General features: G+C 39.7%; 1 long non-coding RNA gene across 1 annotated transcript; it reads right to left on the bottom strand.

Annotated features, from left to right (window-relative positions):
* Nucleotides 1–24,868: 24,868 nt before the first annotated feature.
* LOC131554906 (uncharacterized) lies at nucleotides 24,869–64,650 on the bottom strand. Its single transcript, XR_009274470.1, has 3 exons — nucleotides 64,595–64,650; nucleotides 62,989–63,118; nucleotides 24,869–25,074 (listed from the first exon to the last, which is right to left on the bottom strand). It is a non-coding gene; the product is annotated as an uncharacterized LOC131554906 (long non-coding RNA).
* Between the last annotated feature and the right edge of the window lie 7,439 nt (nucleotides 64,651–72,089).

Here is a 72,089-nt window from a genome sequence, read left to right as displayed (position 1 = left end):
GGATCAATAAAATCTCCATTTCACTTCATCATTATCTCATTTCTTGCATTAAAATGGTGAATAAAATATTTTAGAAATAAAAAACCCCAAACCAAAAGGGTACATTAATTCAATGGAGATATTAACTTGTTTTGCTATGACACATTTTCAAATAAAATAATTGTGAAAAAATCACACTCTTATGTAAATTAAAATGTTGAATCACCAACCAAAAGCCTCAAACTCTGAGCACCTTAAAATTCAGAATAGCAGGACAGCATTTTCTAAAAAAAAAAAAAAAAAAAAATTCCTGCCTCTCCCTGGTCCACTTTTATTTTTTAGAAGTGTGTGAAGGCATGCATATTTTAATATATCTGTAGGCTACCCTTTTCTTCTTCCAATGCTTTCTGTCTTTGCTCTTTTTGAATGAGAGGTGACAAATTCATGATTTCTATCCCACACTACATAGCACTCATGGGTAGGCCAGAGTATCTGGGGAAACTGCTTTATTAGTGACAGTGCAGGATCACAAAAAAAAATCCTTCTGGAAAATCATGGGGAGCACAAAGACATTGGGAGAAGGGAATTCCTCCTCTCTGTGGAGGGAGATGCCCCCAAGACACAGATTTCCACACCAGAATTCTGAAATTCGAAATTCTGGCTTCACCCCAATAGAGAAATAAGGAACAGCAGCAAAGACCACAAATTTATGGCAATTCCTGTGTAATCCTGGCATGTTCCAGTGACACCTGTGACCTCAGGACAGATCCCCCAAAAATGCCTTACAAGGCCAACTCTTCTTTCCCTCCTGATAACTGGAAGATTTCAGAGGCTCAGGTATCCAAATTATATTAATATATTCATGCTACATCCTTTCATTTGGGGAAACTCAGGCTGTTTGAACAAATAATTAATTAAGTCTCATATGGCACAGCAGGGAAAACATTTTTAATGATATCCTGCGGTCAAAATCAAAATTTCCTCTCAGTTCCCTCAGAGTGGTGCCTGAATTTAATCCTGGTTTATTTCACACAGATAGGGTTGTGTTCAGCAGCACTTGGCAAAGCCTGACCTCTCTTAGCTGTTCCTCACAATGCTGGGACAGCTTTGGGATGCAATTGGCAGATGTTGGAGAGAATAAAGCAACACCCTGAGCAAAAGGGTTCAGGGTGGGAAAACGCATGAATTTATCTCCTCTAGATAAAAGACCATTGGCATTAATAATTCTCTGAAGCCATGGTCTGAGATCTACAAGAAGTAGTGAGATTACTTTAATTTTACCTATATTCAAAGGTTTAAAAATCTTTTTGAAGGGTTTATAGGTTTCACCTATATTAAAAGGTCTATTAAAGGCACCAAGACTTCATCAATGTCAAAATACACATGAGTTTAATATTAGAAGCTGAAGGTAATTGCTGAGAAGTTTCATTTATGTGTCTGTTCTGGCAAATTTTCCATTGCTCAGAGATTTCAGCCAGCCTGTGGTTAGAGAAGTTAAGCTTTTCCTGCAGGACAAACCAGGTGTGGGAGACTTTAGTTGTAAACTGAATTGAATAAGGAGATTCTCATCCTGGCCTTTCCCTTTTACAACTATTTCTCATCCTCAGAGTGATTGCTTCATTGGCAGATTGACGTAAACCAAAATATTTTCAGCATCTCCCTTAGAGGGATTGGAAGAATGTGCAGGGAATTGATCACCAACACCTCAGATCTTGCAGGAAACTAAGATGTGTCCTGATGGAAAGGAAATCAAGATATTGATGTAACCAAAGTAAAAAACTGGTTTGGACATACCACATTAGCAAGACATAATCCTAATGGCTGTTTCAACAAAGATGCTGGAAACATGATGCTGATCAGATAGGAATTAACAAATAATTTCAGGGCCAAATTTACTACAAATTATTAAAAATTATTTTCACTTAGTTTAAATGGCTCCTTTCTTTTCAGCTGTCAGTGAGGCAGAATTTTATAAGTAGTTCCAGTAAAATAAACTAGAATTTCTTCTTTTTAAATAAATTAAAATGTTCCAGGAAGTTAGGAAACATTTCTGCATACATACTGACATTTGACATTACTTTCAAAGAGATTAAAGCATAAGCAACATTTCTTAGCTGGTAGCCACAAGTTAAAAAGGAAAAAAGAAGATATTCTAATGAAAAGAGAATTAGCTCAAGACTAAGAAAGCATCTATTCCCAAAATTAATAAATTGCATAAAAATATAATTTGACATCCTACATAATGTCTCTGAGTATTTCTTTGACACGGACACATTCATCAAATTATAGCAGCCCGTAGATTTTTATTTCATCAAGAAGTAGGAGGAAAACGTCACCTTTGAACATGACAAATGTCGCCATGAGCAAAAATGGACAATGACTGATCACTCAATAAGCAGAGATCCTTCTCCTGCTTCCTTCCCATCAGCTGTACTGCAACAGCAGAGGCAAATATTGAGCTGGCCAGGAAAAGAGATGGATTGTGATGTGTGCATGTGTAATGCACTGAAAAGGTTCTCTGGAGACAGATTCAGAGAAGTGCAGGTACAGCCAGGCTTAAGGGATTTGGCTTTGCAAACACTGACTGCCAGACAGCCACACTTTTATTAAACACAGGGAAGGGATGATGAATACAAGCCTGGGACACTGCAAAGACATTTTCCCTGCACTCCTGTGCATGTACCTGCTGTGTGATAGTCAAATATCAATGTTCAGTCCCAAAGACCATTCCCACAGTGCCTGGAGACACCAAAGCATCAACAGCCATTCAGAAAAACCAATACATCAATTCCAGATCCATTGGTAATTATAATATCTACAAATGCATCTAATCCCATACCAGTTTTAGCCAACATGCCAAAAATATAATTCAGCCAATATGTCAACAAAAATATAAAGGCAAAAGAAAATGAAAATTTTCATTTAATCCTTCAGAGTTTTTTGCTAGTTTTTCTTATTTCTTTGTAGTTTAATTTTGGGGGTTTTTTCCTTATAAATATCCCAAATAATTTATATTCATAGAAGGCGAGTTTGGAAGGAAGAACAAAAGCGAACAAAATTTCAGCAGTTGCTTCTGTCTCTGCCTCTTAATTTCTTTTCTATTAAAAACATGAAACCTCTTAATTTCCTTTCTATTAAAAACCTCAACTGAATCAGAGCAGCATTTTAAATTTACATAGCCACAATTTTCAGACTTTTCTAGGCATCACCGCTATGTTTGCAATTAACCAAATTAATCCCAATTTCAAGGAGCTCTTAAGAGCACCGAGGAGTAGTTGATTTATCTTGTTGCTCACTCTGCTATTTATTAACCTTGTTTCACTCTTCTGCAGTTTACTAGCAGCAAACAAATCCCATGTGAGACCCAATAAAATACTTCTTTTGTAACATTAATGCTGCTGCCTTTAAAAATCTTCCATTCAAGGTGCAGCCTTAGCTCTGCACTGCCTTTGATTTACGAGTGGGTTGACCTGGGCCTAACCCTGTCAGCTTTGGTTCTGAAACAGTCCTGAGGATTTCAGGCCTCTGATCTGACAAATTCCTGAGAGGAAAGAAAAAAATTAACTGAGGAAGGCTCTCTCTGACAAGTGATAAAGCCCTCTTCTTTTCAGGTTACACTGGAGATGGGGTTAGGGTCACAATTAATTGAGAGAGACACAGGGACAACAACAAAAAAATTCACATGAGGGGGGAAAAAAAGAGAACACAGAGTTTATGGGAGAATTATTGAGTAGGAAAGAAGGAGGGGTTGAAGGGAAGCAATCAATTCCCATTTATAAGGTAGGGAGCCCAGCAAACTAATTAGCATTAGAGCCAGATCAATTTTCTTACACAAAGTATTTTATGAGATTGTTACATGACAGCGTGCTAATTAAAACTGATCTGCCTAATCAGAGCAGCATTGATAACGAGGCAGCAGCACCCCTCAGTCCAGGATGTGCTCTGCAGATAAAGATCCTGAGAGCCACCCCAGGCAGCTCCTGTTTCATACAGCATTTTGGGTGTGAGCAGCCTGCTTTCCTTTCTGCTGTGGGGGAACCGGAAGAAAAATGGCAAATTAGACAAATTATCACAAAAGGGAGAGACAAATTGAGAGCTGAAAACAACAGAGTGTGAGCCAGCTAATCAGTGAGAAACAGTTATAAAGCACAGGCCTGATTGTCACATGCCCCGAGCCCTGGAAAATCATTTACTGGGAAATTCACCCCAGCAGTGCTTCAGCCAGGCTCTGCTTTATATTGAATAAAAAGCTTCATACAATGCAAGGCAGCAGAGAAAAACCTGCTGGGCTCAGCAAATTCCAGGCCTGGGAGTCTACAAACCCTGATCAGTCTCCAGGCTTCCCTCAAGGACTGAGTGGACAACCAGGATTTCACCAGTTTGGCCATGAGGAGTTGTCCAGATTGAAGTTTTGATGACCTCTTTCTTTGTAAGAATTTTTTTGAACACAAATCAGGAAAAGATGCCTTTTAATTTTCCCCCTAGGAAAGCACCACGTAGCTTTTATAATTTGTATAATTATAAAATTTTTATAATGATTTTATAATTCCAGAAAATGAATGAAATGTCATTAAAAGTATGCTTATAATTTGACTGAATAATGAGTAATGGATGAGTGAAGAACCTCCTACAAGAGTTTGGCAGAAAACAAGTCATTAAAGAACTTTATAAACAGAATGTTAAGTATGCAAAAAGAAGCCAAACTACTAAAAAACAAGCTGGAAATTAAAGCTTATCCAGAATTAAGTAGAATATTCCCCCATGGTATTTTGGAGTCTGTTTTCCATTTAGGCTTTGCCTGCTGTGATTTTGCCATGAAAAGTGAGAAATGAACATGCACTGAAAAATCAACATGTTTAGGGTTAAAAGTAGTATCTGCTGCAGGGCAGGATATTGTAAATTTTATATTAATGAGAAGAATATGTATTGCAACAAGATAGGCAGCTAGACAGTAAAAAAAACCAAACAACCTTTAGAAAGGAAAAATTTGAGGGTTTTTTTTAGTACTGGTGCAAGATTTCCAGTCTATAACGGTTCTGGTTGTAAATGCTGCCAAAATTTTGTTCCTCACTGTACAAAACAAACCCAAGCACAAAAATTATTTGGTGTTCTCCTTCCAAAAGCTTCTGCCTTGAAACTCCCTGTCCTGGCCACTGCTGTCTCCCACAGCAGCTGCTACAAAACAGGTACTTCGTGCACATTATCTGCAAAGGAGATTCACTTCCAAAATTTCTCCAACTATATCAGAATTTTTCACCCCTGTGGGAAAATTCTCACAAGCAAAGCAAAGTAGTTTCAAGATAACTACTGCAAAATAAAGTTAGTAATGGATCAGAATTCAAGTAGGAATCCATTCAGGGAATTTATTTTGCCACGACTGTCAACTTCTCTGAGTAGAGACAAGCTTATAGAGAATTTCCACCCGGAGAAAGAGTAGAAAAGAGGAAAATTGAAAAGCCCATGAGGAATCTTCAATAAATGGCAATATCATGTTTATAATTTTAGTTTTCTATCATACATTAATATGTACTCAATGCTTTTACATAATTTTTGTATAAAATTTCCCAAATCTAAACACATTCTTGGTACGAAAGCATAGTAGCACAGAGGTAAAATACATACTTGATTTTAAATTTCACAAAATAGAATTATCAAGCTTCACATTAATGACATTAAAGCTCATACAAAGAAAAGTATTTCTGCAATGGGGAAGGCAAATCTGCCACTAAATTATAGTCTGAAATATATAATGAGTCTGAAGAAACCAGGACAACTCATGGACCTTTGCTGAGCCGGCCACATGCCTCAGCTTTGTGCTCTTCCATAGTGCACACCCTCTGCCAGGTATCAGATTTCTTTAAAAAAGAAATCTTTAAAAAAGATTTAAAGCATTTCCATTATTTTACACAAACTATCTCAGAACTGCGGGAACATTTTACCAACAGTCATTTGACAATATCGGACTAACTCGTGACCTGGAAAATTAAAAAAAAAATCATTTATTACTACGCCATTAAATAAAAAAAGTAAAAGCCAAATGGTACTGAGAAGTGAACTCTTTTTGCCCTCATAGTCATATTTGAGCTGTTTTCTAGAACTTTCTGAAGGGTTCTACAGTTGAATGCACACTGCAGAGCTGAAGCTCGTGCTCTAGCTCCCTGTGCCTAAGATCCTGCAGCACCGGCTCCATTCTCCTGGCTCACAGCGAACATAAACCTTTAGCTTTTTGTGGGATTTGGAAGCTGTACCTGAAAACCCATCTGTGAGCAGCTTCAGAAGCTCTGCTGAGCCCCAAATCCAACCTGTTATTTAAAAGTATTTTTTCCTCAAACAAGCAGCTCTGCTGGCAGCCTGGGTTTACAGCTCTCCTGTTTGGAAGCACATAATATTTGACACAAACTGATTCAAGGACTGCAGAGATTGCAAAAAACTTGTCATTGCTATACACAGCACAAAAAATGCATGGATATAGCAGGAATGAAATAAAATCATCTTTTAGCGATCTGACTCAAAATTTTTGCAAGTCCTATCCCTTATATTTTGAGAAAACTGATTTTAGCTGTTTGGGTTTCTTTGTACTGTGCCTGGTTTCTTGTCCAGTCAACATTTTTCTGCACATAATTCCTTCATCTTGGATGGCCCTACACCTAAATTATCCAGTTATCAAATAATTATCTTATATTGTTTTTTAATGTGCCTATAATCACCATTCATTCTGCTCCCTTTTCACTTTTGCCATTCCTTAGATTTCTCAGTCTGCAAAGTGTCTTGCTAGAGATTAGAAAATTCAGCTTTTTCATAGGTTGCATCCAGACTCTTTTTCCTGATATCCCCCTCTGAGACTGACTTGGAATAATTGTAACTCACTGGTTAAACTTTACAGTTTATGACTAACCTCACATACTCTAAGTACTGATTGATTAAAACACATCACAAAGCTAATCAAAACCAATAAATTGTGCAGTATATGTAAACTACATCTGGCCTCCAGTCATCTCTTCCTGTCCTGAATGTCAGGTCACCCTTATTTGTGCACCTGAGTATGGATTTGATAGCTAAATTCATGGATAAGTTTCAAAACTGTGGTTCAGCTATAATGGAAAATTAAAGTGCTGCCATTCAGACCAAATTGTTGACTGCGGCAGTGCCAGATGTTCTGGGAAACAGCACAAAAAGTGTCCTTCAGCTCTTAGGCTGATCCAAAGAGAAAAGTCTTTTTAACCTTTGCGGTCAGCAAATTAAGTATTAAAAATCTAAGTGTTAAGTTTAAAAATTTAAGTGTTTAAAACAATCATAATACAGCTGAGAAATCTGAAACTTTGAGCTTCGCAGGAGAAATGCTGTTCGTAGTTTTAGGCAGCATTGGGAAACCTTAAACCTGTTCAGGTTTCTGTAATGCTTTCAAAAGGCAGCTGCCTTCCCCTTCAGCAGTACCCTGAAGTGGATTACAATACCACGGGAAGGGCATTAATAAAACAGAGGTGCATCAAAGGCATAAAAATAACAAAATGCTGAGGGGTCTGAAATTGTAGGAACTATAATCATGTTTACAATCTTTTATTTAGTTTTGTTTAAATACACCACTAATGGATGTTAAAGATAGTGGTCCACATCCTCAGCTTGGGAAAAAGAAAAAAAAAAATCAATAAAGTTTAAATAGATCTGGATCAGTTGTGGTTTTGCCCTTCTATCCTGGTATTTACATTTCTGGCTGTTTAATTTGTCTTCAGACTGCTTCTTGAAGACTAAGTTTTGCAAACTGTGAGAAAACCATGATCATTGGAGACAACTTCTGGTGCAAGTCTTACTGCTAAAAATGTAATCCCCCTTCCATGGAATCTCATTTTGACTGCACCTGCTCACAATGAAAAATGAAGTTCACGCGTTCCATGGTAGGCTGTGGGCAACTTGAGCATAAACCACAATAGAAAACCCTACCTCAGGGTATTTATTTCTCTGGAAAAGTGACTACTCAAGTCCAAAATTTTTGTAAGGATAGACTGGTTTTGGTGGAACAGATTTCTTTTTTTTATATATTTTGACAGTCTTGGTATAAATGTTTTGTGCAAGAGGATGTTTGCAATATTTTGCCTTAAATATGTAAGATTGCAAGAAGGAAAAAAACATTTCTGTATTGTTAGAATAAATGTTTCAATTTATGCATTCCTACTCTACTGCCCTATCCAAAAGTGCACAGGAAAGCATTAACATGATTTAATCCAATTACAACATATTTACAATAGTAATTTATCCTGTAAGTGGGAAAAATTTGTGCCTGACCATACGAAAAAAAAATCTTCCAGCTATGGAAAAAAAATCAATTTTTATAACCCTAGTTAACTCTATAGTTGGAAACACACCGTATCCTCTCTGTTATAGCATTGCCAAAACCAAAGCTGGTGCCCTGAACAAATAGGCCAACAAATAAATTTCTTTCAGAACATAGACTGGAGAACAAAGAAGCCCCCATAAAGTAAAGCATTATTTCCTGAGCTGGTGCACCAGAACCTTGAAAATCAGTCCTAATTACAGTGGCAGCAAAGCTCCAGACAACTTTCAGGTCCAATTTTCGAGGGAAAATTGTGTGGAGGGACACAAGGAGAGGTTCCTTGTTCAAAGTGACAGGAGCAGCACTGGGAACAGAGTCCTGGTTTCCCTCACACCACGTCATGCACCACACAATTAGTATGCACAGTTTCACTCCACATAATTAAATAGATTTAAAAAGAGACATCTGAAATAGCTCAAGAACGCACAAATCATGAATCAGAACAACTTTCAAATGTGTGGCTATACTGCTTGCTTCTCTGGAATCATCCCAACCACAGATTGAATCATTTCACAAAGACTATTTTGACTGTGAAGACTTTATGAATTTGGGGGTCATAGGAGCATTTAAGTGTTGAGAAGTCTACAGATCAAACTGCAAACCAGGATCTGAGTAATGAATCTTCATTCTTGATGCCATCAATGCCAGAAGCGTTAATCCTGACTCCACATTCAGAGTAGAGTCTCATTCTGACTCTACTGCATCTCAACCCAGCTGATTTCTCTTTCCAGATGGTGTAAGATGTGTAACTAACTCCTCCACAAAAACATCTCACAAGACTGAGCAGGCCCACCACCACCACCTTCAGTGATACTTAGAAATAACTGCAAAGGGTTAAAGAGAGACATTTTATGATTTATGCTCCATCTCCTCCCTTGAACAAAGAGAGGGAAACACGAGGTAGGGGATGTCTCAGTGTTTGTTTTCAAAGATGGCTTGGGTTGGAAGATCTCTGATGATCCCCTCAAGGAGCAAAGCAAAGCGTGTCCTGAGGAATGGAACAGGCCGGGCTCTTCATGCTTGGATCTACAGGCAACTGCACAATGGGAGAGGAAATAATGGAGAGGAAATTAAGATGCAATCAGCCAGAAAATCCTTTCCTTTTTTGCTGTCTGTCTGAGCCAAGAGGCCTTACAGGGTGAACCTGCAGAGCACACAATGCTGTGAGGAATTCATGGTGCCTGCAGCAAACAGAGGGGCTCAGTCTGCCCCCAGACTGTGGCCAAGCATCATCTCCCTGAGAGCTTTTGGATGTGTTTTGGGTCTGAGTGCTACCCAAGGCCAGCCAGCCCCTTGATTCCTTTGTACAGAGGTCACAGTGGCAGGGCAGAACATGAGGCTGATGGGGGACTCCACAACAAGGCCCAAATTCCTGTTCCTCTCCTCACAACATGAGACAGATTATCTCCAAGGTCCCAGGGGTGGGGATACTCTGTGGATACTGATTCACAAAGCTGCAGAAAGGAATGGGGAGGGATTTTGGCCAGGCCATAAGGCTCAAAGGCAGCCTATTATTAATAAATACTTAGAATAGAGTCTGGATAATGTAAAGGCCTTGTCAAGACTCTAAAGAGGGGAAATGATGCCTCAAGTTTATCTTTTCTATTTTTCAGATTCTGTGCTGCTTTAGTGTGTAACTGAGCTTCATATTAAGGGATGGTGATCTCCCTGCACACAGCAGGGAGACAAAACAATTCCTTCTCTAGCTGGGCACCAAGGAAAAATGACCCAAATCTCAGGCCCAAGAGCATAAGCAACATGAACTGAAAAGAGAAAAACAAGAAGGATGGGACTTCATAACCTAAAGCTGTAATTGGAAAATTAGCTCCAAGATGCAAATGGACCAGAATTTTAAAAAGGGAGAGACCCCATGACTGCTGGTGCATTTTGGAACCATTTTGATTCACCTTGGCTGGGTTCTTGTGCTGCCCAAGGTGGATCCATTGAAGTCTTCTAATAAATCCCTACTTTATTCTTTAACTCTGTCAAACCTGTGTTCTAGGGCAGCCTTCCCAAGGCATCATTGCACTTGGGGCCTGCTGTGAGGCACGAGGAGGTGTTGAGCCGAGCAGGTCCAAAATTCTCCCTTAGAGAGATAAATTCCATTTCTACCATGAATTTGGGGTTCTCCACTGTGGGCAAGCACACTCAAAGGTCTCCCAAAACAGCCTGCCTTCCCACTTTTTATCAAGAAATCAGAACCCTGCAGAGCCCACTTCTCAAAAAATATTTATGTGACAGCATGGAACACAACCACCCCATATCCCCAGTCCAGACAATCATATTCCTAAGCTTTCCTTTACTGCTCACTTAAAGTGTTCTTTAAAAATACCTAAGCTTTTTTGTTTTCTTTAAATAATTATTTCTAGAGCTAAAACCTGAGAATATTTCATTTTGAAAGCGACACTTCCACCTCAAAAGATTAAAACAGCCTAAGCTCTGCTTTCCTTCCTTTCCATTCAACTTTGATTTCATTTTTACTGCTCAATACAAGAATATTTTAAATATTTATGTAGAATTTTCTTCTTGAGATTGGGGTAGGATTTTTACTGGCTATTCACTGAAATAACAGGTAGAAAGATTCAAAAAGTGGAAGAATAGTAAGAAATGAAAAGAAAAGAATACATGAATACACCCCAGGCACCTCCTTCAGATGCCATTTCTGCAGCATTACAGGAAAATAAAAATAGAAATGAACACATGAAAGAAACTGTGAAGAGGTTTTGTCAAAAATCTGCTCTACATAAATTTAAAAAGCTGGCAATAAATATACAGTGAGAAAAAAAAATTGTAACCAGGTATAGGAACATTGATGTGCTTAGCAACTTGCTTTGGAAAGCACAACTTAGTGATCCAGCAATACATCAACTTCACCCCAAACAACAAGCAAGAGAGCACTCAGAGGATGAGCCTGTGAGCAATCTCAGTATGACAGTAAAAATTTTATGAATATTATGTGCCCCATTGGTGTGATATTTATGTTTTTGCTTTACAGTTCCAAGATGTTAATTCAGGCAGGAAAACTGGCAATGTGCAGCACCATTTGCCAAACTTTAAAGGACAACACAGGTGGGTTTTTTGCAAGGAAATTACACCTCAGGCTATTCTGAACTGCAGCATCTGCTTGTAAATACAGATAATGGAGTGCAAGAGAGAAAACGTGTAACATTCGGTGGATAAAAACACAATTTCTAAGAAATGAGAGAAAAACATAATAAGGAGCTCCATGAGCTCACTGCATTCCCCACAGCTATCAGGAACTTGGGACTCCAGGAAGAAAAAAATCTAATAAAGCAAGTGATTATCCTAAAAGGTGCAAATGTGCCTTTTCTAATGTTCAGAATATTTCATTTTAACACCTCCTCTTTGTTTCCTTTCTTGAATCTCAGTTGCATTGTCTTCCTAATCAATGGCTGTAGCTGCCAAATGAAAGAACAATGGTAATAAAGATGAATTAAAGTCTTTTACTCCTGGTTTCCAAATCATGGTCGCCAGAGGCACCTGGGCTAAGGCCACAGTGACCACAGGATTATGTCCTGCAGAAAATGGTCAGGTCCTCATCTCTACCTACATCTTACTTTTGCAAATATTTATCTCTCTAAGTATTTGGAATATCAAAGTAGCAACATTTTAGCAAAAGATGTTTTCCAAGCTTCTTACAACACTACAATTTATGTCAAGAAAACTAGGAGATGCAAAAAAGATACATAAGCATGCGCGTGTCTGCACACAAGAAGGAAAAAAATTACAGAAGGCAATGAAAACGTAAATAGAATTAGGACAGACTCTATATATAGGATTAGAAATCTAAATCCCACTCATGCTCCCAAAAATATGCCCTGCTTAAATATAAGGCTGGCAGACAAAAGAATTAAAAAATCATAAAACAAGGCCTGTATAAAATATCTGCCCCTATATTCAGTCATGCTTTTTATTCTGCGCTGCTGCGACTTCTGTTATCACATCACAAAACCTGCACAAATCCACAAGACACTGCCTGGAGAAAGAAAGGCTTTCTGAACAAACAGAAAAATACATTTGTGTGACACAAAGGAGTTTATAAAAGGTGTGAAAACTTGAATATTTTGTGTTTCCCTGAAGGTGAGAAGTTTTTTACTTTTCATCTCCAAGAGGACCTCACAGAATCTGACATTAATTTTCTGTGATTATGAACCCTGGCTAGGGAGGGAGAAACTCTACACAGAAAAGGTCTTTGATGCAAGTTAGTCACCATGAAGCACATAAATGTGAATTCTTTCCAAAGTGGGATACCCCTTTTGCTTATACACAAATCATCCTATGAGGTTATACCCATATTTACTGCCATATCTTAAATGCTTACCCTCTTCTAAGCTTACAAAAATACCATAAAATTAAGGGCTGCATGTAATTTGAAAATGCAGTATTTGAAAAGAAGTTATAATCCTTTGTCAAATTGTCCAAAACCAGTTTTATATAATAGTGCTAAATCTTTAGTAGGGTTGAAATTTTCACATGTTCTTGCATGATGGGGTAGATTTTTTCTTATCTAATCTGTCTTTCCATGTATATTATGTATGTGTGAATGTGACACCAAAATAAGTTTGTGCTTTGCTCTTGATTTAGAGCACTTTGCCTGATGAACTGCATCAATTCACATTGGTGTCAGCAGAAAATAATCTTTACTAAGTTTGATAGTATTGGAGGTGCAACCTGCAGTGGTACAATAGTAGTCAAAATACATCTGCAAAAATCACACTCACTTAAGGGACAGCTCAGTTTTCATCAGCTTTCTTCTCACAACAAACTTAAGGTTTCTACTCTGAAATCCTTCTTTCTTTCCTCATTATCCTGCACTATGAAATCATTCCTTCTTGTTGCGTCAGAAGAACGACTGCAAATACCTCTGCTTGTCAGAGAAAAAAGCTTTAAAACTTCAGAAAAACTTGGAATAATTTTCAGCATCAACACTTTTGGGAGAATTTTTTTAAATAATCAAAAGTTCTCAGTCTCTTCCATTTCGTTTAACAAGGAAAACGTAGAGCCAACATTTGCTGGCTCAGATTTTTCTATTCACATCTCAAAAGCTGCAAATGATACATTATCTACTTTCTCATCTTATTTGTAAAGTGCGGGGAAAAAAAAATCTATTTTATTGAGCTGGATGCTCGGCGCTCTCGCACTAACACAGCACTAAGCACCCTTTTTCTGTTGCTGGGGCAGAGCTGTAAATTAAACCCCAAATCCCTTTTGCCATGTGGGGTATGGCCAGTGCAGCCACCCCTCAACCCAGGGTTTGGCACTCTGGGTCTATCACCAGGCATTAGTGGCTAATGCATCACTGCTGGTAGGGCACAGCTCCTGTACACCAACCAATTCAAGCTTTCCCCCCTCCCTCTTCCCATCAAGGCTTTTATTGGTATTGGTTCCACTAATAAAAATTCCTTTCCAAATCAAGTCAGCAGCTGTTGTAGTAGGCCAGGAACAGAAAATCAAAGACTTGAAGGCTTGTTTTTGAGTTTTAAAAAATCATTCATAGAGTCTGGGGAAGATATTCTCTCTGGCCTGTGAGGAAACAAAAAGCAGTTCTGGATATTTGATTTATAAAGGTGCAAGGAAATTCAAAGTATGGAAATCATTTGCAATCTATCCCCTTCAAATGCAGGAAACTGAAGGGGATAGATTGCAAATGAAGGGCATCAGAGACAGCTGAGGGGTTTGGGGACTACTCTGTGATTTGAATCCATCAGTTTCCACACTCTTAGAAAATTCAGCAAGTGGATATCCATGATTTCAACTTCAATTGTCCGTGAGCATATACCACCTCTCCTAACCTGCTCCTAAATGAGGTTTTTTTTTCTATAGGCTAAGAGTGCATGCATTGAAAACTGCCCCAGCTCAGTTTCTGATCAAGTTTGTGTAAATCTTAAGCCTTTACCAAGTTACATTCACTACAGGAAAGCAAAAATTTCTTATCCTTGGTTTTCACTGGATTTTCTGGGTTAGCCCTAATCTGGGATGCCCCAAAGAGTTCAAGGCCATATTGGGCTCCAAACCTTTCCCAGCTCTGCTGGCAGAAAAGAGTCCTCAGGTCTCTCAGCAATAGCAACAGCAATTTCATCGGCACACAGGAGAAATAATTCATCCCTTCCAGGCTGAAAATGATAGGTGTGTTTTGAAAGACATGAAAACTTTGCAAGATCACTCATAGCAAGAAAAAATTTGGTTGAAATGAGACAGGAGTTTAAAGGAGTGCTAGACATAGAATGAGGGACAGAGGGAACCATGGACTGAGCTCCAAAATACAAGAGCTTTACACCAAATGCTGAAAGAGGTGGAAGAGGAGGAAGAAATGCTCCAAAATCTGAATTTCTTACATGATTACCTTATCAGAACCTGCAATTCAGACATTTAGAAACTTTGAATTTTGGGCTGAAAGAATTACTAAACCAAAGTATTTCTAAAACAAGTGAATAGAACAGACATCAATATTTTCTTTTGCCATCTTGAGCTGAGAGTTCTGGTGAATGTTAGAAAAAAGAGTGATGCTACTGTTTCAGGATTTCCCAATTGGTTCATTCTTCAATGGACTAGGCAGCAGTAAGGACAAAAGTCCATATTCAAATATCAGAAGCTTTCAAACTATTGGGTATTAAAATTAACAATTCAATACACAGATTCATCAGTCTATGTGAAAACATTGTTTTAAGGAAGTATGTTAGGAAAAATTAGATTAAAATATCAGAACAATTATTAAAATGCCTTTTTGAAGACATGAAATTGCAGAATAAAACACAGTTGTTCTTCACACAGCCACTGACAATCACATTTATTGTCCGTTCAAACTAAAATTGTTAGCTGTATTTTTGAAAAAAAAATGTTCAGTTTGTATTGGAAGAAATAAATTGCATAATTTGACTAATTCATTTGTTGCCTTTCTTTCCCCCTTATCTTTAAGGGGGAAAAAAGAGATGGAACAAAAGAAAACTTTCCAGGTATTTTTGTGAAAAAATGATTAACTAAGAGGAGAACAACTATTGCATTTTGGATTCCTCAAAAGCATGCTTTGTCAGTGCTTTGCACATGTATTTCAGCCATACGCACATTTTCCAACTACAAACACTGAAAGAACTTCCACTCTGACTTATCCACCTGATGCAGCAAACCACAGCAAATTGCTCCATTATTAGCCGGTTTTAACATAGAAAATGGTCACCTTAATGCATCACCAGAATCCTTTACGGAAAATTGGGTTATTCTGGTTTTAGAGCTATGCAAGAACGAGGCCTTGTTGTTTGAAAGCAACTAAATCAAGCAAGTAGTGATCACAGTGTCTGGGGGATAGACAACATTAAAGTAGAGGAGTAAACATACAATAGCCCAATTTGAGCTATAATTTTTTGTTTTTCAGTAGTAAACCATTGCTAATGGGAAAGGAGAAAGATTGGAGAAAAGTGCTCCTGTCTTAGAAACACAAAAATAAAGGTGAAGACAGAAAAAAAGAAATATGTTTTGATATACAATCTAACTATAAACATTTTGTATTAATGGTTCAAGATATCAGAGAAAAATGTAGGGTTGTAGGTTACAGCAGCTCATAGTTCCCTATATTATGTGGATAATTTGTGTGCATGCAAATACACCCAGCTAGAGATAGATGTTTCTAAAATTAGCAAAATATTTATACCACACAACTAACTGGAGTTACTCCACCTTAGACAAGCAGGGCAGCTTCTGTGAACATCATTACTTGAAAGATAAAGAAGCTATAATAGTGCCTACACTGTCATTGTCTAGATAACTACTGAATAATTGCTCCAAACCAAGGCAATTAGCATTTCTTTTATCTCCTATGTATGATAATAAGAGTCATTCTACTTGTAATAAGGCATTTGATTAATATGGGTGGCTGGTAATTTCAGATTATTAATTCCCTTAACCATAAAGAGACACCCATGTACTTGCAAATTTGATGTAAATTGAAGCTGATATAAATTATCTAACACAAATTGAAATTTACAAAAACCATTAAGCTCCACAAATATGAAAATAAATCATACTTGACAAACCTATGGACTTATTTGCTTCTTCTATAATTCAGATGACTCTGTGAAAATTATTCAAACTTCTGGCCTTAAAACAATTAATTTAAAGGAAATGGAGACAAATCTTCTGTTTTCAACTGACAGGGAAAACTAAAGAAACTTTTATAAACATCCCTCAAAGATTCACAGCGACACATGCCCTTCCTCCTGCAGCTCCACTGACATTAGGAAAGCACTACCAGGGATCCATCTGGCCAGGATCCTCTTTCAAACCTTGGTAATCAGCTGGATTGGCAAAACATTCCTAAATGTGAATGTTGTACATCAAAATTTCACCTGCTTCCCTTAAAACTATTTCCAGATGTTCTAAATAAAGTTACTCTTAGTTGAAAAAAAAACAGTATAACAATAAACAACACAAATATTAGAAATGTTGATAGAACGCACATGTTCATGACAGGAGAAAGTACCTTACATAAATTGAAGTTTAAGGTATTTTTTTACCTAATGACATAAAAGCTCACAACTGCTAAGAGAATTTAAAAACAATTAGCCAGCACATATTGAATTTTACCATCCTTAAACTGCTAAGAGACAGAAGTGCATTTTTGAGAGACTCTTCATTTGCTGGGCAGAATTAGTCCTTAAATGTATTCAATAAAAAAAAAAAAAACTTAAGAGCTCCCATCAATTTATAATTTCTTCTACTTGCAAAAGAAAACCCATTTTTTTTTACCCTCAGCTCTGGCATTCTGAAAATAACCCCACAGAATGAATCAGCACAGTGACTGGTGTGTGAGCAATGTCAGCAGAAACAGGCTGTGCAGGTACATTCATTTCCAACACAGACCCTCTTCCATCCCACAAGCTGAAGAACTGATGCACAGTTATCTCACCAGCCGCCATCCTGACCATGTGCTTATTTAGAGAGAGGCTGGAGTTCGAGGATATATTATTATTGTTGTTATTAAGTTTGAGAAGGTTAAGAGTGGAGTCAGAACCCTGAAGACAAAAATAAACCTGTGATGCCCAGACCCCCTGTGTGTTCTGCTCTCCAATCTCTGCCCAGATGATGCTGCCCCTGCAGTGACCCCAACCCAGGGACTGGACTTGACATTTCTCTGTGCTGATGTCCTGCAGTCCATCCCTCTTCTCCTCTGAATATCAGCCTGTCCTCTCCAGCACTCCAAACTTATGCCCCACCATGAATCCCTACAGTGAATTTTCTGAGAGTGTCTAGCTGATGATGGATATTTCAAATGGAATTGGCCTTAGAACCCACCTCTGGGAGCTGACATCAGTGGTCAGCCACCACTTTGTGCCCCTGACCACAACCTGCGAAGTGTCCAGACATTTTCCATCCACTTTCCCATCCTCTTGTCAAGTCCTTATCTCACCAAATGTGGCAAACCCTGCCAAAGCCAAGAGAAACAACACACATTGCTCTCCCCTTGTCAACACGACATTCATCTCAGAGAGGAAATGAGGCTGCTCAGGCAACACAAGTCCTTGGTAAATCTGGGCTGGTTTATCCCAAATGCCTTTTCCTTTCTGTTTCTGGAAAAGGTTATTCCACTACTTACTGACAAAGAGTAACTCAGCCTCAACTCTTCCCTGCCAGAGGATGATGTGGTTTTCCCTCTATGAACAAGTGCAATATTGATGGGGCCACAAATCATTATGGATATCAGAGTAAATTATTTTTTTTAGCAAAGTTGTTTCAGCCTTATAAGAGCATGAGATTCCTTCCACTTTTAAATTGTACCAGATAAGCAGTACTGCAAAGAAACACCCTCTGATCAGCTGCAGAAAAATCTCTGTACAGATTTATATTAAGCTCAAAATTCAGCACGAGTCTGTTCAACATGGTTGAGAGAAGAATTGAGTTATGGAGCTTAAGGCTTGAGGCTATCAACTGAAACTGAGCTTTAATTAAAATGGATTTGATAATGCACAGTAGAGTTTGGGATGGCTTCAAAAACCATTTCAGAAAGCTGATGTGATTTGCCAGCTTTAAAGGGAAATAAGAGTTTTACATGGATACCAGAGTTTGTAAAAGATGCTTAAAATTGTAGAGATGAATTCTGGGTTTAAAAAAGAGAGAATATCTTCTAAACAAGAGGCTGCTAACAGCATACCTTTGTTACATAAAAACTTGCTTGTACCATTTTTTAGGGGGCTGTTGGCCAACACCACTGAGCTGTCAGGGGCTGGAGGGTGATTTCCTTCCCTGCAGAATCTGCTGGAATTTCCTTCCTTCCACTGGGGCTCCAGGCACAGCCTGCAGGTGAGGGACTTGCAGGGCTCCAGGTAAGGTGATGTGAGCAATAGCCAGTGCTAGAATTCTACTTGAAAGCCATAATTCTGGGGCTTGGGGATTGTTTGTTTTTGCTATTTGGAGTCTTTTGATAATCTGGCTTTCTTACACCTAAGGGTCACACAATCACAGAGAGCCTTTTTGGTTAGACAGAGGCAGGAAATGAAAAAATAAGAATTGTTACAGAAAGAAACAGACAAATTATCCTGCTCACTTCAAAGCTGAGAAAGGATCTTTCTCAATATCTCAACACAAACAACAATATATTGGCTGTGGAATGTTGATTTTTTTTTTCTTTACAATACCCCTTAAGGCAGTAGAAAATCTAGAGACTGTACACATAAAAGGATTTCCTTGCTATAACCTTTTCTTAAGCTTTTAGCAACTAGCAGCTTTCTAGATTTATTCCAAATGATTTTGGGAGGAACAGCTCTATTAAGAGAAACTGTCCAATTTCCAAGCTGCCTCTCATATATATAGATACATATATATATATATTAAAAAAATTACAACACCAACTGTGATCTGATGCAAGAGTCTGGCCCACATATTCAGTCTGATGGCAGACTCAGCTAAAAGTTCCAGGAAAGCAAGCAGGAAGAAATAAAATATTCAGAAGTTAACTGACCTTCCCTGTGCAGGTTAGTACTTGTGGTACTATTTCAAGGTACCTAACACTAAATTTCAAAGACGCACAAACCACAGTCTCACACAAATCTTGCACTCTTAATCCATAACTGCTCTATCAGACAGGTTTTTAAATCATTCTAGAAGCACAACTTGTGCCTCTCACTCATCCAGCTCCTCACAAGTTACACACACAAAACTGAGGATAAATAATCAGTTAGAGACATTGGCTATAAAAAAGTTCTGTGTAGGTTTTTCCTCAACTAAAATAATGGCAGAAGCCATTGTAAGTTTGTTGCTGTGGAATGCACAGCCTTTTCCACACCCAATTTATCAGTATCCCTAATTCCCAATAAGCAGAGCTTTTTAAATGCAAACTGATAAGAAAGGAAACATTTTTAATGTAAGCTGATAATTACCTCCCAACAGAATGCTACAGTAAAATGTGCTCTCAGGGTACTCACAAAACTTTTGATCACACCCCAAAAAGTCTCCATCACCTGACAGTCTGGTCAAAAACAACATTTACACAATTAACCCTTGGACCCACTAATCTCTCATTCATGCAATGAAGATGTACCTCACACAAACAATTTAATAAACTGTATTCAGCTGGAGGTTAGGGCTGCAGGCTTGTCAGGTCATTAGATTGCCTCAAGCTGAAGTTCTGGACAACCTGGAAGGAGCAAGTTGCAACCTTTATTCTGTATTAATGAAGATTTTTGTCATTGAAGAGAGCTCTCTTTGCCTAAGGACAAAGTTTGAGTGTTTTATAACTTTTTTTAAACTTTGTGTGTGAAATCCTGGCTCCTTCACAGTCTGTGGAAAACTTCCAATAATGCAGAATCAATGCTAAGTTGTGCAGTCTTCCCTTGAAGCTACTGTAGAGTTTAACAAAAGCTGGGGATGTGCATGAGCAGACCATCAATTTTTTTCCCCCAGACTTCACAGAGGTTACTGCTATAAATATCTAGCAATCAATCATTAAAAAAAAAAAAAACAAAGCCAAAAAAAAACCCAAACAAAAGCCACCAAAACTCCACCACCAAGAAAAAAATGTAATCCAGAGGCTATATTTTATACATTCTTGTTAAATTCATCAAGCCACTTCACCATCAATACATTATCACTCATTGTTAATCACAGATATTCCAGTCATCAATCTGAAAATCCGCTGGGCTTTCAACATATCTGCTTTTTATGGCCTCAATTACAAAAGTAGTGGCTATCTTCTATTTAAACAATAAAGTTGCAGCAATTTGGTGACCTTTTTGTCTTAGCAGAAGCAAATGCATCTACAGGGACTAAGCAGACAGCATTTTGTGTACTATTCCTCCTATTAGGTCCCAATGCCAGCCAAGCATTTATCTAGACAATGAAATCAGCAGATCAGCCCAATCTGATAGCACCATTCACATTCTAGCTGAAGGCTACAGTGCTCATAACTCAATTTATTGCTCACAGAAGTTAAAGAAATTGTTGAGTGGAATAAAAGTGAAAAAAAAAAAGAACCAGAAAACATTAAAAAAAAAAACCAAACCAAACCCAAACAACAAAACCCTCACCTCCCTCACAAGGAATATGATTAAATTAGGAAAGTATTTAGATGATAATTGTTTGGCTCATTCTGAAGACCAGACAGACACTTTCTAATGACAGGAAAAAACCACTCTGCCTGCAGGATTAGGTAGAATATTTAGTATAAATTAAGTAAATCGATTTTGTTTTCAAAGACATGGATACTATCAATTTACAAGCTGATATGCAAAGAACAGATTTGTTACAAAAATTAACAGGAAAAAAAAACCTCAATACATATATACATACTAGAGAGAGGAGAGATTACAGAGCCCTTTTCTGCTGTTAAGTAAAAGCTTTTATGGAATGAAACAGTACAAGTGAGGATTCATACAGGGAGGGGAGAATTGTTTTAAGACCTGCACAGGGCAGGAGTAATACATCTGCTATTCCCTGGCAGCATTGGCATGGTGAAAGAAAATTGAGGATTGTGTGGAACTCCCAATACAGGGCATGCAGAGGGCTGGAAAGATCAAGATAAAATTCCATGCAGGCAGCCATAAAAATTGGCCCTGTTTATCTCTGAAGTCTTTTTCCACAGAAAATGTGAACAGGTAAGTTTTGACTCCCACAGCTTCCTCCCTCATAAGGAGCTGCTGTGTTTTGCTCCACCTTTTGCTTCCAAATGCAAATGATCAAATGTTATCCTAAATCAGACTCTTCCCAGGCTCTGTGCCCACAGAATTCACTGCTGGATCACTTTTCCCCTAGATTTATAGGGATCAATACCCATGCATAAGTCAGAATCAGGAATGAACTCTTTAAAACAGAAACCTCTACAAAGTTGCTTTCCTGCCAGGGTATTTGGGACTAATATTTGGTATAATCAGAAGAGTATTCTGCCATATATTTAACTCTCAGAGTCATGAGAGTTAAAATCTGAGCAAGTACATGGATTTAATCAGTAAAATTTGTTTCAGAGAGAGCTGCTGTGTGAATCTTTGCCCTAAATATTCTACACGGCATAAACAAGAAAGGACAAACGCTGACCAGCAGGATTTGTATCATAATCACCTCCAATAAAGTAGATTTACCTGTGAAAACTGAATTAAACCTAAAAAAGATTAAAGAATATAGAAGTGTTAATTTTGTGGTTTTTTTAAAAAACAGACCCACCACCAACAAAAAAAAAAGGAAAAAAAAGTTGCCAAAATGCTATCATTATCCTCTAAACTGAAATGTCTGATTGGATTCTGAGCTCACCATATTAATGAGAAGTGTCTCCACAGGACACAATAAAAAAACAAAAATAAAAAAAAGTAAAAATATATTTATATACATATATATAAATCAATGTAAGGAAGGTCAGCTTGAGACCCTCCTCATTTGCTGTGTTACTTGGTGCTACTTGGTCCAAGCACTCGTGGCACTGAGGATGGACCATCACTGAGCTGTGACATTCTGTGCTTCACTGGAAACCTGTGCTGAATGAACCCTGGGAGGCTGACAGCTCAATATCTAGCAGCAGCTGGAGAAAAGTCAGGCCATATTTTTCATTTCCAAAAGCAATAATCAAAGGGCCATCCACACTGTTATGAATCACTGGATTTGTTTTCCTTCACCTGAGAACCTGGCACAGCTGCAGCACCAAAGTCTTTGGCACTTTGAGGGGAGGGCAGGGATCATTTCTTGTTTGTTTTGAGAGGGTTTGGAGTTGGTTTGAGTTTTGGATGGAGTTTTTTTTCTTACTGTTGTTGGTTTTGTATATACAGCAATACCTACTTAACAAAGTTCAGAGAGAGAAGAAAGCAGCAATAAAAGTGGGAGACAAAAGTGGGTGACAGAGTTTCTGATTTTCTCCTTCCTTCCCTCCCCTTCAGCCTCATTTGTCTTGTGCATTTAATTCCAGAGCACATGTCCCTGCATTGTATTGACTCCTCACCTAAAAATCAAGCTTGGCTTTCAGTCATCAACCTTGCCAAGGGTAAGAGTGAAACAAAATTATTTTTGTACAGGGACTCAGGTCATCTCTCCCATTGCAGTAATGGGAAATGACAGCTCAATTTCTGCACCCTGCTTTGTCTCCTTGCACTAAACAGCTCAGCCCTCACAAACTGCCACCAATGAAGCTGGAGAAAGACAATTTTCTTTTCCAGATCATCCTTCCTGACAGTGCTACTGTTAATACCTATAAAATATCTTCTAGTAAATCCTGCCTTTGGAATGTAATTCGTTTATTGTCAATAACGTGGCTGCAAGTCAACAACACTAAACAGAGCCCCGAAGAAACAGCAGAGCTCTACCAAAGAGGATCCCTGTCACAGACAAGAAATGAGAAATATTTCTTACTATTTGTCAGTCCCAACCTGGATATTCTTCTTCACCCAAAGCATAAAGTTGTAGGAATATGGAAAAAAAATCCACTACAACCCAATCAATGTGCAAACCCAGGGCTCCCTCAGCAGGTGAATACATCTGCAATAGTTTCAAACTCCCATATCAGGCTTTATATATTTGTGGGATTTTTAGGGCAAGCAAGAATGAAGTCACGGATCAGTACAGCACCCGTGCATTCCAACTCAAAAATTCTCTTTTTAGCACATTTCTGTAGTAAAATACTACTACTACTAATAATAATAATAAAATCTGTCTAGAGCTTGCTCGTCAGACTGAGGGTTGACCAGATATCTAATAATGGAATCAGATAGGTCAATTACCTCTCCTGAGATCACTCTTCCTGGGGACAAGAGTTCTTTAACCCACGCTCAGCAGGAAGTAGAGAGCTTGATTTTTTTATTTATTTATTGCACTTCAGAGCTGACTGCTTTGGGTCACTTGTGGGTAAATTATTATAAATCCCACTTGTTTAGCCTTGCCAAGGAAAGCAGTGAATGCTGGAGTAGCTGTGTACTGGCAATTGGGAGTAGAACAGGTTTAAAATCTTATCAGCAGACCCAGAGTTTGAATGTGGCCCAAGAAATGCACAATCCAAGGTTTCTGCCTAAAAACCCACCAGATCATTGACTGGCCTGTGCCTCACTCATTCCAAAAGGGGAATTTCTCCATCCTGCTCTTCCCTCTAAGGAGAGGTGCATAAATGGAGATCATCCATCAAAAGGAGTCAGACACAGATTAACCAAAAAGCATTGGAATGCTTATATAACAATAGCAGAGCCCCAAATCAGCAGTGCTGCTGGTTTTATCTTCATGAGCACTGTTTAAAATTTTGAGATGTATAGGGAAGTAAATACACTTTTTTTTTTTCCCTAAACTCATCCCTTATCATGGTCAGATTTTTTAAATTACTCAACAGATGAAATCAGAAGAGCTAAATGAGCACAAAGTATTTCTTTCCTACATTCATTCCCATGAAAAATATCAATTTTTTCTCCTAGCAGAAAAAAAGTTTAAAAAGGTCTAAAGTCACAGATATTTATTTAAAAACCCACCAAAACCAAACAAACAAAACCAAACCTAAAACGTAAGGCAAACAAACAAAAACCAAATCCCATATCTATGAGAGGACAACAGTAGCTAAATCTTGTGTACTTGAAGGTATAATGAATTCATGAGGACAAACCAAAAACAAATTCCGGATTCCTTATTCTTTACTGTAATTATTCAACGGTTCTGTTTTCAAGATAATCTTCCTACCAATTCAGTCATAATATTTCACTCTCTCCTGCTTAAAAAAAATCTCAAATAAATATTCTCTTTTGTATTTAATTCTCCTAAAAGACCCAGGAATTGTAATTTCACCTGGAATCTCTTTGACCCAATTATTTAGCACCTGAAAGTTCACTGTACTCTTTAAATATTTGGCCTGTGTGGGAAGACTAAATGCTTGGTGCCTTTTTTATTTTTAATTGTATTAATTTTTTATTTTAGCTTGTGACAGAAAGTCCTATGATTGATTGGGGATTAATAATCATGACATCAAGTTGACTGTAATGCACTCCTTTTCCAGAGATGTCATCTTTATTGCCTCAAGTGAGCTGCATCAAATTGAAAGTCCAAAAAAAATTATGCGCCAAGGATTCCTGTGGGTGCAATTCGTCACCCACCCTTTTCCAAGGCTCTGACATGCAATTAAAACAGCATCATATAAATAGATGGGGAAAGTTGGAGAATATTTTAATTCCTCAGAGAAGGGCAACTTGGACAATTCAGTAAATTACTTTTTATTACCTTTCTGGTTTGTCTTTTTGTGGGGGACTCTACTGAAGAAAGTCACAGATTTGTGAAGTTTGGTGACACTCACTCACTTTGCTTTTTGACATCTGAAGAAAAATAAGAAAATTTTTCAGAGATTCTAATTTATGTTGTTCTACTGAATGCAATAAATAAAGTTATTTCTGTTGATGCCAAAATTTGGATTTAGAATGTCAGGCTTCATTTTCAATTCACCTTTACTTTCCTCGAGTAACTATAATAGAGAAGTTTAAACTAAGCCCCATGAAAAGTTCCTGACTTTCCAAAGAAGGTTAAAAAGTTTTCAAAACTTACCACAATTTGAAATTATAATAATATAGTAATTATAATATTAAAGTATAGTAATATTAGTCTTACATATGTAATATACTGTATGTATATAGTACATACTACACTGTAGTATGACTATGCTATAATACCTATCTAATATTACATATAGTAATATGAAGATAAAGGCTTAGTTGTCTTCAAATTTAAAATCACCTAATTTTGTTCTGGGCCATACATTGCCTCTTATTCAAAGCTGAGTTTTGCAACATCAAATGGGAGAAAAAAACAAATTATTCCATATATAGTGTTCAGTGCAACACTTTCCTTTCTAATGGTGGCTGCTTTGCTTGTTACTAAAGCAGAATTTTTAATATCATTTTTGGATTAAATTTGCAGCACAAGTTTAAGTTAAAACAGATTCTGCGCTCTCTGCATTGAAGTTATAGTGTGCACTTCCCAAGAAAGAGAAAGATCATTTAAGATGAAGTCAGAGTTTATAAGATATAAATTGTAGCTTCTGACATAAACCCACCCCACTGTTCATGCTAAAGCTTAATGGCTACTTTCAAAGACTTTTTAAAATATATATATATAAATTAGAACTCCTTAAGCACACAGGCAATGATACAGCACATAATAGAGCTAAATAGATGCATTATAGAAATTATAATATTAAAATATAGTAACATAATAGATGTGATAAAGCTTTCCACCACTGCAGCAAACTCAAGGAAAATTCAGCATTTTAGCTCAAGAGAGCCAAACCACAGCACATTTTCTCACACATCAATCCAGCTGGAAACTTTCAGAGATTCCTTAAGTTAGCAAAACTTGCAAAACCTTCAGCCAAGAGGGCTATTTTTAATTTTCCCAGAGCTAAATGCGGGCAGCTCACCCAGAGGAGATCGATGCTGAGGGCCAGGCTTGGGGCAGAGAGGGAACAAAGCTCCCTGCAGCCCCTTCCAGCCACAAAGACAGAGAGAGGGCAGGGGAAGGGCATCCCCAAAAAGGACTAAATGCAATAAAACTGAGGGGAAATGCTGTGGTTTAGCTGAAAATCCCCTGCTTAATGATAAAAGTCCATTTTTATCATGATTAAGCTGCCACTTAAACATTGTGTGCTGGCTTCCTTGATAGAAGGAATGCTTCTGTTCAGCAAACTGGGTTTCTAGGGGAAGTGAACAACCTTTTAAATTTGTTTTTGTGTTTAGATTGCTGGATAATGCCCACCAGAAAGCCTTAAAAAAGCAAAAGGGCCTGGCTAAACATATGCACAGGTCACGACAACCTCATAGGCATTTTTAACATCTCTGAATAATTAATTCTGATTTTCCTGCACAGGCCAACATTGAATTCACATCAAGAGATGTGGAACTGAGTGGAAATTTATTTACCTATTTTCTTCCATTTTTTGTGGACAAACCCCCACAAAGCAACCCACCCCATTAAAAATAACAAATCCCAAATCTTTCAGACTTTTTCTGTTTTACCACTGAAAGAAAACAGGATTACAAAGACTATATTTTATTTATTAGGCTGGGGGAAACTTAAGGACAGTGGCAAAGTATGTGTTTGATCTACAGGCATTTGGAGACAACTGAAAATGGGCATTTTGGGAAATGACCAACATGCCAGCTACAAGGAATAAATTAAAGTGTGATTAGTAGGGAATGAACTGAAACAAAAAGAGCATGCAAACAAAATCAATATAGAAAGGATTAGAGAGTAGGGTTTTTTCTCCCAATGTAAAATTTCTGGTTACAAGACTATACTTTTTAAAAAAAGCTACAAAACAAGCAAGCTGAAATTTTGATGGATTACAGAGCAGCACCAATGTGTTAAATTTTATTCCAAACAACTTGCTTTGACAGTAGCCAAAAAGGTTAAAACACTTAAGAAAAAGGCAAGGTACGTATTGGTATCTCATAAAAATACCCCTCCACCAATCTGTGGTCAGGCACTTTTCACTGATATTGAAGGATTTCTCTGTTATGAATTTGTCCAGCCTCTCCTTAAATTCACCTGAAATCTTAGCACCAAAACCACCTTGATGCAAAATATTCCACAGATCAAATAAACACCTTTAGTGATTATTTTCCATTCTGCCCTGGTGTTTTTCAGCTTCAAGTGAATCAGGTTCTCAGCATGAGAAAAGGACCAGGAAGAAACAGTGGTTAACTGCTTGAATTAATAGAGACCAGATCTTATATTAAAAAAATATATTAAAAAGTATATCCTGATCCTCTGCACTAAGGCTTATTTTGCCCATACTTTCAAAGAATGTAGATACCTTCTGAAAAACATTTTAGGACAATAAGAGACAAGAAATAGTTGGAAAACTTGGCAGCTGTTTTGGTTTCAGGATTGCTAGGACAATGCCCACATTGATCACAGACAGGGCATTAAAGGATCAGCCTATACCAGGCAGTAAGAAATTACAGTTGTGATGCATTACCTATCCAAGTCAACCTGTTCAATCACACCTGAAAATTCAGTGGAAGCCCACATGTTGTAGCCACCAGAAATGTGCCTCAAATTCATACTTATCACTCACTGCTGTTATTTAAAATGTGACCGTTTTCATAGGTCATCCTACCCCAACACCAGTTTCTGTTTCCTTCACGACAGCTTTTGAGCAATGCTGCTTTTCTGACCAACAGCAGAAGAAGAATCACAAAGCCATGAGAATTCCTGCCTCCCCTGAACCAATAATGTAAAAATGAGCTCCTTTAGTCCCTGTGATAAATCTCTGTCTGCTGTGCAAATCTGTGGAGGCTAATTTCAAAGTTAAGTTTTAAGTGAGAAGCGCTCGAGATGGAGGAACAAACAAAACTTCCCAAATCACCTTTCAACCCATCACAGGTAATCAACAAACCCCAAAGCAGAAACTGTCAATCACAACACATTGTCAATAATCACTCTGAGAGGCCCAAAAGCATCATTAAACTACACGCCTGAAATAATTCCCTCAATATCTGTATTCAAATATAGACTTGTCATGATTTGATGCAATTTGTTGATGTAGTTCTGTCACCACATGAGTGGGTGGTGGAGAGAGAAAGTGTGAATGTTTTACTGAACCTGAGAGGAACGCAATTTTGACTTTTGTTGGCAAAAATCATCAAGGGAAAAAGTTCAGAATCCTGGATCTTTGAAATGAGAACTTTTAAAATAAGGAGACCATATTTTTTGACATTTCTGAATGGTTTTAATGTAGAATTCTTTATTAAAACCTTATCAGAAATAGCCACAAACTGTGGGGAAACCAAATAATGAAAATTAGTTCAGGATAGATTTCTGAGTTAGTCCAAACCTCTGCAACCTTCTCTTCCCCCTCAAATCCCCACAGGTACTTTGAAGTGTCATTTTCATCCTGACTAAAATGCTGACATCCTTATTATAAAAAAAAAAAATCAATTTTTTTCTGTTTAGCTAATTAAAATCAGTTACCATTTGGTTTACAAAATCAGGGTCCCTGTCACACTCTGTAGGGCACACACATCACTTGCTTTCAACACCTCATTTCTCAATTAACTTGGAGGTTTGTTGGCAATGATGAATATTTGGAGACATGGTTGTTGGTATCCACAGAAATCTAAGGTATTAGAGAAAAAACAAACAAACAAAAACACTAAAGAGGAGGAAACTGTACTGGAATAATCCACCTGAAATTTTTAACTGATATATCCACAACAGTGAATGCTAGAGCAAAATATCTAGGTCAGTAATGATTAATTCATATCACAGATTGAATTCAGAGACACAAGTGGTATTACAAACTTGTATTTATAGTATCAAATACAAGCAAAAATATCAGGGAAAAATATTGCACCTCTGAGCATCCCACAGTTAGTCCCACACTGCCTCACAGGAAAGCTCTCTGCTTATCAGGATTGCATTTCAAACTCAGTTTATCCCCAAGCCAAAGACCTGATTTTATCTCAGCTAACAAGAAACATTATCAGTGATCATAATATTATCAGCCCTCTAAAAAATGAGCCACTTGTCTCTGGGTGACCTCCTGCAGGAGTGAATGCTGCAGGCAGGAGCTTTCCAGAGATGATGACTTCCCTGTTTGGAACCTCATTTGAGCCAATGTCAATGTCTACGTTGAACTTAGCAACCACCTCACCTTAAATATAAAATATTTCTTGCTAGCTCACTTCATCAGCTAAGAAACAGCACACTCTAATGAAATAAATAGGGCTCAGTAAAGTGGTTTTATCCTACAGTCAAGCTGTCTGAAGGAGATAGTTATGTTTTAAATCATAATCCTAATGTATCTGTGATAATGCCACAGAAGGCAGCAGGGGGGAGGGAATCAATTTTACACTATGGTAGGGAAAAAAAGTAAAATACAAATTTGAAGTATTTAGGCCATGGAATACAACCTGAAATTAATACAACAAGGGATACCAAAACCCATCTCCAGGTTCAAGCAGGCTTCTGAATGCTTCAGTACCAGCTGGACCAGTGAAGCAGACTATTACAACAGCCCAGGATGGAACAGGAAATGAAATTGCAGGTAAAGCTAAGCTGCCAAAACTATCAAATCAGTATTTCCTAGCTACTGACTTAGACCTGGCTCATCCAAATCAATTTGCAAACTGCTTGCTTTTTCAGATTTAAGAACCCTTCAAATTGAAGGCTGATAGCAAATGCATCCTTGAAGACCAACTGCCATTAAACATGCTGCAGCTATTCAGGCAGAGTGGAATGATTAAATTTACCTGGAAGTGGGTGCACTGAAAGATGAGATTTACAATTGTGGAGCAGTATTAGTCCAATTATTTGTTATGTCCTCAAAAGCAATCTGGTAAAGAAATGTCATGTATGCCGCATATTACTAATATAATTTTTTCAAAATTTAATTTATTTTAGGGAAAAAAACCAAATTAGGAAATACAAATTTACCATTCTCTATCTCCAACAAAATATCTACAGATATTTTTTCTGTACTTGTAGTTTCCCTTTGTTTTCTCTAAACAAGAAAATGTAGAAGTTGTAATAGTGAATGTTATTTTACTGCTGGTTAAAGTCCAGAGGTTCCTTACTAAGCTGACAACAGCCTCGGGAATGTTCTGGACTTTTTTTGAGCTGGGACATCCTTTGCCTGATTAGATAAAATAATTATTTAGCAATCAGGAAACTTGCACTCTAGCTCCATTTTGATTTGGTTTACAATAGCAACAGGCAACAATTATTCTGTGTGGACTCAAGAAGAAAATGGAATGTGGAAAAAAAATACCTGCTGTGAATCAACATTCCTGCTGTTTATGAGTATTTTCTGCAGTTATTAACTCAAGAAATAAAAATATTTTCTCCAATTCCTCAGTGTTGAAGAGTTCCCAAGGTTGGGGTATTTTTTCCCCATCAACACCTAGAAATAATTTTTTACATATTCCTTTGACTCCTAATGATGAAATGGAAAACGTTTTCTCAGCTTCCTGCATTTTCATTAGATACTATCAAACAGTAAAAAAAAATTTAGAAAAACAAATAGGCAGCTGGCTACAAATTAAATTATTTTGCAGCACAACAGCATTCAGAAATTTGACCACAAATCCACTGCTGAAGCATTTGATGTCCATCTTTGTTTGCCTTTAGTCACCTTCCCCCACTGACAACAAGACAGAGCTAAAAAGTTCATTCTGAAGCCTTTGCTCCATCAGTCACTTTTTCACAACAGCATTTGTACTTTAACACCTGAACATCTTTGTTAGGATAACTTTATTTTTTATATCTATTATTTTAAGCTCCTTTCTGACACCACTGAATTACATTCCTTCTGTTCTGATACTATGACATGCCCTAAACCTTAACTTCTAAGATATCCAAGATAAGATACAGATTAAAACACCCTCTCAAAGAACACTGACAGAAGTACATGGTTTCGTATTTAAATACACTCTTGTACAAGAGTAGAATACATGAAAAAGCGAATTATTCCTAACCTCAAAACCTCCACCCCTGTCTTGTGACATTTATGATTTTATATTTTTGTATTACGTCAACATGAAAAAAATCCATTCATTCATAAATAAAATTTTCTTCCTTGTCATGGAGCAAAGCAAGAAATGCAGCCTATCTAAGCATTCAAGGGCAAGGCAGAAATTGAGATTTTCACAAGTGTTCTCACAGGTTACATCAGGGTAGGCACAAGATGTGGAGAGGTTGGAGGAGAGGTGGCACCAGCACATTGATTTTCAGCCTGGAAATAAAGCTCCCAGCAATTTTTCCAGGGATCATTTGGAGCAGCATGGCATGTCTCTTATGGAAAGAAGATCACTCAGGCAAGACATCCTCACTTTGTGCTCATAAACCCACCCTCACACTGGTTCTGTAACTCCAAGGAAAAAGTTACAGGGGAAAAAACCCAAACAAAACAACACAAACAACAAAACCACCAACAAATGAACAAACCAACAGAAAGAAAACAACATGAGCCTAAAGTCTACTTTAATGACCTGAGAAAACAGTCTGTAAAGCTGGCAGAACCTCAAACTCCATGAGAGTGAAACCACTGATGCAATGTATGAGCTGAATTTATGGAGCACTCTGTGGCCTGCATCCTAATTAAACAGCAGCTTCCTGTAATGCCAGGGAAGAACAAAGCACAGCAGGTGATTCTGGGTCAGCAGCCCACATTTAAAAGTGTGCCTGCCCAGCTTTTGCAGACACAAAGGTTTTACAGCAGCTTCTGCCTCTGCAGAGCCTCTCTTCAGGTTATTAACGTGGTGTAAGCAGCTTTGTGTAGCTCAATCCGTGATTATTTTTTTTTATCCTTCCTGCGGACAAAAGGCAGGTTCTATCAGCCGAAAACCTCAGAATTCAGAGTGCTCCAGGTCAAAAGAAAAATTCAAGTAATTTGTACTTCATATACAAAATTTTTTCCACCTCTAGGGCTCCCTGCTTATATGCAGGCATAGGATAGAGACTTTTCCACTTTAATGGAAATTCCCACTCTATAGCAATAGTGAGAATTCCCACTCTAATAGAAAGCTTTCTCCCAGAAGGAAATGTTGAGCAGCATGCATCTTTCACCTTGCAATGCTGGTGTATTTTATAAGGAATTCATGCACTTCTCATAAAGTTAGCAAGGAACACATTTGTACCCAGCACGGACCCTGAATTAATGCTTAGACACATGATGCCTTGTGACGGCTGACCTAGAACAGAGGTTCAACTGAGTTAAAGAATAAAGCAGGGATTTATGGAAAGGATCTCCTCCATGGATCCACCTTGGGCAGCACCAGAGCCCAGCCAGGGCTGCACCCAAGATGAACCAAAATGGCCCCAAAATGCACGGCCGGGCACGGGCTCTGTCCCTGGGATCAGCTCTGCTCCATTTGCACCTTGCAGTTCATTGTCCCATTCCAGCTTTAGCCCAGGCAGTCCCACCCTGCTTGTTTTTCTCTCTCCAGCCCACGGTGTTTGTGCTCTGGGGCTGAGATTTGGGGCATTTGTCCTTGGTGCCCAGCTGGAGCAGGAATTGTTCTGTCTCCCTGCACTGTGCACAGAGCTCAGCGTCCCACAATATGAAGCCCAGAACTGCACACTAAAGCAGCACAGAATGTGAGAAATATAGAAGCTAAAAACTGAGGCATCACACACACTCACAATCTACTCCTTTAAGCTAACATCTCTCATATTTTTTATGAGTACTTCAAAGTATTCTTTGCAAGCAGCATTCCTTAACAGAAGCCCAAGAACATTTGTGATGACATTATTCCTACTGGCTCCAGAGCAAAACCAAATGCATTTGTGCAAAACTGCATTTGCAGCTGTTCCAAGAGGAATTAAAAAGCAGTTTATAATGCAAGAAGTACACTAATCTTAGCTGAAGCAATTATTTGCTTTCAAAATATAAATGTCACACCTCTGGGCATGGCACATTTTAGTCTAAGAAAAAAAGAGTAACAACCTATAGACACAGGGCTACAGAAACATAGATGTGACTGGTACTTAGAGCATCATTATTATCTGCAAGATGGAAACAATCACTGACTCCTGCTTGGTGAATCAGTCTCAGAAGAGGAGTGATGGATGGGGATATTTTAGAATATTAACAAACACCAGCTGAGCTTCCCCTTGTGCTTAATGGACAGAGTAAAAGCAGCAGTGTCAGCAACCAAAGAAAGAAAACTGGGCAAAACTAGTATTCTTAAAGGAAAAAAAAAAAAATAGAAAAAAGGGCTTGCTCTTAGATTCCTGGAAAAGTTAATACTCTTCTCTGTGGAAGCGTTATTGCATGCTCACACTTTGCTGCCCCAGCAGCCCATTTCAAACGCACAGCCTATCTCAAAGAAAATAAACAGAAAATCCACTTATTCCTTGTGCCCCGGGGCAGGGTAGGGGCTGTGCAGGGAGGGGCTGCCTGCAGTACCCATCTTGCTATGCCAACAAAATGCACTCCTGAAATCATGGAGGATGCAGTAGGTGGAAGGAATGTGTAAAATAATTGCATTCAGAGTTCATTTCAGAACAAAGCAGCTTGATTGTTTATCATCATAAGGCTGTGCCACGTCCGGATTCAACAGGAAAATCTGTCAAGCCTTTAGTTCCTCAATGGCAACTTGCACACACTGTTTTCCACTTCCTGGGTGGATTGGAATTTTTTACTTTTAAAGGGGTGGGATGTTCCTGGTTTGATATGTGGCATTTCCCATTCCCTGCTGGAACTCTCCCTCATTTCTCCTAGGGAGGGTTTCCCAAATCCAACACTGCAGATAAACAGAGAGAAGCAGGGACAGGCTTGCAAAGATAGGCCTTCCCTCTTATTATTCCCTTATTATGAACAAACATGCTATGCATCCAAAGGAAAAACTAACAAAACATGAATGGACAGTTAAAAGTGCACAAATCATGTATCAGACATGGCTGATGAACTGCTCTTATCAAGTAACTCACACATACTTGGATTACATTATACACTGTTCACTATGGACATGGAAAGCCACTCAGCCTCTGGATTTGCCCATCCAAACAAATACCTGGAAATGGAGGGGAAACAGCAAATAACCATAATGTAGAGAAATTCCTTTGGCAAAGACCAGACAAAAATTCAACTCCAAGCTTTTCTCTGACATGCTCAATATTTAATAACCTCCTCTACATAACTGAGTTTCATGCTCCCAGCTGAAAAAAAGGACATTTGTCTGTTTTTATAAATTAAAATTTTCCCTCATTTCTGTGAGACTGGGTTGCACTTTCAAGATTGCAACACACTATTGGAGATCAGGTCACACGGAGCCACTGGCATTTGAAATTCAATTAAAGGCTAAAACTATCATAGAAACAGTGATGAAGCATAAGATAGTTTCAGGAAATAGGGATGAAGCCCTTTCCATAGCTGAGGTTAAAATAAAACAAGCAATTAAGAAGTGGAAAGGATATTCTGCAAAGGATATTCTGCAACCTGAAGTATTATTCTGATGCATATTAAAGAGGAGACCCTGAGCCACCGACTGGAACCAAGGTTCAACTCTGAGACTTCAGAGCAACAGCTCCAATTATTTGTGCTTTCCACAGGTAATTACTGACACCCTGCCACATCCCAAAGGGTTAATTAATTACCATAGTTTAAGAGCATATTACTCATTCTAGATGTCTTTGATGTCGCAGGATTTACTTCAAAATAGACATGCCTGAGCTGTTCATCAGCAACACAAACACTTGATTCTATTAGCTGTGATAAGAGCTGAACATTGCATACAAAATGTGAACCTGAGCTGCTCAGATGAAAGGGATCTGGGTGTGTGAAGATACTGTGCAGCCTGTGATGCTCCTGCTGCTAAAAGCTCCAATTGAAATATTTGCTTCCGAAGGGAAAAAACACCCCAAGCAATGCTGAAAATGTAAAAGCAACTTTCACAACACCATATAATCTTTGATGAAGCACCTGACAGCTTACAAAGTGCATTGCTGGCAGATATTGGAGGACATGATAGATATCAATTCCTTCCTTTCTTAGAGATCTGTGACATTTGAATTGTACCTTCTCTCCAACACAGTGGCAAAGAACAATCAGCAGCTGTGTCTTGGTCCTTGCAGAGCCCTTGGGACAGCGACCCTGGATAATTCTGACCCTAAATCAGCCCCAGAACAACAGCAAGGTCAGAAACCCTGCAGGCTGTACAGCAATACCAGACTAATATTCACTATCCTCACTAGAAATACCAGTGTGAAGAGGTGATCATCAGAAAGAGAGGTGAAATGAGAGTATTTGTTGATATTTGTACCAACACGTGACCTGGGCACCGAAACAATAAGTGTTTTGTGAGATGAAGCCGCAGGTGTGACCAGCAGAAGGTGGGGAGAGCACTGCACAGAGCAGGCAGGATGATCACAAGGACTGGAACAGAATTATTTTCTCTTCCATCACAACAAAAGGTCATGATGTTACCACAAGCCTCATCAAAACAGCAGGAGCTCATCAAATGGAGCGAACTCAGGCTGAGGAGCCACAAAACAGCATTTCACAGCTCTCCCAGCAGTGCTCTAACTGTTGCAGTTGTGGCAGTTGACAAAATTTCATTTTTCTGTCTCATGGTTATCTCACAGACAGGAAAAGAAATTCACAATTCACGGCTGAATCTCACCAGCAGCACTGCCTGGAGTTCCAGCCACCCGTGTTCACAAAAGGAACAAGAAATGTTCCTAAAACATTTCTAAATGTTTTAGCCTAAAACAAACTTACAGCCTTTAACTGAATGGGGCCATAATTTTAGTTTACATCAGCAGTGCCAGACTGCACACAAAACTTAGAGTGAAAAAGTTTTAAAAAGTGTGCAAAAAAAACCTCACTGCAAACAGCTTTCCAAAATTCCCTGGTGGGAAGGTTGGAGACATTGTTGTGAATAAATTTGTTCATTCTAAAATGCAGTTTAAAGTTAAGAAAATATGTCAGTGGAAGGCCGGGAGTGGGACTTTGATGATCCTTGTGGGTCTCTTCCAATTCTGGACATTCCATAACTTTAGGAAATTGAATTGAAGGAAAGATGAGAGCAAAATGGGGGGAAAAGTGGATTTGTTTGCAGACACTTACTGTTCCTATTCTGTGCAAATTTTCCTATCCCTAAAAGCTCAATAGTCCAGTTTATCTTTTAAAAACTAGCATCCTCTGGTTGTTCTGGGGATGTTCACTGTATAAAAACCGTAAACAAAGCCATCAAAAGCACTGAGCAACTTGTAGTCCCATCACTGTAAAAATGCACTGATCAAAATGCAAGTGACTGCTGCAAAGAAAAAACCCTGTTCAGCTCATGTGACTGAAATCACATGAGGATCCAAGGAGGTAATTGATTTATTAACAACATTTAATTAAGCGAGAAGCAGAGAATTATATATTGAGAATCTGGAGATGGCACTCTCTGTTTCAGTGAGGGCTTGGTGCTGTTCAGAAGCGAAGGGCTCCCAGGTATCACTGGCAAGAGAAGCACTCAGCCATGCTCACAAGTTCCCTTTTATCCCCCCCTTGGCACCCCGTGCTCTTCCAGAGTCATCCCCTGCCTCAACCAGGCTGTAAATTCCCTCCTACTGAAACAGCAGGGATTATGCCAATAATTCCCAGCAGCAGCAAGCTCACAAACCCCTCTGGCTCTGCCCTGCCACGCACCAAACACCTGTGGCTCAAAGGCAAGCTCTGCAAGGCATGCTCAGCATCCCAAGGAAATCCCAGCCTGGATGGCAGCACATCCCCAACAGCCTCTCCTCTGAATGACCTGGGCACAAGATGCTCTGCCAAGTGAATTTTCAAGGTTTCACAGGGATGCAGTTAGCTCATTTCACTTGGGAAGGCTTTACAGAGCAAAGATCTTAACCTGTGTCTGTAAAAAAACAGACAAAGCAAGGGGCGAGGAGTCAAAAATCCAGCCAAGCTGTTTCCAAGTTCATGTGTGCAATGCAGAAGTGCTGACCTTAAAGCTAAGAGCTGATAAAATTTGATGCCTTTGGCAGAGTTCAAACAACATCAGTGATTATGCACAGCAAATCCCATCTCAAGCAAAAATAAACCAAGTGTTGGGAGCAGGGCTGTTGTCTGACTGACTGTTCCCTCTGCCAAGAGATCTAAGGAAAGGATGTTGTGCTGCTGGCACTACTCCAGCCCGAGCAGGCTGAGCGTCCTTCCATCACACAGCCCTGCAGGGATCAAACCAAACCATGTCAGCGTGTCATGTCCCCCTCCAGCTCAGTTCCACCCCTACAGAACAAATTACTGCACCAAGATGACAAACATCTGAGGTGAAGGATTGAAATTAGCAGCTACTCTGTGTGTGTGTTTAAAATAAAAAATTACAATGTTGGGAATAAAAGAAAGATGGCACTGAAAGAAAGGTGCCCATCACACTCTGAAGAGAGATTAAAAACTAAATCCAAGAATGCAACAGTTCTCTAAAAATCTAAAAATGAGATGCCAGTGGGGGTCTGTAAAACTCAGAATAAGGTCACAATCTGAAGTACAGCAATCACATTGCACAAGCCACATAAAAGCCCTCCTTTTTAACATCAGTTTCCATTCTTACCGCTCTTGGTAACATTATTGTTTTTATTCTGAGTCATGTGCCTGCACATTTCCCACATGCACATACCAGATCTAGCACTGATTTCATAATTTGAGTTTATTTCCTTTTATTAGGAGAAACTTGGTATCTTTGCATTACTGAGTTACACCCAGAAAGGGAAGGCATTATTTACAAATGAGACACAAATCCCTCAATCTAAGGGGGCAGAACTTCCATGTGCACATCTCGGAAAGCATCCACAGGTAGAAAAAGGAGAAAAAAAATCTAGATTGGCAAAAAGGAAAGGAAAGAGAAAACTTAAAAAAGGAAAGGAAGTTAGTTTACATGGTTTCTCTGAAAACACCTGCAGGGCACTGAAATGATCTTATTTTCACATGGAAACAGAGCAGCCACTACACTGAAATGGATTTTTGAGCAAAAATTAGCTTGAGAGTTCTAACTGCCGTGCTGCAACTCCAGCCACTTCAAAGCAAGCACAGATTTGCAGCAGCTCTCAATCCACTCCACCTCTCCCTTTCTGTAACTTTTGTAAGAGGATAATACAGCAAAATTAAACTGATCTCTCTCACCTTCCCTTCCAAGGCCGATTCCATGAAATCATTTAATGATGCACATTATGTGAGGCACAACTGATTAACCCAGGCCTCTTCCTAAAGGCGTTTAAAGAGGCAGCCTGAAATCTTGCTAATATTAGTGCCTTCTTTCCTCCTGTTATTTAACTTTTTTTTTTATGTAGGAACACTTAAAAACCTCAGGCCTGAATGAGATCACCATTAAACAAAGACACTAAAATATGCTGCTCCCCCTCCTGTTGAGCACAACACCTGTTGTTAAACACTCCAGAAAACATTGATATGGAGACATTTCTCCCAAACACTCTTTTCAGAAAAATTCAGATTGAGAGGCAACAAAAAACTCTGTTTAAAGCTCTTATAAAGGTTAAATATGTTTTGATTGGCTGCATTAAATACGTGCATCAAATGAACTGGTTTTGCCATTTCCTCTCTCTTCTGTATTTGTCAATTTTTTTTATTAGACTTTAACCAAAAACATATTCAATATCAGCAACCCAAATCAGAATTTGTATCTAAATTCAAAGGTCCCTGCTCCCAAGAATGAATACATTGGTCAGTCCTCAAGCCACACACCAGGGTACATTTGAGTAAGGGATTACTTTCATGGGAAACAATACACAGCTGTCTTTATTCTTCCCTATTTTATTTTGAATATTGAATACACTTTTGCACAGAGAATTTTTTCTCTTTTGAAGAGTTAAGAGTCATTAGTAACTTTTAATAGCACAAGATCCAGTAGATTTTCTAAGCAGCAGTAAAAGCTCTATTAATTAATAATTAAATTAAGTTATAACATTGTCATACTGAGTTACCAGCACTGCTTTCCTACAACTTGACCAGTCAAGCAGAGGAAGGTCAGGTTTCTAAGAAAACACACTTCACTTTTGAAGTATTTCCCAGTTTCAAAAAGTTTTATCTACAAACTGAATCCTGGTCTAAAACTCCCATTATTCATCCAGGACTCCTCCCCTCAGCCCTGCTATAGAAAGTGCAATGAGGATTACATGAGAGTAAGATATTTCTCCTCTGCTCTTGATGAATACAATTTTAAATAAGTCTTGTTAGCAATAAAAAGAAAAAAATAAGAATCTTTGGGGAGGAAGGTCCTGAGAGGTGGAAGTCTATCAAACTGTTGTGCCACCTGCTGTTGCACCACAGCCCAACATTCCCTGAGCTGCATCCACAGAGACTGAACTGAGTTCAAACCAGCATTAAATTCCATTCCTCAGGTGTCACAGGCACACAGGGGAGTGCAGGAGGTGAGAGCAGAAGCACTGAGGGAAAGGTCAGAAATGACAGAGAACATTGGCAGGCACCACAGACCAAGGGAGATTTTACCCAGCCTTTCAAGCAAACATTTCCCATCAAGTTTATTCTGTTTCAACATCATTGTAATTGCTTGTTGCAGTTGTGAACTGTCCAAATATTGCCAGAAAAAGCAATTTAAACAATAAAGCTTTATCTCTCATTTGACATCCATCAGTTAATTCCTTCCATAATTGATCTCCTCCTTTTAATCAAGGCTGTCTGCATAAATTTACTTGTATTTTCCATTAGCACAAAGTGATTTATTGGATAATTCAGACTGGATATCTCTAGTTCAATCTCCCACTGAGGCCAAGGGCAGCCATATGGTCAGATGAGGTTCTGCAGAGCTTTAATAATTTTCATCTTGAAATATTCCAATGCTGGAGAGTGCAGAACTGCTCTGCGCACCTGTTCCTTGCCCTCATGGGGAAGAATTTTCTCCTTATATCCTGTCTGAACTCCTTGTTTCCAGCTGAACCCATCTCTGCACCATGCACTACTGTGAATTGTTGTTCTCTCTTCCCTAAAATCCCCATAAATGAACCCCAAATTCATCTTTCCCCTTTGCAAACCCCAGCAGGAGAATTCCTCCAGCCCTTTTAGTGTCTGCCTGATGAACCCACTCCAGGATCTGAGCTACACTGCTGCACAAAGTGTGAATAAAGCATTTCAAGTGGAGAGACACCCTTGAGTTTAGAGAGATTGGAAGCACTTTGGAGATTTAACAGACAAAAAGAGGAAAAAAAGGGGGAAAAAAAAGAACCAAAATTTAAAAAATTTAAAAAAGGGGAAAGGGGAAAACAGAAGGGGGAAAAAGGACAAAAAGAGGAAAGGACAAAAAGAGGAAAGGAAAAATGAGGGGGGAAAAGGAGGAGGAAACAGGAAAAAATAAGGAAAAAAATAAGGAAAAAAGAAGAAAATTTAAATTTCCACCCCCTGCTCGTTCTGTGAGAGCTGTTTAACCCATTTAGTGCCCAGATCTCAGAGGTGACACATGGCAATGCGTCTCTCACTGTCAGCGCTGTGGCTGCCTGTGTGAGGGCAATGGAGAGCAGGAGGGTGCAGAGGACGGGAGAGGCAGCACTGGCAGTGCCAGGCACCGTGGCCAAGGGACAAACCTGCTGCTGATCCCTGGCAGGATCACAGAGCAGCGTTATTGTACTCACTGACCCGCCCCACTGCACTCTGAATGCTGGGCTCCACATCTCTTCTCTTATCTGAAATAAGGCTCCCAAGTAACCCTGAATTTCTGGCAATAAATAAAAAACATTTCACAAGAAGACTCATTGGGTGCAACTGGGTATAAATGCAAATGAAACTTGTTCTAAATCCTTTAAAAATGAGATAGCTGGTTCAGTGCAAATGTTTAATCACAGAGCTCAGACTTTGGTATGAAGAGTGCTGGAAAAGGTGAAACAGAGGGGAAATGAGTATAAGGATGTTATTTCTTAGCTCTCATGAAGTAAATCTGAACTTTTCTGAGCTTTCCTTGTCTTTTTATAGTGGGTGAGGCAGCACCCTCAGCAGTACTCAGCTGTAGTTTAGGCACATGCTATGGTAGGATATTTTACTTAGTGTTTGATAAGTATGAAACCATGCAGAAAAGAGAATTAGTATGTTTGTAATGTTTCACCTGACATTAAAAAAACCAAACAAACATCCAAAAAAAAACCAGGAAAAGCCCCAAAACTAAAACAACAAGCACAAGTCAGCTAATGCCACCTAGAGCAGGACAAATACGCAGTATTTTGGTAAGTCTTAGATGATATTTTATCGGCATTAAAAAAATAAATAAATCAAGTAAAGGCAATAGAGATTCCTAGATAGAAGAACCGAAAACAAGCCCTTCTCTTTGTAAGCCTTGCACACTTCAGATTAACTAAAGAGTTAATTCAAGTCAATGTAAGCCAGGGTTGTGTTTGTCTCTGTCCTTTAAAATACAAATAACAAGTCACACTGACAGGCTGCATTTCTAGGAATTTTACTGAAGTTAAAAGCAACATGCCTCAGGAAAATGGACACAAAAGTGGAGTCAACCACACCTTTAACATCTATTTTCAACTAAAAGTAGAGAACGGGAGAGAAAAATTCCTTTTCCTTCAGAGAACAGCATCTCTGAAGGGCACAGACACGAAGCAGGCAGGTCTCTGCCTGCCTGCTGTCATTGTGGAGATGGATTTGCTGCAGATGGCACCTTCTCACCTTCTGTGGCTGGTGGGTGCACAGAACTGGGGCTCCACTCCCTGCCAGACACCCACAAACACACTCTGCTCTGGGAGATGTTCCAAGGCCTGCCCTGCTTTCTGTGCCTGTTTGCCAAGCCAGGGTGGCAGAACTCCTCACTCGAGGGCTCTGAGCACTGATTCCTTGGGTTTCAGGTTTTTCTGTTCTGTTTTGGTGTGCAGCTTTTAGCTTTATATTAAATGTCACTAGGATCTTTGCCTTCACCACAGGGTGGTGGAGACAAAACAATCCTATTCTAGCTGGGGGCTCAAGGACCATCTCTTCAAACCTCAGGCCCAAAGCAAAAACAACTAAAAAGAGGAGGGTGGACAAGCAAGCAAGAAGGATGAAACTTCATCATTTAAAGCTATTTATTGGACAGTTGGGTCCTGTATAAAAAGGGACTAAAACTTACAAAAATGTGAGCTCTCATGACCAAGCTCTCTTCTGCTTCTCTTGGAGCCATCTGGGCAGAGCCAGGACTGTGCCTCTGGTCCTTTGAAGGCTCTTCAATAAAAATCCACTTGATTCCCCTTAACTCCATCCAGCCTCTGTGCCAGCTCCTTAAGGCATCTACCTATGAGCTAGCACATCATGCTTTAAAATCCCACCAGAACGCAAGGAAATATGAGACTGGATTTGTGACTGCCTCGCATCACCACAATAGTCACTAACAGTTGTAAGGGAACAATAAATTTGGTCTGGAAGTGTTATTTAATGTGCTTACTTCCCAAAGAGGAATTAAATGGAAATCTTACAGATTCACTCAGCCTCTCCCACTAAGTTATGGACTATATCTAGAAAGGAGTACATGTCAAAGAAAAAGAAGAAAGAAGGGAAAAGAAAGAAGATGAAGAAGGAAAAAGGGCCAAACAAAAATCCCACAGGGCAAATTTCCTCCTCCTTTACTATCACTTACCCCTCTCACAGCAAATATATCCTGGATGGCCAAGTAATTCGGTATACCACTATAAATTCGATGGCATTTACTACAGGGAGGGAGAAAGGCAGAGGAGAAGGGAGCACTCAGATATAGAAAAAGCCATCCATTTTAATAATAAAGGCAATTTCTCCAAATTTTCTTGGAACAACAACATACACCACCTTCTGTTCAGGTACTCTATTGACTTATGTGCTACTTAATAGTAACTGCAAATACTTTGCTTAGTGAAGTATGCTCCAGCAGCACCTGATATTTCTGCATTTATCTTATTCACATTTTATTAAGATGATTGCCTAATCTGCCTTTTGAATAATGGCAGCACATCACAACCGACATGGAAGACCAGGCTTTGAAATGACAAGGCTCTGGGATATTTGTTAGCTTCAATTTACTTTCCTCCACCTAAAGACAATTTCAGGATAATTCAAGGTAAGTAGGAACTTAGGAAATGTCTAAAAATTGGTTGGAAATTGCTAGTTTTCCAGGCAGCAATGAGAAATTGCTTTTAATTGAACATATGCCTACAGCACATTCAATTTTTTGAATATTCTTGAATAATATTTTGTTTCAAGGCTATCTTTTTTAGTAAGGGAAAAATAAAACCAAAAACCAAGAAAACCCTAGAGCAGTCAACAAAAGGTCTACAGTTGTCAACAGTAGAGCAGGGACTTGAGGATGGTATAATCTCCACATCAATTGCCCCAGTGTTTTTTAAATAAAACTATGAATGGTTATCCTCTAATATCAGGACAGAGTCACCCTCGGGATACAACCCACAAGGTCACTTAGATTAAAGCACTGGCAAGAAATGCCACAAAGACAAAGTCCACTGAAAGAAACCATCCTTCAAGGGATCTCACCAGCTTTGGGATCCCACTGTAAACTTCTCATTTCAATTAAGACAGCATGTGCAGGAAGCAAACCAGCCTGACGCCCTACCACAAAACTCACACTCCAACAGGCACTGGGAAAGATTTGAAAATTTCCTTCCACACCACGTCCTGTACAAGCAACAGAGCAAAGAGTGCTGATCTTTGCCAGCTGGGGCCTGATTTGAGCTGATGGCCCAGGGCTGACAGGCCCTGCATCATTAACACGTTCCATGTGCACAGAGCTGGTTACATGTGTCTCTAAATTACTCCAATTTGATCAAGACACCTTCTCACCCCTGCTGGGGTCAATTCTTTCAACTGTGCAGGATGAATGCTGTTGACTGCTTATGAAAGGTAATATATAAAGCAACAGAAGATTAAAAAAAATGGTGTTGGCACAGACTCCCAGCTCCCTGCGTAGCGCTTTATGGCCACAAGTCCTATTGGCATTAATCAAAGGAAGGAGATGGGCTTTCTCACACCTCTGCTCTGGGAGACAGAGCCTGCCCTAAATCTGAGGATTGGAACCTCACTGAATGGGAGGGTGGAGGAGGATGGCCGAAGGCCTCCCCTATTCCCAGAGCACTGAAGATTGCATAGTTTGTTCCCCTGGCTCCCCCAACGCCCTGCACAGCACCAGCAAGGTGGGAAGAGCCACAAAACCCCAGCAGAGGAGCTGAGCTGCCACAGCCCATTACCTCCTGAATAATGCCCAAACTCCACTGAATAATTACAGCAGCACCGAGGGGCTGTGCGCTGCACTGCTGTGTTACAGCTCTGCTCCATAAAACTTTACAATGTATAGGGAAAAAATTAAATGCTGCTGCAGGCAGGAGAGTTTCTCTTCTGTGCGTGCCTTGGCTGAGGCTTGAAAGGGATGCACCACAAATTTCCAGGAAAATGGCCAAAAACTGATACAATGGATCTCCTGAACAGGCATCCAGCAAGTCTTGCCTGTGAGTATTTGCAGCTGATGTTAAAATCACCTGGCTATCATGGAGCTGCTGTTTATGCAGATTCTTTATACTGGAAACAGTTCCATGTGTTTATCAGCAGATGAGCCAGAAAGAAAATCCCCACTTGCTGGCATGTATTTTGAATAAATAAACTCAAAACAACAATTAAAAAATTAATATTCCAGCCAAAGCTGCATAACTGGAAAACTAGACAATAGATCTAATTCTAACTGAGGAAAAAAAAAATCACAAAGTCTAAGTTCCTGCCTCATGACACTTTCTAAAAACTACACTTTTATTCAAATAGTAACATTGATTTTCAGAGCTAAAACAAACAGTATTTCCCAAATACTGATTCTGGTAAATGTGGGTGTGCTTTTGTGCTGTGACATAATCACACATCATCCTCTTTATTTGCACCACACCTTGGAAATACATGAGGAAAATTAGAAGCAAACACTTTTATCTGTTGACTCAAGGTATTGAGCAGTGGTGTTTGCTGCCTAACATGCAAAACTCAAAATTAGCTGTGTGATTATTCTCCCTACTAAAATAAGTACACGGTTTCAAAATACATGGATTTGCTCATATTCTTTCCTCTGGAGGATATTTTTGAAAGAGCAAGCATGGTTAAGTAACATTTCATCCCTACCCCTGCTGTGGTATTTATGCTTTCCTACCCCTGGGCAGCAATGCTGGGCCAGCTTTGTAAAATGAACTCCAGTATATACACATATTTTTGCTCATCATAGCAAATCCCAGACCAGATTTCCTGCTGGTATAAGTGGGCTTAACCTAACATTTTTCCCTCATTTACATCAGCAGGTAATTTGGGGCTGTGGCATGCACTAAAAATACAAATGTGCACTCAAAACTGATTTCTGGAAGCGTTCCCACTGAGCACATTTACCAAATGTTGGGATTCCACTGGAATTTCTGAAATCAGTGAGATTTAAGCAGCTGCTTTAATCAAATGATTCTTTGAAAACAAGAAATGGATTGCAAAGTTTTGCTGAACAGAATACTATTACTACTACCAATATAGTGGCTTTACACTAGTAAGAAACAGTGATATTCAGCAATTAATTTTCTGTTCTTGTATCTAAATAGATGTAAAAACTGAGCTGGGCAACGAGAAATCATACTGCTGAAAATTGAACAAGCATCTGCTCTTGTATCTATCCTGTTGCTGGTTGTAACACCCATTTAATATGCATTTAGCAGCTGAATTATTGCTATCAAATGCTTCCTAAGTGCCACAAAACTCACTGGGAACAGATCAGTCCTCACTTCACTCAGATACACTACTCAGCCTACCTACATCTAAATTGACCTCTTATTACCTGCACTAAACTGCAGGTAACTGCACTAAACCTGCATTCTATACTTGATGCTCTGTTTCCTATATAATTGTAGATATTGGTCAGCTGGCACTGAGCCTTCCAGGAGGATGAGGAACAACTGAAGGAGATTCAGAGAGCCAGAAAAAGAAACATTCCGTAAGAAGATGAGGATGGGTTAATTGAATTGGTTTTGCTTTCCAAAGAGGAAGCTGGGGGCAGAGATGATCACAGAAACTTTTGTACTGTTGTACAAAATTGCACTTGTGCCTGATCTCACAGCAGGGCCCTCTTCAGTGTAAAACACAAAAGGGTGAACCCCGTCCAGGGCTTTGAGCTCCAACCAGATAAATGCAGGTGAGAAATAAGACTCAAATCTCAAGTTGCAAACCAAATCAATCACAACAAATTACCATTTAAAGCAGCTTCTCTTTCTTTGCAAATCCTTGAATCAATATCAGGGGGTTTTTTTTGAGGTTTTAAGATCTGTTCTCTTTTGTTGTACCATTGGTTTGGGGGTTTTTGCTTTTTTATTTTTGTTTCTCTTTAAAGAGCACCTAATTTAGCTGCAGTTCCTGGGCACAAAGCAGTCTGTGAGAGTTCTGTGACTTCATTGGTAAATAAACAAAAAGTTGGTTTGGGGAAACTTAAAATTTATAAACCCAGCAGTCCGCTGTGCGTGCATTTTGTGTGGTGACAGATTCCCAAGCAAGATCAGAGCCACACCTGGGAACCCACAGCACCTTGGGAAAGAAAATCCCAAATAAAATCTCCAGACATAAAACAGGCTTCATGTTGCAGGTAGACAGATGCACAGAGAGGAGAGACAGCTTTGACCAAGGCGAATCCCAGCTTTCCCAAAGACAGGCAAAAGTCTGTCCCAAAATGTGAATCAATCCAGTGTTAACACTGGTGTCGTATTCACTTCTATTTCACCAGAAGTGATTAGACAACCCGAGGTTGTGGTTGCAGGAATCAATGCTGTGCAAGGACAACAGAACCTTCTACATGCCTTCACTTGACTGTCTGGACAATTTAAAATACAAAACAGGAAAACCAAAACCCCACACCTGCTAACACAAATTTACCATTTCTGAGCTTCAGTTTGGAAAACCCACATCTTAACCAAAGGGATCAATTGAAAACAAAATATTGATTCAGCAAGTACCTTTTAACCTATAATCCCAAACTGTCATAAAAATATTATTATCTCCACCCTTCTGCAAAGATTGATTCTGCAAAATGAGATATTTCTATGAAATATCTTATGAAAAGTCCCACTGCATTGGTGTGACAAAAGAACAGTGGATCAATTGCCTTTTAAGGCAATATCCTATGTGTTTTAACTCTTGAGTCATGAGCAGAAATTAATGATTTATTTCTCTTCTAAAGCATTTATTTTCACAGTCAAGGAAATAAGATTTGTTGTGCCAAGATGCTGATAGCGTGGAATAAATATATTTATATGTTCTTGTAATTATATTTATAATATACCTGAGGGATTCCAACTCTGCAAATAAATCCTGTAATTTTCCACACTATGCAAATAAACAACTCCAGAGTGGGAATAAATGGCATGTCCCACTACAGAATGCTTTTCCTTAAAAGTATCAACATGGATAGCACATGGTCCTGTCAGACAACAGTGGGCAAGTCCCACCAAACTGGGGCAAATTGTGCCTTCCTGGCTGCCATGGCCTTGGGGCAGGGGGAAAGAAGAGGAGATGGAGAGACAGCTGAGGAACGCTGCAGCTCATTCTGCCCATTTCCCTCCTCTGCACAGAGCAAACCCTTCCCAGCTGCTGAGGGAACAAGAGCAGCATCACATCTGTGGTTAAACAGAGCAGGGACAGACAAGGATGTTTGCCTCCCCCCCAGTTCTGGGGCAAGCAAGTCTTGTTGATTTTCTGCCATGCACTATTAATCTTAACAAATTCAGCAAGGCAACTCTCCATTTAAACATCTGTAACTGGGAGAAGAATTAATCCCGAGTTTAATTCCATTGCCTTCCTTTGGTGGCATCACTTCAATAGCAGGCAGGCTTCCTGCATGGTTTAATAGCATTTATCCTCACAGCAACCTTGTGGAGAGGCAAACACCATTATCCCTGTTTGACAAGTGGGGATCTGAAGCTCACAGAAAGTGAATGACCTGCTCAAGGTCACAGAGAAATCTGCTGCAGCATAAGCACTAAATCCCAGATTTGCTGAGTCCTTTGACAGCACAATCCACTAGAACTACCTGCTACTGGTGCTGGCAACTCTTCCTGAAAGGACAAATAGTATTTGCCTTTTAATTGCCACAAACTCTTCCTTCGTGCTGAACAGAAATCGAGCAAATTGCACCAATCAAAAACACACTAGGAAAAAGGATCTGACCTGAAGTATTCCACACAGGACTATAAACACAAACAGAAACGAGAAATCTTTTCTACTTCATAGAGGTAATATTTTCTTCTTTCAAAATATAAACTTCTTGCTGGCAGCAGTGCAGCACAAAGAGATAAAGCATGGCATGCCTTACATACTGGGGAAAAAAGGATCGCCTCTCTTTCCTTTTTTCCTTTACACACATTTCATCTTCCCTCTCCTTGTTTCTCCCCTTCCTTTCATGAAGGAAGATAAGTGCTGGCAGTGAAGTCACTGACACCTGTTTCCCAGTTAATTGCTAGTAAAGGCATTTTTGCCATTTCCCTAAGGATGGTGCAGCTTGGACTGAGAATATTTCAAATATTTCACATTCAAACAGGTAAGCCCAGTTCTGCAGCTGCTGGGACAAGTTTTTCTCTGAGCTAACCTGTCTTCAGAAGGACTTCTCTTCACAAAGCAGCATGGGCTCAACAGAGGATTCTGGGGAGCCACACAATTTAAAGGAAAATAATGTGAATAGCAAAGAAGGTAATTGGAAAGGTAACCAGGTATGTGTGGCAGGGAAGGCAAACATACAGAGGTGAGCTAAGTTAATTTACTGAAAGGTCAGAGCAGAATCAGTCTTTTGCTCTCCTTGTGCAAGCAGAAGGGGAGCAGATACCAGGAGAAACGTGCATTGCTAAGCAATTAATTTGCTTTATAACCACCATAAAGAATAGGCAGCTTGTACAAAAATGTCAAAGGGAGCATGGAGAGCAAAGGGGAGGTTTGGATTAGTGAATGACTGAGGAGATGGTGACTAAATGCCACTTTGCCACTGTCCCTTCACCTGTTCTGGAGACATTGTTTCCCTCCCATCCTTCCATCTCCCTCCTTGTAAAATTCAGCACAATTATTAGCAATGGAATCGCGACAAAATAATGATGGCATGGCTGTGGAGTACATCAATTTCTGCCAGCCAAAAAAGCTAAATATTATGACCTATAAAGGAATATCTCTAGGCATCTCACATTTCACTCTAATGACACAGGAAAAAAAGAAAAAATATCTATTGGAAAATAAAAAAATTCAGTGACTTCTCCTTCAATGCTGCATGATCAGTGCAATTGTTCACACCTCCCCTTCCAGCTCTTCAGATCTCTGATCCCTCACATGAGTAGAGCCCAGAAATGCTGCAATTTTACATGGAATAGGATGGGTGACTTCATTGACATTTTCTGTGCACTACTAGCCCTTGTAAAACCAGTTGAAGCACAGGTAATGTCAGCAATGACTGTGGCTTTTTGGTGTTCAAACTTGCAAAAGTTTGCCATTGGAGGTACAGAATCTGAGTTGGGAGATTTATAAATTCTCTTAAAAACCAAAACAAAAACAAACCCAAAACAAAACATCAAACAAAAACTCAAAAAACCAAAACTAACAACAACAACAACAAAAAAGAAAATAAAAAAAACCAACCTGCTTTTCCCTTTTTGTGAATGACTTTAAAATAGCTCACAGAATCAAGGAATCCATAAATAACAGATTTTGAAATTAAGAAATCTTAAAACACACATGCTCCTCCACCCAAGGTCTAGATTTGCTTTATTTGAAGACTGAAGCAAATAATCTTTTCCAAGGGAGTGGCTGCAAATACAACTTGCAATTTTGAAGAGCTCCGAAATTCCTCAGGGGAAGAACACGAAGCTCCCCAGTGCACGGGACGTCCCGGTTAGCTCATTTTATACCACATATTTGCATTAGCTGGCACTGTGCAACGTGCTCCCTCTCGCCATACGCTCCCTGAACTGCAGATTTCTCACTTTTGGCAGGTGAGCAATTGAGATTTGGCAGATCTCTCCCCTGATGTGTCATCTTTGGTATCAGCTCTCCTGCGCTGCCTTGGCCAGCAGATTCCAGCAGGATCCCACCCTGCTGCTTCATTACACCCTGGGATGGGATTTTTGCCATAAGCTGTGCAGCAGCCAGGTTATGCCAAGGTGAGAATCCCTCAGCTGTTATTGCATTCATCTTGGCGCTGACCTTTAAGCCTCTCTTGGTGCAGAATACACACTTTTTATGCTCACTGAGCTTTCCTTTTCAATCTACAGGTGAAATTATTGTGGAGGTTGTCTCTGCACTACAGTTTTTGTGAAAAGAAAACATAACATTTACTTTTTATATTGGAGAAACATCCTGGGAAAGGGCTGGCGTGCTCTTTAAATATGAAATTGCTTTTGCCCCAAATTGCTGTTGCTGCTCTCCAATATTCACTCATTTTCTTATAGGGTTTCTTTCCAGGTTCTGCAGGAAGGATAACTGAACTGTGCTTGCAAAAATTAAAAAGAAAAACCACAAAACTCATGTTTTGTTGTTTTTAGTTGGCTGGAGGCAGATGGGGGGACATAGCATATTTTATCCCTTCAAAGACTCTCTAGTCTTTTATCCATTTCTGTGTAATGCAGCTTTCTGGCTGTGTGGCACAGGATGCAGGATTAGCACAACCAGAAAACCTCAGAGCACATTGGCAGCCTCAGAAAGAAATGCTGCTTTGTAAGTCTGGTACCAAAGAAACAAAAACAGGTTTTCCAAACCCCTTCTATATCACATGGTGCTTGGAAACTTCTGAAGGGACAGACTGGCACATCACTCCTCCAGGAGCTCTGATATTGCCCCATGGAAGTACCAGGGAAGCAGCCCCCAAGATATTGACTTTATTCCTTGCTAAGTTATCCCTTCAATTCTGCTTCTCCCTTCACCAGTTCTGGGTCAGCATCATCATAAATTCCATTGGTAACTGATGCCACAGTTTCTCTTCACAATGAGAATGCCCTCAAAACTAAGGGAAAGGAAGGAGACATCTACCAGGTTACTTTCAATTATTTCACCTAGATTTTTTTTATGTTGAGGCAGAGATTTTTTTGTTCCTCTTCACTGCTATCATTGCTTTGATATAAATGTCCATCATGTGTTCCATAGAGAACCTTCTCAATTGCTCCATAGAGAACCTTCTCAATTGTCCAACATGCAAAAACCCACCCAATACAGCAGAAAAGAAGGCAGAAAAGCAACTAAAAAACATAAGAACCTGTCTGGCACCTTATTAATGCCTCCTTCAAGTACCCAAACAGTTGTCTCAATAAATCTCATCTGTCCTGGAGCACAGTATTTTTCAGCCTTATTATTTCCAATATCTTGCCTGCCATTTCTGAATGGTTGCTCAGAAACAAAAGCTTGGCCTTGAAAGGCAAGAGGAAGTTGCTCTATTTTCAGTCTGAATTGCCTCCTAATATAAGCACTGAAACGCTGAGAATCATGCAAACTCTCCAGTAAAATATGATGATAGAGTATACCTAGAAATACCTCAGCTTAATAGGTGTTGTGCCGTTAACAGTGGATTTTATGGAAGCTAGTAGATGTAAATCTGCCAGACAGACAAAGATTTACAGTAATATCCCCAGCAGTGGATGGTTTCCATCACATTTAGGACTGTCAGGCAGCTCGTGGGTTTTCCTCCATCCCTTTAGGCATGAGGGCCCTTTCATTTTATTTAGGAGCTGGATGTTCACCTTCAGGCATTCTGCACTGCCAGGGGAAGCTCTCCAATGCCCTGTCCCTTTTTATGGATGGAACCACAGCTCAGGTGCCCTTACACATCCTCATTTCCAAATAAGAATCTTGCCCTACATGCTGGACATAAAGCAGACAAGACCCAACCTCGTGGCACATGCATTTACATTGTTAAAGCACTGTCTGCACTACAGAGCCTGCATATTCACAAAAGCAGAGTGGAAAGCCCTGCTTTCCTCCCAGGGGGACAGCAGTAGGGTAAGGGGGCTGAAAACCTTTTAGGCAGCTCCAAAAAGCAGCATGGAAATGATCTATGGGATGCATCCCTATCAGAGAAGATGATACAGGCAACAGAAATAGGGGCAGCTGGGACTCTATCTTTTAAATTTGGGGTTGTGGTGGGGAAATTGATGTCAAAGACTAAAAAAAAACTACTTTTGGAGAATGCGATTCCTTCTGCTGAGCAAAGCCTTTCACCCAAGTGCTCACACAAACACATCAGGGCTCTGGAGGATTTCTCCAGCATGGTAAGAGACGCCTTTCTTGGGGTGAAAGAGAAGCTTCACACAAATCAAACTGCAATAACAAAGCAAAGCTTTAATTATACCCCACTGTTTCTGCTCTCTCGACTGTCATCAGTGGTATAATGAGCAAAATTATACGATGCGCCACATCAACCCAACTTTTCAGTGCTCACACTCATGAAGAGGAAAACCTCTGGCAATCAGTGCTAAACACAGAGTCTGACTGTGCTAATAACTGAGGGAAATCATCTCTGTACCACAACACTCCAGATGCAGAAAATCTCAAGCCTAGAAACTCCTCAAAAGCTGAGCAATTATGGGCTTAAATCTGCCTCTGATCAAGAACTTCAAAAGCACCCAATGTCCAAAAGAAAGATTGTTAGTGCTTCCTGCAGAGAACCCCTTATCTGCTCAAATCCTAATTAATCCTTCCAGCTGCTTCATTTCCAGCGGGAAAAAAAACCAACAGCGAAATACCTGCATCTCACAGGTTTATTCACAAAACAGCATCTTCCCCAACCAGCCAGCATCATGCCATTCCTAAAAACTCAGTTTTGGCACAAAAGCCCATAAATAATTCACTAGCAACACATTCTAAATACCACTTACCAATTACCAGTGAAACAGAGTACATTCAAATGCATCCTGTGGTACTGAAACTTATAACTGCAATTTCCATGGGAAAACTATCTGCAAGATGAATTCAAATACACTGAGGCAGCAAGATTTAAACTAAATTAAAACACTTTGCAGTTTTCCTTTTCGCCACAAATGCTGTAATGGGCCTTCTATTTAAAGGCTTTTTCTCTCAAAGTTTCACCATTTCAAATCCTGCTTTGCCCACAGCCTGCCAGGCATCTCCTGTCACCTTCACAGTGCGTCCCAGTGTTATTAAGCCAGGACTTATGGATTACAAGAGCAGAAGAGGTAATCACAATCCTTAATCTTACTCTGCACAGAATGGGTAAATGGAAAGATAACAAATGACAGCAGCTCTGCCTCATCCCTAGAACCGGTTAGCTCCAGTAGTTAATTACATTTACAATTAAAATTTTGTTCTTTATTTTGATTTTTGTAACTGTCTTAATTGCATTACTGGAATCCTACACTGCTTTTGTCATCCAGAGACCAGCAGCTTCTTTTTACAGCCTCAGCAACTTTGCTTCCTCTTCCTCCCCTGAAAATAGTTTTATGACAATGTTCAGAATGAGAATTCTTTGAAGTATCATGTTTGAAGGTGCAATTTCTCAGGAAGCTTTAGTTCCCTTTCCACTATTTTGATTCATGTGAAGAACAATTATTCAATTAATACTTTGGCAAAACATTCACAACTACACACACACAGAGAAATTAGGTTGATTCCCTAACCATGACTCCCTCCTACCTATATTTGTAACAATGCTTGGACAAATGGTTTCCAATTCCTGTTACAACCTGGAAGGAATTATTCAATCAAAATCCCCCTGTTTTTTCTTGTTTCAAGCCCACAATTCCAAATACAGTATCAGATGTCCTGGAAAATAACTATACATAATTTTGTGAAATTATTCACAAAAGGAAATTTTTTTGACCCATGCCTATATGAAACACACAACTGGGGTCACATACCCAAATTAATGAAAAAATGCATGGCTACTCAAACCCAGTCACTCAAACCTGGATATTCCATGAACATTTTACATTTCATGTTCATTCTTCAGCATTTTTCCTGGGATGCTGCTTTAAGGCTCCTGAGACAGAATATTTTTGCAATTTGGGCCATTTTATTGCTAGGAGATGGACACCGAAATATGAAAACTCTCCAGTTGTGAATTGCTCAACAGCACCACTGAAACCAGCAGAACCACCCGTAACTAAGATGAAGTCACTGTGGGACAAACTTAAAGCCAGCATTTTCTGACCATATGTACGTTTTCCCCACATTTTTGAAAATTAGGATATAAATTCATTTGAAACATGCGCACTACATGTTCTGCTCATGATTCAGCTTCACATACCTGCAATATTTCACATGGACCTGCCTGGGTTCCCCACAATCTGTAGGAGTGGAATCCCCTCAATTCCATATATTTATTTGCAGAATCTATTCCTGAATGTATTGCAGCCAAGTAAAAATTTCCTTCCCTGCTTAAAACTACTTTCTTTGTCGGTCTGAAATCTCAAGATTTAAGGGAAGGAAAGCAGGGGCAAGGAAACCATAAGAAATTGAAAATGAGGAAAACCATCCTTTCTACATCTCTGCTCACAGGAACAAAGGCTGTTGCTCTCTGAGCATTGCCAAAAAAAACTTCCTTAAGGAATTTTCTCCTGTGATTCCATCCCCTGGAGCACAAATGACAGAATAAATACAGGGCAGCTGCTGGGATTTGGCACCATTTGCTGTGCTGTGTCCCTGGAAAGCTGCAGCAGCTCGTGGCTGTGCCCAGGGCCCCTCAGGAGCTGCAATTTCACAGTTTGGCTCCCAGCTCTGCCCTGCAGGGCTGCTGCCCTAATGAATTTCTGGAGCTCCACACACCCTGGGAAAGGCTCTGCCTGCTGCAGTTCCCCAACAGGTAACGCGGAAAACATCAGAGCAAAACAAAGGCAAAGCACATCAACACTGGGAATGCACTCAGAATGCTTTGGCAGAGGTGGATCTGTCTTTATTTTTTCCCCTTGCTGCTCTGTCATTGCCTTTTTCTCTATTTTTATTTCAGAGCACTGCCATGTTTGCTCTTACCCTGCTGAAGTGCAGGGATCACTTGGGGAGCTGGGGAACTTTGTATTTTCGCATGGCTCACGAGTGCTAATTGCAAACCATGACTTGATGCTCTTGGAAGAGCAAGGAAATTGAAAGAATTGGGAATAAGTCAACCAGGGAACTTCAGCTGAGGGGAAAAAATAAACAATTTCACGCACACAAGCTTTACAATAACTATGAATTCTTTCATATTTCCTTCCAAAGCCCTACAAACAAATTTCACAAGTGCCTTTCAGTCAGAGAAAGAAACTTCACACCTGGTGTAACCTCTGTAAGTGCTCATCTTTTACTTTTCACATCACTGTGTGGACATTCAAGAGACATCTTAATAAAGCAGGGATTTATGAAGTCACCTTCCAGCCACTAAAATCTCAAGAGCATTCATCCAGGACACTGACATTTTTATGCAGCCAGCAGTGAGATTATGGCTGTATGCTTGGCTTCAAATCTTTTACTTGAAAATAAAATAAATCTGAAAAAAAAAAAACCATCCAAACCTATGGATCAGCATAAGGAAGATGTTGGGTGGCCATTTCATTCTCACTTTGAGATTTACTCAAAAGCTCCAAAAAAAGTATTTAAGTATTATTTGGGGTTTAAGAAAATACAGCAAATTAAAAAAGAACGCAGCAAAAAAACCTCAAAAAACCAACAATCAATCTCATAGAGTGAAGATTCATTTAAATAGTGCCTCATTGTGTTTTAGAGTGAAATGATACAGAACAGCTTACTATTGTACAGGTATTTGCTGTAACTCATCATCCAACTTGCAAATAAAGATATTTATAGTATTATAAATACTATATTTTAGTATCTATATAAATATATATATTGATAGTATCAGAATTGCTCTCTTAGGGAGACATCTCATACCCAGCAACTATTTCAACCTCAGGTGACTGATGTCCTCCCTTTGGATCATACAGACACATTTCATCCACTTTCCTAGCCCATATCTCACCAAATTAGCTACAATTGGAGACTTCTCATTTCATTGCAAGAGGTGCTTGGGGGAAAGGTTTAACCAGGAAAATCCTGCACTGTGCCCAGTTCCCTTCTCATCCTCCTTGTGCCTGGAGATGGCTTCTAAGGCTGCCCCAGAGAATTCCCAGTGCCTGGAAAGGCATGAAGAGTCTGTAGCCCCCCAGATCTTATTTCTTTCCCTTCTTGATATCAGGTGTGAAGTTTTCCTGGAGAAAATTGTCAATCACCACAGCCTTCTCCTAAGATAATCTACAGCACCTTTGCAGTGGCATGGGGTAAATGCACCTTGCATTTGCCCAAAAACCTGGGGTGAATCCAGGGTTGCAAATCCCTCAGCAACCCTGGATTCATCCCAAGGACTTTTCCACATCCCAAATTCCTCCCCAGGCATCACTTTGGGACAGCAGACAGCACCTCCAGGGGGAGAGGGCTCATCTCCCACCCCTCTCCCTTCTGGAAAACAGCCCAGCTGCTCAGGGAGGGAAGGCAGGCTGTCTTTGCTTTGCTCTCCAATTTGATAAAGCAGGAGAGGTCAAGGGAGGCAGTTGAGGATAGATAAAGTTCTTCACTTAGCCAGAAAAGCAATCACATTTATTTCTCCCTGAATTTGTCATGAGGAAGATCCAGAGGGCCTGAAGCCAGCACTGCCACTCTAAAAGCGCTGCTGTGCCAAAATAAAGGCACAAAGAGCTCCCTGAGGGATATATTAGGGTCTTGTTCAAAACCTGGATTTCTGCTGCTCTGCTTCTTCAAAGGTTCCTCTCTTCCCCACTCTTAAAAAAAGCAGATTTTGGATTGCAAAAAGGAGGAACAGCACTGAGCCAGGGGGGGAAATGGAGAAGAAAATTATTAAAATAGGAGCTGTCCTCCCACTACACACAAGTAACACTCTGACAGCTTCTCCAGGTATAATGTCATATAAAAAGCATTCTGAATTAACTTCAGACCTTTTTAATTTCTGATTTCAAATTAAACTTCCTCTAAATGCCCGCCCACTTTGAGAAAGACAATTTAATTAATTCCCTGAAGATATATTTGAAGAGACATGAGAGCCACCCCCTTAAGGATAGGTAATAAGTGTTCTGCACAAAATGGGAGACAAGGAGAAAATACCCACAGAGGATGTTAAAGCCTGGTTTGTGTCATCTGAGGTAAAAAAAGTAAAATCTAAGAATGAAACTGTGCCAGCAGCTGTAAAGGCTGCTAAAAATCACCTTGAACATTACTTCCGACTCCTGCAAGTGACTCAAACTCACAGTTCTATCCATGGTAATATTTTTAACAATTTTGCTGGCTTTATGGGGAAGATTCCTTGCTTTAGCCCAAGACTCAGAACTAGACAGAGGTTTTGGTAAAAAGATGGTATTAAAAGAGGCCAACTGCAGAAATCTCCAGGCATCCCAACACCTTCAGCATATGGGAGCTGTCATTTACCAAATCAGCCTGGACATCAATCCATAAGAAACCCCACACAACTGATTCTGGGCATCATATAAAGCAACCCCACATACCTGATTCTGGGCATCACATAAGTCCCCCTTTGCAGTTCCATGTTCTGCCATTTTTCGCATCTAATCTGGATTTTGCTACTCCAGAACCATCAAAGCACCTCATTAAATAGTCAAAGGATCACTAAGCCATCAGTCTACAGAAGGAGCCAAAACTGCATTTACTTTCTTTTCTTTAATCTCCCAGACCCTAATTGCCATATTGACAAAAAGAAACAGTTGTTTACCTTCTAAAGTCTCAGGAGTGCCTGCCAAATTAATCCTTTTAAGCAGTGTTTCTCCAGCTCTAGAAAGAAGCAAGCAGCATGCAAAGCAGTGAGATGCTCCCCTAAGAGGCAGTAAACACACACTGCCTCAAAATTAACCTTGACTATTATAACTTGTCACAGATTTCTTCTTTCCTGTCTCACAGAGCCCAGAGGTTTCTGCTTCTCAGAGCACTCAGACTTTGAAACTTATGCAAAAATAACATAGATGGGTGCAGGGGCCAAAACAGAGTCAACGTGGCGGAGCAAAGGTATCTAAAGAGCCCACAGAATCCTAAAGCATAAAGAAATTTATTTGTGTGTATGTTAGACTCCTGGCAAATATGAAAATGACCTGCACATCGCAAACACTGTGAAACAGTGAATTGTGCTAATGAATTCTGTGATGCCGTGTCCTATAATGAACCAGTGCTGTACATTTTAGAGCACCAATAATTTTCCTTCCCCAGACTGAACTATCACCCACTCTATAAATAAATTCACAGGTGTTGGAAGTTGGTATCTAAACTGACTTTTGTCTTACAACTGAAACATTGAAACAAGTATTGCTTCCTGTTAGATGATGCTAAAAATTCAGTTTGCAAAGAAAATTCAATTTATTGCAAAAAACAAGGACAAATGCTCTGTGTATCAGCTCCAAACTGCAAGAGTGCTGATGGGCTTTAGTCACAACCCCAAATAAACTGAAAAACCCCGAAAGATTTGCAACTTTTATCCACATATTGCCCTCTGTCTGCCCTGAAGTAAACCAGGGCTCACCAGAGAGACTCTCCCATTTTGTCTGCAGCAGGAAATACACCCCAAATACTGAATTGGGTCAATGGCAGGAAATTCAAATCAGGGAGCTGCATGTTCAGGTGCAATCCAGCACACAGCATGCATGATTGCCACTTCTTTGGCTTTGCTGTTTTACGGGTCTCAGAGCCTTTATTTGGTCCCCCACTGCCACCTCCAAATTTCACTGACTCACAGTTGTTTGCCCCAGCATTATTTCAGTCTAGAAGGGTTTGGAAGAGTTCTTTTGCAAAAAAAAAAATCAAGCCAAAGTAAAACCTATTTTGAGAAGAAATATGCAAGAAAGGAAGTTTTTAGGTTGCTGCCTAGGTTCTGAGTGAGATCAATGGGAATAAAAGCCACTGATATATTTTATATACACTTCCTTTATATCTCTTCAGACAAGTATAATACAGATAGTTGCTCCAACCTTACTGTTTAGATAGAGTGGCAAGTGACAGGGCCTTCTCATTTTGCCAATTCATTATGTCACTTGTCAAGATTATTAAAAAAAATAAGCAAGTTTGGAACAATAATTTAGGAGAGCATTTCACTTCAGAGTTGCTTCCCAGGCATTAACTGATAATTCCACTATGAAAAAGTGAATATTCTTTTGCCCCACTGCCCAAGACTGATCTTTGCTTGAGGGATCATCTCTCTGCTGACAAATAGTAGCACTCGTCCCATTCATTGGACTTGGGATGGACCAGAGTTTGCAAGAGGATATTTTTATATAAATAGAGTAACACAATCAGCAGTAGCCAACAGCCCATGTGCTTGAAAGATCTGCAGCAGCAAATACAAAATTGAATATTGGGAAGAATGAGGAGGAAAAAATGGTAAAACTCTTCAGTGAGGACTGGCACAACTTCCCTCCTGTTTTCTATGCATGGACTTCTGCAGCTCCAGAGCGCACACAGCTATTTGCATTCTCACCCAGAGAGCAACAGGCTAAAAATAGTGCTGAAAATCCTCTCTGGATACTGAGCAGTGCTCCAGGAACTTTAAATTTAAGCCCATTTTTTCCCTAGCAATTACAGGCAGTGTCACAGAAAGGGAACCCAGGGCTTATCACTCTTTGCAGAGATGTTCCCGTTTGCAAGGGAAACCTTGTGCCTGTAATACATATTAATGCAGCAGCATGCCTGTGCATGCTCACTTCAGGTTCTTGGGAGCCTCCTGCCTTGATGCCTATCCCTTTGCCACAGCTGGAAATAAAATAATAAAGTGCAGCTGCCTTTGCCTTTCAGACACCCCCAGGCACTGCAAACTTTTAAATTTGATACCTGGTACCACAACCCCTGCTCTGCAGGGCCCACTGTGCTAACTGTGCACTGAGAGGCCTGGTTTAGATATGCAATGAAAAACTGCAGACCTGAATGCAAGGTAAAAATCACCATAACACGAGATCAGATTGGCAAAATGCTGCTAATACTGAAAAATCCACCAGCAAGAAAGATGACCACTAGTAACACCAACCAGAACAGAGGAATGCCCTGAAAATGAGCTTTTCAGAGAGCTGTTATTCATTCAAAACATTTCTATTTTAATATGCAGGGTGAATGGTAGCTAGAGCACAATGTGGCACAGCAATTATTGTTGGGTTACCTGACTAAAGATACCAAGAAATTAACTAAACTAAGAAATATTCCTTCATTCACGTTTCCTTTTCAGTGTATCCCCCTGACCTCTGAAAAGAAGGCTGGTCTCCCCACCAGGTTGTGAAGAAGCAGACCATTTTCTAAGGAGACCAAATCCATATCTCAAGAGGCCACTGGCATCTCCCATCACACAGAGAGAGGAACAAAACCCTGAAAATACCATCAGTACATCCCCTCAGTAACAAAACTGCTGTTAAAAGTGTGGATCTTGGAGTGAGTTGATTTCTTTCATCCACAGCTTTTGTTTCTAATTACTGAGAAGGAAGAAAATAAATGATAGGAAAAAACAGTTCTTAAGGAAATGTTCCCACTCAGCTTTTCAAACAGAAGCTGTCTGGTTGGAGGTTCTAGGGTACCCAGATTTTAATTTCCACAAAAACCATGCTCAGAGCCGTGATCCCACACACTCCCAGCTATTGCTGTTGTTCCTAGAGAAAAAAAGAAAAGCAGAAACTCCTCAATGCAGGAGTTGTGCCATAAAGAGCACTGAAATGAAGTCTACAATACATAGGAAATGCCAACAACACATGAAATAACACTCCTTTGTTTTCTCCATGCTCCAAAGATACACCTCCAGGATTTCTGTGACAGGCAGACAGTTTGTTTCCTTTAATCTCCACTTGGATCTGTACCTTAGCATTTCCTCCAAAGTCCTGCCCTACTTTTAGCAGCAGCAGGGCAAAAACACATGAAGAGAATAAACAAGCTGTCTCTTGTTGAATCTCTGGAAAAGGAGTTGTGTCCCAGCTGGGATGGAGGTGCACAAGACTCAGAGAGTAAGGAGTTAGAGTTAAATAAAATACTATAAATAAATAGATAAAACAGAATAATAATAATATACTATATAAGGAAGATAAGGAGGGAGTTGAGCTCAACAGATACAAAGCCTGAAGTCAGTCTTTGTGGGTACTGTATCTGCTTCCAGAATCAGAAATCCTGACTGTGAGGAAAAAACCAGCAATATCTCCACAAAAGAAACATTAATGTGAGATAGGGCATGGCTATGCAAGTGAAGAGTGGCATAATTGATTTCCTCAAATGTGCAAAGTCCTGAAATATTCAGTCACCACGTGCAGACTTGAGGCTCTGTAATTGTTTGTACTAAAATCACCATTCTAAGGGACCACACGGAGCACTTTCCTGAGCAGCATGTCTTATTTCCTTGACTAAAACAATTAAAATCTTCATTAAGCTACAGGCACACAGCTACTCCTGCAAATCTGAGATTCTCAAAACTCTCTTTATCTCATCTGTCATCACTTGATGGCCTTTAGGAAGGCAAATGTGCACCCTGCAATCATTTTGCTGTGAATCTCACCAGAAACTGTTGCCACACAACAATTTAATGTAAAATACAATGTAATTTATTGTGGCCTTTTATTACTCTGTCCACACAGTTCACAAGTCACTTTTAAAGTGATCAGAAACACACTCCGCCTATGCTTTAATCAAAAAAAGACGCTAAGAAATGCCTTTTTTTTTTTTAAAGCAGGATAAGCATTCCCAACAACAGTTCCTCTGAAAAATGAAAACAAAAGGAATGAAAAAGTGCAAACTATAAACACCCAAACTGCATGTGTGACATTACTGCTTCCCTCGGTCCTCTTAAAGATTTATTGTCTTTGGAGATGCTGCCTCTCTACAGCTCTCACAGCAAGGCTGCATCGTGCTGACAGCCCAGCCAAGGCTCACAGGAGAAATAAAGGAGAGTTCCTGAAACACGAATTGAGCTTCCCTTGACTTCGCAGTCCCTCCCTCCAAACCCTTATTTCTCCTCCAGGAACAAATGAGGGGCTGGAACACGTTGTGGGAATTGTTATTTAAGAGCAAAGTACTGCTGCAGTACGCCTCTTTTTAAAATCATTATGTTAGTTTTTGATAGATATTCATGTTCCAAGCTATTAAAATTGTTGGAACTCAGCTTGCAACGTTGCTATAAAAATCACTGTCTGCTGAAAACACATTGGGAAATTGGTCCTACTGGAACTGGACCAGAAGCCAGAAGGGCATTTTTTATTTTCCATTTAGGAAGCAGTATCTGCATTCCTTTTTCCAAAACACGCCAAAATCCAAACCAGGCCTCCACAGCGGCTGTGCTGCATTGCTGGTGCTTCAAAATCCAGCTGACTTTGCCCTAAAATATTCACTGTATCAAGGTAAGAAGTGGACAATGAGGCAAAGAAAGAGACATATTAAATCAGCCTACATCCCACACACAGGACTTCCAGGCAAGATCTTCACATGTTGCAGAAAAATCAGCATAGAAGAGCTCTCTCGTAATAGAATAGAAATATTGGCTACAGTGTAATATCTCCCTGCTGCTTCATTGCTGTACAAAGAAAACCAGAATTGGGGGTTTCGCTAGCAGTGAGGCAAGCAAAAAAAATTAAAAAACAGCAAAGAATTCCCCATAAAGTGGAATAATTAAGGAGAACATTAATGAGGAGGAAATGAATACAACCTTGCTTACAACCGCCTACACATGTTTCTGAAAAGACTGTCCCCAGTTTGTCGTACTTTCATGTAAAAATAAGATGTTTCACACTTCCTACAAGCCAAAAATGAACACAGAATAGCTGCTGCTATTCTGGCTTACCTCTGAAGCCATCAGTTCATGTGGCCACGTCCTTAAACACATTTCAGCATTGCTGTCACCATCCAAAGCAGCCCAGCATCGCAAAATTTCTCTGACTGTAATTAAACAGCTCATTTCCTTTTATTTAATCCTGAAAAGCAATAAGATGTTATTAGCAGGTGGAAGTTTTAATGCCAGTTTATTAGCAGCCCTGACTGGGTGCCTGCTGATAGTTACTGTGGGGGCCAAAAGGTTAACAAGGCTTGGCTGGGATGCAGCAGCTTGCCAGGTGTTTTCCTTGTGGCTGATGGAGCACAGCCAATTGAAATTATCAGTTTTTAGCCACTAGCAACTCTTCCTTGCAATGTGGAAACTTGGTTTTCCTTAAATGCAAAATTTAAACAAAAAAAAAAATCATCTTTTTCCTCCTGTCTCTCAGTGCAGCAACTGCCACATGATTTGTAATAATTAGATCCAGTAGCAGCCAGGTTTCTCTTTGATTTCAGCAGCTTCCTCACAAAGTAGGAGTACAAGGATAGTGCAGCACTTTAAAGTGATAAGGATCTGTTCAACAAAATAAAGTTTCACAGCTTTCTGAATTGTGTAAACAATATTTAAGGCACAGAACAGGTGTTAAAATTTTTCTGGAGGAGCTTTAATCACCTAACTCATATCTGCAGAGTTATAATAAAATAACAAAAATATGATTAAATGTGAGGCAAGCATCATGCATGGATAATAAAAGAAATGCACACTGTGGTTTTGGACTGAATACACAGGTATTTGGTCCAAACTAAAGCAGATGGCAAACCAAACACACAGGTCTCCACTTCATCTTGCAGTTCCTGTGGTTCTCTGATTGCTTTTATTTATTTTGTGCATGTAAAATTAGGCAGATGAAAGACAGAGGTGAGAGATTCATGTTCCCCAAATTCATTGTTAGGGGGGAAAAAAACCAACACAAATTCTCTTATGCACAGCAGTGTCCTGAAAAACACATCCATCAAACCCAAGTAAATGATATTAGTTGAGTTTGCAGGTTGTTACCTTGTATTTCTCCCTATTTAGGAATACACCCTAACTAGAGAATTCCCCAAAGCATGACTCTATTCTTCTAGGGTTGTCCTTTTGAACATGTTTTTGACTCTACAAGTATTTCAGAGGGTTTCAAAGGCCAGTGAAGCTCTCACTACACTGATACCAAAAGCAGCCCCAGCAAAGCCAGGATTTTGCAATAAAATAGCTAATTCCAAATGGAAAAATAACCACTGTGGGCTGGGAGAGCAGGGGGATTTCTGTGCAGAGACATCTGAAAATTATTTTCCAGATGAATTCTGCTTCCTGAGGAGCTTGTGTCTTTGGGGGGCTATGAAGTCACAGAACATTTCTGGCAATTTATTTGAAAATCACTTTATTAAACTGTTCAGCCTCATTCCCTGCCTGTCCATTGTATTGGATCTCCACATTGTACTGCATATCGTTCTCAGAGTGCTGCTAATGACAACAAAAATCTTTGTTTCCTGCAGAAACCTCAGAGAGATAAAGCTGAATTATCATCAAGCACAGGAGGTACAATAGGACATGCTGTACTCATATTGTTGTTATTCATATTTCCAGAGTCCCTTACCCTCAGGGTGGTTTTCACACACACAGCATCGCACAGCTCCTGCTCCTTCATCCTCCAAGGCTCTCCCTGCCCAGCCCACCCAGCCCCTTTTATCCCAGTTATCTTCACTGGCCACAGCTGCCACCCAGTTAAGGACATCACAGCTGCAGCACATTTAGAACAACCAGGATCGGGGCAAGGCCATTTACATAATACATAGATTTTACTAGGACTCCTACTATAAGGACAAACCTTGAATTGTGGCATGGAGGCAACTTTTTCCCAGTGTTTGTCCCTCTCCATGGTGAAAAAACACACTCAACCCTTAATATGAAGTTTGAATTTTCCGCATTCCAGCCTGTGTTTGCTGTCCCTCATCCCGTCACTGTGCCCCTGTGAAAAGAGCTCAGCTGTCCTGGCAGCTCCCACCCACTCCAAATCTCACCAGCCGAGCCACAGCCACCCCAGCAGCAGAGACTGTGCCAAAAGCCAGTCAGGGAAACAAGAAGCACTCATCAGAGCCTAAAAGGCACCCAGGGAATGCCTTTTTTGCACTGGAGAAATCGGCACTGGCTCTTTCCACTGACCTTGTTCATGTGTATGGAGATGGAGGGTTTGCTCCATGACATAGCCAGGGCCAGAAGTGAAGCTGAGCAGAGATAATTGCCTCCTAAATGCTCAACCCATCCTGAAATCAGGGAAGGTTTTTGCAAGGTTTCCCTCTGGTTTGCAAATGTAAACAAGGCCCAGTTCATTGCCATCAGAATTACTATCATCTAATAGTAATAATTTAATCTAATAATAACAGTAATATCTATTATCTATAGATTAGAGATAATTATCTATTATCTATAGATATTAAAGATTATATATATATATTATTGTTAGATTATTATCTATTATCTATAGATACTTTAGATATCTAGGTAGATTATAGACAATAATTATCTATTATCTATAGGCATTATAGATAATATATATTATTGTTAGATTATTATCTATGATCAATAGATATCCTTCTTCTGGAAGAACCTCCAGTATTCCTCAGTGAGCAACTTTTTGCTGTTAAATTGTTTGAAATCCAGCAGTAGCATTACACAATGCATTTTTATTAGCACATTAGCCAGGAAATTATTCCAGAACACAACAGCTTTTCTGAAGTGGATTTAAATTATCATCAATCATTCAATAAAATCTACAGAATTTCCCCTTTTTGCACATTCTGTCAAACAGCGCTGGATGTTTTCCTGACTAAGGCTTATGGTGGCCAAAAGGCATCTCTGAGAAGTCTGTGCTGTCAAACTTGGGCATGGGGGATATGGTGTGTGCTTTGAAAGGCAAAATTGTTCTTGGAGTTTATCCCCCTCTGCTATTAGTTCATTTTTCTTCAACACTGCAGTCTTCACAAGAATGGCATATCATCATTTCTCAAAATATATTTTGACATATCGATCAAGTAATCACAGCCAACCAGTTTTAGCAATTTAGTGAAATATATATTTATTTTTCTCAACGTTCTTCTGCTCAGTTTCTTTCCATGGTGTTTTGCTTTCCCCCTCAATGCAGTCCAGCCCTATAGCAGCCTCCTATTCATATACAAATTGTGTTTGAGCTGCCCAGGAATCCAGTGCAGCAATCCTACAGGCACTTGGCACAGACACAGCACTCTTTCCTAATTAATCCAGAAATATTTCTCACTATGTAAAACCATCAGGGCCCAAAGCAGAGTGAAATGTGGATTGCAGCATCCTCACTGCAGGTAGATGCTAAAATGGCCGAGGCTGTACCTGTTCTGCAGCTGGGCAGTCCATGTGTGAGGCCTCTGACAAACACCACACAGATTTAAATTAATTCCATCTGATCCTGATGAAATGTTAAGTCAGGACAAATGCAGTAATCCTGTACTCACTCCAATTGTTGTGTCATTTCAGAGCAAGGTGCAGCCTTGTTTCAGCCTCTTCCTGTGAAAATAAAATTAAATCATTTATCATTTGGAATTATCCGTGGCCTTATCATAACTTTAATTGACAGTATATTATATACCTCACTTTTCCTTGGAAATTTAAATTTAGCACATGGATTTTTTTTTTATTAGAAAATAATCACCCAATGCTTCCAGCTTAGTAAAAGCTCACAAAGTAACAGAAATTGTGTTAGGTAAGGTGGCACAAGTCATCTAGGCCAGAAGAATCCTTTCCAAAAAGGATATAATTATATATTTAGGATATAATTATATATTTATATCCTTTGACTAAATGAAGTCTAGCTTGTACTGTTAAGATTTATAACAGGACCTTGGTGTGTGGGATTCTGTGGCTGTGGCCTAGGAGCCCAAATTTTCTTTTAACATGTATGTTAGCACATTCACGTACATGGGCATGTATGCATAGAGCTTACCTATGAGATAAAAAATATTTTTATTTTAAATATTTTATTAACATGTGTTCCTTTGTCTCTTTCTCTTTTTTTTTTTTTCAGATCTCTATATATCTCTAACATATCTCTATATATCTCTAACATATCTCTAACATAACATATCTCTAACACTGTACAACCAGGGTGTGACTTTCAAAAACAGTCAAGGGAATGTTCTATTTCTTCAGCAAGAATGGATGTGTTAAAAAATAAATAAATATATAAATAAATATATTTCCAGAGAAACCAAATTGCAAAACTGAAAACATTACAAGGTGAGAAATGGGAGGGAATGTAACAGATTCAGCACAGTTGGATCTAAGCAAAGAACCTTAAAATCTCACAGAGAGCTTCACCAATATCTTGCAGAGAGGAATTCACCCAAGTAAGCTTGAATATTGATGCCAAGGTACAGAAAGGCAACTAAAATCGTTTGGTCCAAAGGTAATAACAAAGTGTCACAGGGAATTTCCTGGACAGCTTCCTTTTTCCCAACATTTTCCAAACTTTGCCAGGAAAAACCTGAGGTGTATTTGACAGCCAGGTAAAGAAGATGAAAGTGGAAAGGGATGAGCAAAGTCTAGAAACAACATGGCAGGTCAACCATGCAAGAAAATCCAGCAGCAGCCAGGTTTTGTGTAAAGATGCAGCTGTCATTTATATCATTCTGCTCCTTGTCTTTTTTGTTTGTGTCCTTTCACAGGTACAGCTTGTCTTTTAGACAGCCTTGTCTCTGGAACAAGGCTTGTTATTTCACAGTGTGTTTTATTCAGTTTCCAGCAAAATCAGTCCCTGAATGGATGAGATTCCTCATGGTATTACTCCAATATAAATGTTAAACAACAATATTATTGTTATGCTATATAGCTGATCCACATCAAGGGATTTGGAGTTGATTCATTCATCATTGTCAGGCAGGCAGTTTAAATTCCATTCGAGCCCATATGCAACAGCCCAAGAATAATGTGATCACTTTTTAAGGATGTGAAAGGAAAGGGGGTCTTGGGAACAATTCAGGATGGAAGAAGCTCACTTAAAAGCTGCAATCAAACTGGAGCTCTGCAGCTTAAGCTAAATTACTGTCCCAAAGCCCTGTCTGCAGGGCACTCCTCAGGCTGGTGTAGGAGTGAAACACTGGGGAAAGGCTGCTCTGCGCTGCCCTGGACCTCCTGCCACTGCCAAAATCCTGGGGCCATGGACTGGTTTCAGTGAACAAGGTGAAAAGTGCTCCCCAAAGGGACACAGTGCTGTTGCAGTAAGGTAGGAAAGCTATAAAATAAAGGCCTCATAAAATCAGGCCTGCTCTGTTAGATCGGTGGCTGATCATTTCTTCTAAGAGAAGCTAGCACTTGGCAAGTTCCCATGTCAAAACAATCCTGGTATGAACAGTTTGTTACCATAACAATCTATTCCTGGGTGAAAAACAACTAGCACCTACAGAAACGTTCAATCTATCCCATGAGAATCAGTGAAGAAAATATGTAAACAATTTAAGAATAGAGAGATTTGATGGCCAAGTAAAACACCTTTTACTAACCAATAGAGTAACTGGCAAGAAACCAATTGGAGTCTGTAAAACAGCATAGAAATGAGTTATGTGAATAAAGAAGAACCTTTTTCCTGCATGAAGAAAATGGAATCTCACATGATTTATTCCAATTCAATATTCCACAGCAGTCAGTGATATTTTGTAGGCAGCTGGCACTGGGAGATGTTGGGTGTTGGATTTTTGGGTTCTTCCCAGCGTGATGCTGAGAATTTCCTTGACTTGAACTCAGTGAGGGCCTGCAGGGCAGCCCAGCAAGAGAAGCACTGACTTGCCAGAGAGGACATCAGGCAACAACAACTAATTCAAGCATATTTGTCTGGGAAACAAAAATGCTGAGCTCTCCAGTGGGCTCCCTTGTCCCCTCAGCCAGCCAGCAGATTCAGACTGAAAGGTTTCATCAAGCATTTCCTAGAGAACATGGGATTTTTTTGGTGCATGGATGCTTCTTTCTGCATTCACATTAAAGCTTCAGTGCCGTTCTGCCCTCAGCACTCCACTTTCTCCCCTGCCAGAACCTGCAGACATAAACTTTTCTTCTGCTTGGTATCATTTCCAAATGAACTTTCAGGAAGTCCTTCTGCTTTACCCAGTCACCACATTCCATCTGAAGCAGCATCCCTGCCATCAAAATAAAACTGCATTGGGCTCCAACACAATCACCAGGCCTAGAACTGAATGAAAGTTCACAGATAATCTGAAAACAAGAACACTGAGCTTTATCTGGCTCCAATTCCACTGGAGGCCTTATTCTTACTTATCATGGCATGCAAGCCACACCATGCAAAGCTCAGAATATATTACCCAAACAAGCTTAATTCCTTTCCTTGACAGCAGACTTCAAAATGGGTACCAGAGATAAGCAATTTGGGAATTATCTTTTTTTTTTTTTTTTTGATACAAATTAGTGGAGTATCTCAGCTTAGCATGGCAGTCAGGGACCAAAGGCAATTTAATTGGATGAAATACAAAACCAAGGTCCTGACTCTCCATGTTCAGTGAAAAACTCAAGGGATTCTTGCAAGTTTGGGCATTCAGTCTCTGTTTTCTTTAAATGCCAAAGGAGATCAAATTCTGAATATTATGTTTCACCTGGGGAGGTTTAGATTGGGTATTAGGGAAAATTTCTTCATGGAAAGGGCTGTTGGGTACTTGAAGAAGCTGTCTGTGTGAGTCACCATCCCTGGAGGTTTTGAAAAGAGGTGTAGATGAGGAGCTCAAGTCCGTGATTTACTGGTGGACTTGGAAGTTTGGACTTGATCTTAAAAGCCTGTTCCAACCTAAAAAATTCTTGAATTTGACTTGCACTGTACTTCTCATTTGGAAAATTCCGTATTGCAGGTCAAAAAAAAAATCTGTGAAATGCTGGTGGATTGCTTATTAAATGCTTCACGAGGAAAAACATAACAAATATAGCTTAAGATATCACTAAGCATTAATAGTGACAGTGGGCTATAAAAAATAAAATTAGGATAGGTAAATCTAAAAGCATGATTCTAAAATGAAATGTTTTCTCTGTGTAGTGCAATGAATTTGATGTAGTAAAACAGTTTTGCCTCTTAAAAAAAAATAATTTCTCTCTCTCTGCAGCAACAGTTTCATCTTGTTCATTTTTCTTTTTTCATTTTACCTAACAGCTGTGAGGTCAACAAAACGTTCCCCACAGAAAAATATTTTCTTTTGTTTCCAAATGCTGTACTTGCTCAGCACTTACCTTCACTTAGGAGAGAGCAGCAGCTGAGCACTCAGCAGTGCATCTCTCCCGTGGCTGCTGGGGTACCCAAGGGCAGGAAAACATCGCTCTCAAATGCCTGACTAATGCTCTCAACCTGAAAGAGACACGGATGTTGTCACTGGCCTCTGGAATGCTTGCCCCTGATGGGGGCAGCAGGAGGAGAGCAGAGAAAAGGGCAAGGAGAGGGAGGCAGAGCAGGCTGTGCTGCTGCTGTGTCACCAGAAATGCAACTGTGCTCTGTTTGTTTACTAACAGAGATGTCAAACGCTTGCTTGATGCTTGGGAATTTTCATATTCTGTTCAGGGATTTGGCTGCACTCTGTCTTATGCTTGAGGAGCTTCCTGAGGACTTAGGGGTGCAGATTTTCCTTTTTTCTTTTTCCTTTTTTTTCCCCTTTAATTTTGCTGACCTGTGTCTAGAACCAGAAGTCTAGAACTGACAAAATTATTGTTAATAAAGGCACAATAATCTTTCAAAGTAGCTTGGGAGACTTCTCCTGAGAGCAACACACAACCTTTGCATGTTCTGATGGCAACAGGGAGTACAAGACAGGCAGTGGTGTTGGGAATTTCATCCTTCCTCCTCCCCATTGCAAGGAGTTGAACTGGAAGGGGCATCACTAAGCATTAATAGTGATAGTGGGCTATAAAAATAAAATTTGGATAGGTAAATCTGAGTGAAGTAGTTCAATCTTTCTGCTGAGGCACACACTTAGGGCACTCGGTGAGGAAGGGAGGTGGGCAATGCAGGATGCAGAAACCACTGAAGTTTATGTACAACATATTTAGTTTATTACCACTGAAGATGTAATAAACTAAGTATAAATGTTGTAAGAATTGCTGAGAATTATTTTTGTTAATCACTATTTGTAAAAACCAGTCTCCTCTCTACACATCTCACAGAAAAAATAAGCACATGATGTTTTCAGGATTTAGAAGATAAATTAAAAGGGTTTCCTCATTTCTGCAAATTTACTGATCCTTTGAAGAGAAACACAAAACAAATCAGAGAAACAAAAGCTTTCTTCTGACCAACCATTTTTAAAGGCCAACTTTTTTTTTTTTTTTTGCCAGAGATGCTCCTACTTCAGACCTGCTTTGTTCTTATTTGTTTTTATTTTCCAGTATTTACTTTTTAAGCTTGTGTCTGAAACCCCAGCCTGTCCCTCACTGTGATCATGTCGCTGTGGATCCAAACAGCAGCAAGGAGGGATAAACCCTGAGGAGGATTCTCAGTCCTTTCCATGCTCCCATCATAGTAGTGATGCTCCCTTGACTGATTTGTGCCATCATGTGGCCACAGACAGCAACGAACCAATTTTAAACAATTCCAAAGCAGGTGAAAGTGGGACGGAAAGGCAGACAGAGCAGCGGCTGCAGGAATGCAGCATTCTGCCCTCCCTCTCCAGCAGGAGCTCCGCAGGTGACACTGCCCTGCCTCTCCCCATACAGAACCAGGGGTTATAACCTCTGTGCCCCTGCTAAATGTGTTGCTGCCACAAAAATCAAACCCTAATGCATCTCCAGAGGGTTGTGCATCTCCAGTAGGCGACTTTATATCCTGGCAGATGAGAGAGGAGCCCCATCCTGCTGGCGAGGAGGTGCTGACTGAGCAGCGCGCCAAATGAATCACGCCGATGAGCTGTCTGCAGCAAACTGCCCGGGGCCCAGCACTCTGGGGTCACCTTACACACAGCAGCAGCAGCACAGGAAAATTACAATTTCAAAAAACATCCAGACACTTTGCCTGAAACAGCAGATCCAGTCGTTTTCATGAGAGGCGCTCACACAATTTCACGGCCTTGCGGCGTGGCTGAGAG

This window comes from Ammospiza caudacuta, chromosome 2 (assembly GCF_027887145.1).
Source record: "Ammospiza caudacuta isolate bAmmCau1 chromosome 2, bAmmCau1.pri, whole genome shotgun sequence".
In the NCBI taxonomy this organism is placed as follows: Eukaryota; Metazoa; Chordata; class Aves; order Passeriformes; family Passerellidae; genus Ammospiza; species Ammospiza caudacuta.
The sequence above is the reverse complement of the archived record's forward strand: the minus strand, read 5'-3'. Positions and strand labels throughout refer to the sequence as shown.